Consider the following 72,089-nt stretch of genomic DNA (forward strand, 5'->3'; position numbering starts at 1 on the left):
GGATTCGAACCCGGGACCCTTGGCGTCTCAGCGCGATGTGCTAACTACTCGGCCACAGGGTCGGGCACCTTTTTATGCAATAACAACAATGACAATATTAATTAATTTACATATTATGAATAGATCTATCAACATATTGGTTACAAACATTTATACTATTATTTTTCTGAGACACTTGCTTCAGACTACTACTGCCTGCCATTTGCATCATATTATTGCACATTTTGTTGAATTTTGTCGTTATCATTTCGGACAAGAAAAAAGTCTCGACCCACAAGACTTGAAGAAGTTGCTGAGGCAATGAAAAGAGACACATTTTGCTACAATCATTATAAATTTGCATCTAATGTTTTTCCTTAACAGTCCTAGCATTATTTGAACACCTGTTTCAATAATTGTCATGCCTAGAATAAATTTGAGTAAAAGTTTGTAACGCTGGCAGGAGAACCAAAAAAGAGAAGCAGTTTTTGCCCAAGGCATTAGAAAATTAGAATGTTTGAATTTCCATTCATGGAGAGAATTTATGCCAGTGGGTCAATAAATCACTTTGATAACAAATCAATTTAATCCATGCAAAAATATAAGCAAATATGAAAAATCAAAGTAAGAAGAAAAAAACATTAGATTTTGTTATACAGTTACTCACAATATTGTTCGTACAGGGCCAACGTATGGACAGAGTCTGATTTACATAAGGATCAGGAGTTTTGGTACAAGGTGATGTCCGATTAAACCAAGATAAACCTGCACTAATCAGATTGTGTGACCAGTGTGTGGAGGAAGGCAAATTCGCAGGACAATGTTGTCAATAGAATGCCTACGGTAAAACATGAGGATCCATTATGATCTGGGCCTGTATGTCGACTAAAAAATGCAAGTCATTGGTGGAATCATGGACAAACATGTCTGTAATATTATCCTGAAGAATAACATAAAAAAAGTGACCAGCAAATGGTGTTGCCACATGTGTTCACGTTCCAACACGGTAACGACATCAAACATACTGCATAACTCAACAGGGACTGGTTGATTTTCAATGTAGCAAGACAGGTGAAAGTTCAGATCTCAATCTGATTGAACTTTTATAGACATGTTTGAAGAAATCTGTCCATAATCATGAGTGGAAGTCAAAAGAACATCTGAAGAGGGCAGTCACTTTAGAGTGGGAGGGAATCAGCCCTGACATCTGCAAGACCTTGGTTGCTTCTATGTACAGTCTTAGAAAAAAATACCTGGGCCACGGGACGTAGAATTTCGTAACGTCTTAAAGCCTGTTGTTTATGCAACCCAAATAACAAAATATTCGCTTAAGTTTGCCTGGTGATTCTGAGTTCTCGGGAAGGATTGAGCTTTGATAGCATGAGTCACATGACTCGTGCCCCAGCCACAACAAACAGCTGGGTGCTACGATGCCTCCAGAAGAAAATTTCAGGAACTGGTTTCTTGAAAAGACCTACTCGTAAAGAAATACTATTCTTTCAAGTGATATTAGAGTCATTGTCAAGAGGTTCGCTGAAATGATGGTTCTCATCACAGACCACATGCCACACGTTAATTGTTTAAGTCCAGTTCATGCACTGGACCTACAGATTAAAATGGGATCCGAACCAAATGCCTCTCTATTTGGTATTGAATTCGGAAGCATTTCATTACATGGCAAAGACGTTACCACTACGACATCAGAGAGGCAATGGAACCCCTTGAGAAAGAGATAAGCGAAAATTGCTACGTGACAAACCATATTTGCCCGTAAATTTTAAAAATAAGACAATATTTTGTACTGACAGTTTCGAACCGTGGGAGAGGCATATATTTTTTTGTACCATCGTCCATTTCACGAGTTTATAATTCTTCCTCACCGACACGAGTAACGCGAGTGGTAGAAGAAAAGCGAAGTAAAATAACTGAAACAGAAATAAAAGGAAAAAGCGAAATAAATTGTATTCATAATATTCTGCAGTCACTTGAGTTGTATTCACGGGATGCTATCTTTAAAGAAAGCCGTGGTCTCTTCCTTGTCTTTTTTGCTTTCTTTGTGCTCTTGCTTCCCCCGTCACGATTGGTCTAAAACTAATTAATGCGACGTTAATTAAACAATCCAAACAACGAAACAATGCACAATCAACTGCACAAAACAACATTCCAAATGTTTTCGAATCGGAAAACAATTGAGATGCTGTAAAATGACTTAAGATGCAGTAATAAAGTGGGAATTCGGTACCGTATAGAATTAAATCGGTAGAGATGTTCGATTTGATTGGACGTTTGTTATTTAGATTTGCTATTCTTTCACTTTTGGCAAATAGCGACGATGAAGATGAGTGATGCTATGATGAAATTGATGAAGGGACACTTACCAAGGACACCCACGCCCAAGTCGAGATTCTAACCAGGGACCCATGGCATCGTAGCGCGCTGTGCTAACCACTCCTCCATGGAGTGGACATTATATCATATTTTGTGTGCTCAATTGGAATCAATCAATGGAATGAATAGGCATATTATATGATTAATAAATTCATATCATAATACCACGTCATATTATTCGGCACGAAGTAACATCAGAGACATTCAATCTTGCATTTTTGCCTTTCAACTAATTCTTTGAATTCAGGTTAATCACAACAATAAGATAAATTATGAAGCAAATGATAGTGAATGTGGGATATTATTACGAATTACCTGACAGAAACAACATTAAGCAGGCTCGGTGGTCAAGCTCATTAAGTGATTGACATTCGATATCGTCGCCAAAGTTCCCGGGTTTGAGTACCGTCCTTGTCGGGGGTGTTTGACTATTTCGTCATCAATTTCATGTAATAGTCACTCGTCCTTATCGTCGCGATCATCGAACAGGGAATAAAAATTATAAAAATAAATACGATGGAAGAGTACTTATTTCATCTCTCACGAAATCTCCTACAAAACCGGAATATATAAAATACATGTATATTCATTCACATACATTTTCGATTTCTATATTTAACTAATCGAGACCGAGAACGGGAGAGCAATTTTCAATTCGACAAACCGAGAGACGGAGAAACTGTCAAGTCTCGTTTCTTCTTGGCACCTCCGTAATCGAGTTGTTCTGTTTGTCATTGGCTTTGTATTGGCAATTATTGCCAGTATTCTTCCCCTGCAGGTAAACTATAACGATGAATTATGATGAAATGAAGCAGATAAAAGGGCAAGAACAAGAAAGTCATGCCTGTTCGGGACTCCAACCCTGAACCTTATGTAACGAGATTTGAAATTCTGGAGAAGGCGTCCGTGTTTCGCTTGGTTTTCTCTTTCCTCTACTTCTCTTATATTATCATACATGTATAATAAAAATGGATCTGATACGATATGTTGCGATTCATAATTGTGCTGGTTAGATGCTACAGATGTGAACTCCAAACTGCAATATATTATTCCCTTGTGTTTCGTATGTGGTTGAACATGAAATTTTCTTACACTGTGACAATTTCTTTCTTAGTTTTGGTTTGGTGCACAGATATGCTAATCTGGACTCGACCTTCAGTTTAAAGTGGGATACTAACCACTATGTGCATCCACCGTGTATCAAACCCGGGATCCACTGATTACAAGGCGACGACGTTATCACTACGCCATCGAGGAGGCCCCATGACAAAATGTTATTCACTCGATCTCTACCATAATTTATTTCAGCATTTACATTTTCAATTTCTTCTTCTTTTTTCCTTTTGTTAACTACTCTTATACAACTCTTTTTGCGTCTTCGAATTTCTTCTTGTTTCAGGAAAAAATAATACATGCAGGCTGTATAAAAATCCCCCGTTCAAATAGATAAAACGTTCACTCTCGAGAACTAATTTACATGTTTATCACTAAAGTAACCATTAGGAAGGAAACTATTGAAATGGTAACTGATATAACTGCAGATGAAACAATACTTACAGCCACTAACGAAATATCTATTCTTGTGTAGCCTCACAGACAAGTATATGGTGAGTCATTTACTCTTGCTGACTACGGGCGAAGGTCACTGAACTAAAGGGTGGTGGCAAGCAAGCAGGCTTCTGCTCTACCAAAGACGAGGTCACGTGTTCCAGTTATCAATGGCGTACGAAATAAGGAGGAACACAGCTATCTGCCGTATGTTTTGGTCCCGTCATTGCACTTTATCGTTGTGGCCTTGAAGTTCCCTCAGGGCACTCCTACGTAAAGGCTTCTCAGCTAGAAGGATATCTTCCCCATTGAGTGGAGGAAAAGTGGGTGCGTATAGAGGTCCTTCAACTTTCGTATTCTTTTCCATTTCAGAACCCGTGCTGTATCGTCGACTTAATCCAATCTATCCGATGTAGGTTTTAGGTTCTGTTTCTGTTCGGTTATTTCACGTTGTCTTCCTGCTTATGTTATTCGCGACGAAGGTTCTGGATTCGATAATCTGGACAATAACGGGATTGTGTTAGTTGCTTGATTTGGTGTCTTAAGTCCACTTTATGTCCTGTTAGGCTAATCGTGAATGGACCTATAATTTAAAGGGGGATCCGAACCACTATGTTCCTCCACCGAGTATCGAACCCGGGATCCCTTAATTACAAGGCGCCCACGATCCCACTGCGCCATCGGGGATTGTGTTCGAAACGAATGAATCAAATTTGAGTGATATGATATGCAACCATTGGAAGACTATTGAAAGAAAAGCTATGGGAACCTGCCAGTTTTTCTACTGCAGACAGAAAACCATAAACATGGAAGAGAAGCTTATATTCCATGAAACCTGACGCTATGTGCTCGAATACTGGCTAAATATAATCCATAGAGGCATAGCAACGTTAAACAACCTCTTATATGATACATATAGGTTTAAAAAGGTCAAAATACAAAGATTGTGTGCGCCTCACTGATGGCGTAGTGGTAAGGCCTTGTAATCAAGGGGTCTGGGGTACGATACCAGGTGATCGCACATAGTGGTTCGGATCCCACTTTAAACTGTATGCACTTCAGATTAGTCTATCTGTGCCGGTGACTCAGTCGGTAACGCGTCTCACTACCATGCTATAGGTCCCGGGTTCGATTCCCGGCCGGTTCAAATCCGGGAACTTTTCTAACGTTGGAAGCGGCCCCAGCGCCCACCCAGCGTCGAATGACATGGGTACCTGGGGGAAACCCTGGTGGTAAAGGCGGTCAGGGGCGTGATGCTGATCACATCACCCCTAATCACGAACGAATCAAGAAAGTGTGGGGCGGCGTGATGCTGATCACATCACCCCCACTCACGAACGAATCAAGAAAGTGTGGGGCGTTACCCCCACACCCCCTATACGCCTTCATGGCGTAGCGCCAAGCACAGGTGAGAACTTTACCTTTTTTTTTTTTTTTTTTTGCATACAGTGGACTTACAACAAAATTTCAACTTGCGATAAAGATTATGATAAGGTATTAAAGAATTGGGTCTAACACATTTTTTTATTGTTTACCAATGACATTATTAACTAATATTCTTAATTTCAGTTTCAAGATGAAATCGGCTACGAAATAAAAGGAGTGGGTTCATATTTCTGTTACGAAATTCCACTTTTGTAGTAGACCTGTGCCACACTAAGTTGTGACAATAAACAAATCTGAGACACTTTCAAAGTATTAAATTGCTATCTATTGTGTGCGCCTCACTGATGGCGTAGTGGTAAGGCCTTGTAATCAAGGGGTCTGGGGTACGATACCAGGTGATCGCACATAGTGGTTCGGATCCCACTTTAAACTGTATGCACTTCAGATTAGTCTATCTGTGCCGGTGACTCAGTCGGTAACGCGTCTCACTACCATGCTATAGGTCCCGGGTTCGATTCCCGGCCGGTTCAAATCCGGGAACTTTTCTAACGTTATCTACTATTTGGGAAAAATCTTTAAATATTGGGTTGGCAACTAAGTTCCCGCCGTTTTTTTTAATTGGAAAAATCTCTATGACATTAAATACGTTTGGCACGAAGGTGTACATCATGCGAAAGATAATATATTGTTCTACCTAAATTTATGTTTCTTTGTTACTAAGACACATTTTCTTGTTATTTACAGATCATTAAAATGGAATGTCAAGTTGAGAAGAATGAGCATTTTCGACAACTCCTCCTTTTTGCCTTTAATCAAGGTTCTAAGGCCGCAGAAGCTGCTCGCAACATTTGTGCTGTGTATGGAGTGGGTGGTATAGCTGAAAGAACCGCCCGTGATTGGTATGCGAAGTTCAAAAAAGGAAATTTTGACCTCAAAGATGCATCTCATTCTGGCCGTCCAGTTGAGTTCGATGAAGAGCGATTGAACCACCTGTTGCATGAAAATCCACGTCAAACAACAAGGGAACTGGCAGAGACAATGGGTTGCTCCCACACTACTGTAGAGAAGCATCTTCACTCGATGGGAAAGGTTCAGAAGTGTGGAGCATTGGTGCCTCACACTTTAAGTGTCACCAACAAAAATCAACGAGCCACAATCTCCGCTGGTTTGCTTGCTCGGCACCGTGCAACCCATGGACACAAGGAACGATTTCTTCACCGAATCGTTACTGGCGATGAAAAATGGTGCCTTTACATGAATACGAAGCGGCGTAAGGAATGGCTGAGCCCCGGGAAACAAGCGACCCCACGCGCGAAACAGGAACTTCATCCGCGTAAAACGATGTTGTGCGTATGGTGGGACTGGGAAGGGATTCTCCATTTCGAATTGCTTGAAAGGAACCAAACGATCAACGCGGAACTCTATGTGCAACAAATGGAACGACTCAACACGGCTATTCAAGAGAAAAGACCGAATCGGCAGCATGGTGTTCTTTTGCTGCACGACAACGCCCGCCCTCATATCGCCAATATGACCAAGGATGCCATTCAAGCTCATGGTTGGGAAGTGCTGCCACACCCACCATACTCTCCAGATTTGGCACCAACGGATTTTCACCTCTTTCGATCTCTTTGAAATGCTATGCGGGGAGTTTCGTTCAATACTGATGCAGAATTGAGAGCTTGGTTGGATGACTTTTTCGAGTCTAAACCACGTGATTTCTACCGACGAGGTATTGAAAACCTTGTTGAACGTTGGCAAAACGTTGTAAACAACACAGGAGAATACATTATTGATTAACTACTTGTATCTGTTTATTGAAAACTAACCTTTCAACACCTTCCTTAAAAAACGGCGGGAACTTAGTTGCCAACCCAATATAATACTTTTTTTGGACGCGTCAAATCATAGTATTTAATTCCTGTTTTAGCAGCTTTAAGAAACCTGATTTGGGGGGGGGGGGGGGTTACAAATGCCCTTTCTGCTCCCGTCAAGTTACGCCTATGACAAACAGGAATTCAAAGTAAAAGACTGTCCCGACTAAATCGGGAGACACGTCTGATAGATTTACAATTGGGAAAATCATAATTAAGCGTGTAGTTGAAAACAACCTATTTTCATATATTGCATGCAGCTCTACTTTTTCTGCAATGTGGATCAAGAACTGGGGACTTGGAGAAGCACAACACTCCACGTAACCAATAGTCACGTGACCCTCTTTGCTTTCCTGTCATGTTGACCTTCGCGTGGAACACATTTCTCGGTGTTAAGACAGGCAAAATCACCCGATCATCGAAGGGTGCAATATGTGTTGCCTACCCTCCTGCATTACTTGCTCCTATTAAAGCCTTATGGGGAAGAACTTTTTTCCATGACTGTACAGTACATGCCAAGCAGTTAATAAGGCCAAGGGTTATGCATCTGACTATTAAACTGTCTCATTGTGTAGCACTTTTGTGTTTCTTTTTCTGATTTCATTGCAAGTGTAGGAAAAGAAATGTGACATAAAAGTAGTTTGCATACACTAAAATGTATGTTTTTTAGTTATTAATAAAGTTTATGGGGGAACAAATGGTTGTAAATAAATCACGATATGTAGTATAACAACATGTAGGGAGAATACATAATGTACTTAGGCTTATTATAATGTTTGCTTTCTTTTCCTTCTCACAATTCATCTGTACGAACAACATTGTGAGTAACTGTATATAACGAGCAATATAACTTTTTCTTAATTTTATAACTATCTCACAAGACATTCATTTAGTTACCTGGCTGCGATTCAGATTGCCCTGCCGTCCAATGGTCTCGACCTGGTCCAGGAGCACGACTAGCTGTAAACAAAGGAACACATCACTTTAAAACTTATGTAAAAAACAATTACGAAAATAACATTTCTTTCAATATGTTACTGTCAGTGTTCATTTCAGCATTAAAGTAAACTCTATAGAAATATATATAACAAGTAAATTAATTGTGTATTTAAAATATGATTGATATTAACACAAATTTATTTTCTTAATGTAATCTAGAGAACTTTTATATCTCCAGTTATAGATAAACTCATCTTTGAATAATCTAGATTTGTTTTTATAACTGTTAAAAAGTACTCAAATGTAGACAGTGCAGAAAATACATGTATATGTTTTACTAAACATACCTCGCCAATATCCTCCGACAGTAGCTGCCTTAGGGCAACTACAGCTTGCATTCTCGTCTCGTGCACACACCTGTAAAGAAAATATTCATGTATAAATTTAATTGTTCCTGTAGTGTGAATAAAGCATAATTACAATAAAATCTAGAAATTAAAGTATCATTTTGCTAAATAGGGCCCAGATCATTATTCTTGTATGTCGTTATAATAATTCTTCCGCACGGTAAACTTAACGGACAGATATGACGAGTAAAGTGAATAAACAAAGAAAACTAAAACTTATTTTCTAAAGGGTTTCGGGTTTTATCCCTTTTTGCAGCACATTGGACAATGAATCGGATACAAATTTAAAATGTAGGTCCAGCTATTTTAGCGTATCATGAGAATAAAGTGAGCTTAAACCGAACTTTATTAAGTCTTAAAAAATATTAGGAGTAATCCTGGAAATTGGGGGCGGATATTGCCCCTATCGACCTTCCCGTGGATCCGCACCTGGCTAATGTACCTGTGCGTTAATTTTCCAGAGTAAGAACGAGGTGCAGACTCGATTATTGTGTAACCAACAAGAAGTGGTATTGCACGTGGGCGTCCGCAGGATTTTTTCAAGGCAGGGGCAAGAAAGGTAATTTTTTTCCAGGGGGGCAAAGGAGGCATATCTTTCTTCATAATAGTGATGCCCCCTCAAAAAACACTATTTCAGTCTGAAATTATCATGTTCCTTCAAGGTATGTGTAATAATTAACATAAATTACTGTGGATGAAATGAAATTGTGTAAAATAATATAATTTTCAGGTGGACATTCATTTTCCAAAAGGCTAACGATTGTTCATTTTCTTTAATTAAGCAAATATCACAACACTAGAGTTTTCGTTAGGAAGACTGCTCATTTGCAGGTCCCTTTAACGATTATCGAAATTGCCGACCTTCGTGGTTGAGTGGGTTGATTTTCACGTCCCGCTACGATACGAAGAGTCCCGGGTTCGAATTCCCCCCTGAGGATATGTGTTCTCTTTGAGTGTCCCTTCATCATTTTCATCATGTCATCATAGCAAAAATCTAATCAATTGGATTGATTGATTTGGTGTTTTAAGTCCACTTTATGCACAGTAAGGCTAATCGGGACTGGACCTACAGTTTAAAGTGGGATCCGATCCACTATGTGCCTCTACGGGAAATCGAACCCAAGACCCCTTGATTACAAAGCGACGACGCAACCACTGCGCCATCGGGGAGGCCCTCCAGATCACCGAATTTAACATATAATCTGCCCCAGGAGTCTGTGGACACAAACAAATGAAAACAAATCATCTGCGTAAGTGGTGACTCGAGAAGACTCGGCCAATAAACGCATGAGAGGGGAGCGAGTGCATGGAGGGTAAAACGCAACTGCAGCTACCAGCCTTTTGCAGTAGCGCGAAATGCTTGCTTCGTCCACTCGCTTTCTCCACCGTTATGCGCGGCGTTGCTTCACAGATTCCTGGGCGTAGTATATAGTATAAACCACTTCATGCACAGATAGGCTAATGGGGACTGGACCTACAATTTAAAGTGGGACCCGAACCACCACGTGCCTCCTGGTATCGAACCCAGGACCCCTTTATTACAAGACGACTGCGTTACCACTAGGCCATCTTGGTGTCCCGTGTGTACAGGGTGTACCAAAATTCCCATCCCCCCTTTGAATTGTATACAAACCTGCAAAATGTTATTTTAACAGCATGCGTATGATGAGAGGATGGTATAGCATTAAATCAGACCAATGACCACCATTTACTCCAGAGGATCTGTGTGCAAACCGCCATTTTCATGGCACAGTATTATTCGCCTCCAGGTGCAATGTGTAATCCTCGGTAACATGGCTGGCGTGAGGGAAGCAAACGCACTGTGAACAGCTTCTTAAAGTTCACCTGTTGTCTCATAACAATTATGGGCGACTTTCTGTTTGATGTGTCCCCATAGGGTCATTCCACAGAATTTCATCACAAAAAAATAAAAATGGTTGCTCGACCATTTTTTATTTTCTTCATATTTGGTATTTTTTTTAACCCCTTTGAAAAGAGAAGTCAAAAACAGGTTTCAATTTTTTTTTATCTGTTATGGTTTTGAAGTTTCAGGGTGTCGAAAATCGCAAAATTGTGCAATTTCACGAAAAATCAGCTTTTACAAAATATTTAATATCTTCATAACAAATGAAGATATTTTAAAAATTCCAAGTTTATTGGAATCTGCATATCTTGCAGTACTAAAAAAGTTACATGGTTAAGTTTTGTAACAAAAAGCAACCTATGATGAGTGTATCGGAAATATCAGAACAAATTGTGTAAAATTGCTGAGTTTTTTTTTTATTATTATGAAAGGGGGACAGATAACATGTTAATTTTATTTTTATGTTGTAGTAGTAAGTTAGTTAATTTACCCTAAAAATAAGCAAGTTGTTAACTGCTCCCCTTTCTGAGATACAAGAGCTTAAATATCGGAAAATTAGCAAAAACCAGCTTTTTGACCCTCCTGTAACTCAAAAGGGGGAGCAGGTAGGATTACCCAATTTTGAAGTTGCTTCATATGAGTGAGCATGTTCAAAATCTCAAAATTTGGTGTTGTTATTCAAACTACTTATGGAGATACAGGCATTTTTCTTTATTACATTTCAACGTCAATTCGTCATATGCCTCCTGGTATAAGAAACAGGAAAAATTCTAAAAATAATGTTCACACCTTAGAGGATGGATTTTTAAGAAATAATATCACACATTGACTCACATTAACAGCAGCAATAACAAGATAATGCAGTATAGAGAATGAAGACTGTATGCTTCGTGGTTGTCCTAATTGTCCAGGGACTGAGTTGTTCCACCAGTACCTGCGTGAAGCCATAGATGTTGACAATGAACTGCTTGATTCACCTGTTAACTACAAACAGTGGACCACAACTGAACGTTGTGAGCTACTGTCTATGTCAGATAAACAAGATTATGAAACTTAGAATGCATCATTATATTGCTAAGAGGCAGTCACAGTACATAAAAGACAGAAAAAGTAATCTCAAACCACATGAATGCATAGTACAAGGAGACTTCGATGAGAACTTCACCTTCATCCTTAAGGATGAGATTCAATCTTACCATTGGGTAAATGTTCAGGCTACAGTTCATCCATTTGTTCTGTATTTTAAAAAGGAAAATGATGCCGATATCACAAACGCAAGCTTCTACAACACCAAAAGAAATGTTTACTTTCTGCAGAGATAATATACCAGGGGTAAAATATTCATATGTTACTAAAGAAAAGGTTGAAGAAACAGCTGAATTCCTAGCTGAAAGATTTCATTCATCTATAACAATAAAGCATACTCGAGGTTTCCACAGTTTTGTCCCTGTTAATAAGACCACTATCAGAGTCCGTCAGACATAATTTTCTGCAAACTTCGAAGATATGAGAATTTCTATTGAGGAAGACTGTGGTTGCAATGTATTATTTGAGTCTGTTAAAATAGGCAGCCATGTGACATGTATTTATGATGGAAAGTGGTGGGTGGGAGTCGTCAAAGATATATGTGAACATGAACAGGACTTCCATGTACACCTTTTTCATCCTTGTGGTCCAAGTGCAAGTTTCAAATTATCCAAAGATGACTATGTGTGGGTAAAATCAAAAAAAATATTTTGAAGGATTTATCACCATTAGAGGTAACAGCACCTACAGGAAGAGTACATAACATCCAACCAGAGATGAGTGAAGCAATTGAGAGTTGCTTAAAAGCAAGACCATGAAATAATAGCTCTCTACTTTGTTAATGATAAAATATACATTGTTTTTACTATTAGTTATGGCTTATCACAATTTTGCACATTTGCACAACTAAGCCTACCTACTCATCAATAAAAAAAACACTATTATACATTTTCTTTTTTGTTTAACAAAATGGTTACTTTATTAAATTGAGACAAGTCCCCAAGTTGTAGAGTATGAGCGCTTATTGAACTGGCTGATTAAAAAAACACCTAAAATATTAATGAAATCTGTATTATATGTTGTCGTTGTGTCAGAGCAGAATAAAAAATAAAAATATTTGTACTTTAACAAATTTTTTTGAGTTATTTCTCTAGAAATGTAACGAATTGACGTTGAAATGTCATAAAGGAAAATGCCTGTATCTCCATAAGTAGTTTGAATAACAACACCAAATTTTGAGATTTTGAACATGCTCACTCATATGAAGCATCTTCAAAATTTGGTAATCCTACCTGCTCCCCCTTTTGAGTTACAGGGGGGTCAAAAAGCTGGTTTTTGCTAATTTTCCGATATTTAAGCTCTTGTATCTCAGAAAGGGGAGCAGTTAACAACTTGCTTATTTTTAGGGTAAATTAACTAACATACTACTACAACATAAAAATAAAATTAACATGTTATCTGTCCCCCTTTCATAATAAAAAAAACCAAAACTCAGCGATTTTACACAATTTGTTCTGATATTTCCGATACACTCCTCATAGGTTGCTTTTTATTACAAAACTTAACCATGTAACTTTTTTAGTACTGCAAGATATGCAGATTCCAATAAACTTAGAATTTTTAAAATATCTTCATTCGTTATGAAAATATTAAATATTTTGCAAAAGCTGATTTTTCGTAAAATTGCTCAATTTTGCGATTTTCGACACCCTGTAACTTAAAAACCACAACAGATAAAAAAAAATTAAAAGCTGTTTTTGACTTCTCTTTTCTAAGGGGTTCAACATACCAAATATGAAGAAAATCAAAAATGGTCGAGCAACCACCTTGTGATGAAATTCTGTAGAATGACCCCATAGCGCATTATCACAAGATATCAGATTTGGAGTTTGGGGTGGCCATTTTAGAGGTGCCGGGAAATTTGGCGATCCTCGTCCAATCCATTTGTCTCTGAACACATCATTGAGGTATTCTCTTAAAAAGGCCACCTGAAATCCAGATCTGACATCTTACGTTCCGGAGGATTTCACATCGCACCTGGAGGCGAATAATACTGTGCCATGAAAATGGCTGTGTGCACAGAACCATTCGAGCAAATGGTGGTCATTGGTCTGATTTAATGGTATACCATCCTCTCGAACGAACTCGTGGGGTAGTGGTTATCGCACTGGGTTGTCACTCATCCTCTCATCATACGCATGCTGTTAAAATAACACTTTGGAGGTTTGTCTTCAATTCAAAGGGGGAGGGGGATGGGACTTTTGGTACACCCTGTATATTAGCAGGTCCCCAATCTACAGCAGCTGAAGGAAAACGGAACCCTATACGCAAACCCATGTCAAGGAAAATGCACTTGAAACAGCATGCAAATGGAGGTTATTTATGTGAGTTCAGTTAGACTTAGAAGAATCGAAATTATATTGCCGTTCACAGAAAGGTTCTTTCAAAAATAAATAAATATTCTAAAATGTTATTCAGTTTTTAAATGATAGTGATACTTTTGGGGCAACATTACCATTAACATGAACGAGGTCATTAAAAGTTTCAGTGAATACTTTTTTTTTGTGACAAAGGATTTTCCGTCATATTGAATGCAATACATTAATCTCAATAGTTTTCACCTAGAACCATAAAATGTAATTTATGCAAGACGTATTCGTATTTTCATAGAAAAAACAGTAGAAAACTAAACATGTTTTAATTTTTTGGGGAAATTTTCACCCCTTTCATTCTATTCGCGGGCCGGAGTTGGCCATCATTAATTTTCTATGTAACAAGGAACGCCTATAACTATATTTTTCATAATACTAATAGGGTAATGAAATATGTTTTTAGCTGCTATCATTTATAACCAAAAAAACCTGCACATGCGCACAGAAGTAACATTAGCCGAACACAACGCATATAGCATAGAAGCATTATTCAGTGCTAAAAATCAGCGAAAATTCTAGGATATATAAACAACGAACAACACTTTGACGGTGATGGCTGCCAATAATGGTTGATGTAATGGCTAACAATATCACTTTATAATCAACAATACGTAGCAGCATTCGATTCCCGGCGGATTTCACTTCAAACTGCACGTTCATTCTCGAGCGGCTTCCATTTGTGCATAAAATGAGCTTAAAGTTTTTAAACATTGTTCTCGAATAAAGTAGTATGGATCCCGATACATACATTCTTATGCAGTTATGAATTGTATGTATGGAAAACATGGACGCCGATATTATATGAAAATAAGGTTCCCGGCTCGATACCCAGTGGAGGAACATTGCACGGTGGTTCCGACCCCACTGCACGTCAAGTCCCGATTAGCCTATCTCTACATAAAGTGGACTTGAAAAAACTCAAACTGAATTACGAAAATAACTTATTTTACAGGGCCTAGTTATGACACAAGTTTAAGCATATTACATATTCCGGTATTATACTCTTCACTTAATGATCACGTCGCTTTCACCCTGAACGTTTCTTGATCGAGCGGTTAATACATGCAACAATCAAAACTCAGTCTGTACGTGCAGAGCTGTGTACGAATCATTTTACAATATTTAAATACACCGGAAACGAGAACGTGTCATTCAATATTACATAAAATTGCAATTTGTACATGTACAGTCACGGACACTTCTGGGTTATAACAATCCCATTAACTTTCAATGCAATCATTACAACCCAGAAGTGTCCATGACTGTACGATACTGTAATATAATGCACTGTGACCCCCTTCCCCTATAAGCAACGATGATTTCGCATATGTTTCTACATAAAACGCATGCTAACATTAACGAAATATTTATGTGACCACAGCCGACCTCCGTTGCGTAGTATTTAGCACATCACGCTCCGACGCCGGTTCGAATTTCGGCCTGGGCATGGATGTTCTTTGTGTTTTCATCAATTCCATCGTATCATCACTCATCTTCATCTTCGCGATGAACAAAAAATGGCAGAAAAGCTAAGTAAAATAAACCAAATCAGAAACTAAAGTCACTTCGCGATGTTAACCTCACGTAGCTGACATATGGAAGTACACCTTAATGACATTTTATAGTACATTAATAGCATATTTCTAGGCTGTTCGGGAAAAGGTACCAAGTCAAATTAATGCAATTTTACAGCAGGCAGTTATTTATGTTTATCCTTTTAATAGCAAACATTACAGACATGAAATACATGTTGGATCATCACTGTTTAGAACCGTTACCCATGCCCAATATAAAATTATAAACATAATATTTTCTCTAATTGATTAAGATTGACTTAGTGAAAGGAACAGAAAATCACAGTTTGTGACTCTTGTACCTTTTACCGAACATCCCAGATTTAGTATACATTCGCAACTACAACTAAAACTACATAATAACATTTTAATTTCCTAAGCCATTACTTACATCTTCACTGATACAAGAACACAACTGCGTACTAGACAAACTCACTTCCAACTGACGCGCTTCTCAACAATGGGTATGATACTCAAAACAATCTTATCTCCGGCGCTCGGCTCCATTGTTGTTGTCCAATCAGCTTCCGAGTTTCTGCGTTGCCATGCACAATGTCTCGGTAAAAAAAAGAGCAATTTGAGTAGATCAAATATTCTAATGCAATATAAGTTCAAATTACATTAACCGTGCAATTAAATATTAACCCTTCGAGTACCAAGACTGGGTCAATTTGACCCAGATCACATTTCTTTTAGGAATTTCACTACTTTAAAAAGCCGTAGTGGCATCATATTATATGTATTCCTCATTTAACATGCGTTTTTACTTTTGCACATCATTTCACTAAAGTTGGTATATAAAATACCAATAAATATGTTTCTATGCAAAGCACACTATATCAGCGAACCGCTCAGCAAGGACTGTCAAGTGTAATCAGAATGGAATATGTGATGTCAGTTTCTTCTAAAAGAGACATCTTATTTGTATGTTTATATTTTAAACTTTGAATTATTATATCTCAAGTGTTGTTTGTAAGACAACTGCTATTTATAGAGTACATTAAAAATTGAATCTCTTTTGTCCATACTAAATGTGTATGTGCTTATTTACTTTCATATAGACAATGCATATTATTGTATATATAACATGTATTAATACATGATACAAACAGGCACATTGTCCTGTTTATTGTATATCCCAATTATAACTCACTGCATCCAACTAAATGTATTTTTTTAAAAAAATAGTGCCTTGTTAAAAATGACCCAGTCTTGGTACTTTACGTAACATTTTTACCTTGGTACTCGAAGGGTTAAGTACTTCATTACACCATATGTAACAGACGGGCACGGAATGTTAGTTTGCGGAGTGCAGGTTTATGTTCATATATGTATGTATGTTTAAGATGATTATTTACCTTATTTTGCCAACCTGCCTAGCGGAGTGGTTAGCACAGGGCGCTACCAGTGGTTCCGGTTTGGAATGGATCCTGGCCTGGGCGTCCTATATGAGAGTTCCTTCACCAATTTCATATCGTCACTCTTCGTCGCGATTAGCTAATATCGACAGAAAAACGACGTAAAGTAACAAAATTTAAAAATAACTTATTTTTTCCACGTAGACTAGACCAGTGACAAATATTGAATTGGTTGGTTGGTTGATTGAGTTTGTGTTCTAAGTCCATTTTATGCACAGTAAGGCTAATCGGGACTGGACCTACAGTTTAAGGTGGGATCCGAACCACTATGTGCCTCCACCGGGTATCGAACCCGGGACCTCTTGATTTACAAGGCGACGACGCTACCGCTGCGCCAGCGGGGAGTCCCCGCGAGAAAATACTGTAATAGAGCAGTTACATTAAAACGTTTGAAAACACTATACACGCACACACACACACACACATTATTTATTCATATATGGACTTTTCTGTTTGTCCTTCTTTATGTAGGGTGGGCGTTTACTATAAATTTAATTCTTGATTACGAGTTTATCTCATACAATTTGTTTTAATATAAGCATTAATGCTTTTTATTCGTGGGAACTGCTGTTAAGTTGCGTTATTTCTATTGGCCCGTTTCAGTATTATGAGAAGATAGAAAATGATGTAAAATAGTTTTCCCAATTATAATTTTACGTCCTCCTCAGTGGCCGTGCGATCTAAGGCTCCGACTGTGGGACGGCATGGGTTCAGTCTCTGGGTTCTCGACCTGTGTATAGAACCGGTGACAACCCACCAACATGAGGAAATTGGGGAGCTAGGAGTGAGTAGCGTAACCCGGTCTCTGATATCGCCTACAATGGCTGAGGGTTCGACGTGCTGACCTCACTTCACCCCATTACCGGTTAAAGATCTCCACACCTCCAGGTAGGATTGTGGGAGGGAGACTGGCAGTCGGGAGATAGACCAAGGCCCTTTGACGGCTGTCGCACCATCGGTTGATATTATTCATATAATTTCATAATTCATCGTCTCTTGAGATGAAACTAGTGATATAAATATTCAAGTTACAAGAAAATATTTTAAATAACAAAAATCAAATGTTTCGAAGAGTTTAATTTTCTTCAAGTGGACTACTTTCTTCGCAACGCTGAAGAGTTTTGGGCAAAATCTGTATTTCAGCTTTCAGGGCAATGATATCACATGAATAAAAAATTGAAAAGGGTACAGTTATACCATAATTCAAGAAATATTCTGACTTTTGTACATCTCTTACTCTACCATTCATAGCACTATGTTTGTGCTACACAATTATAGGCACCTATGGAGATCTTGGAAAGAAGTTCTTAGAGCAAACCTGCATAATGATTGAAGAGCGGCGAATCCTAAAAAGCTTTCTTTTACCTGTCCGCGATACAAATATCGGACAACAACTGACACCTGTTTGTTCATTGCAATGTATTTGGATTCATCTGCCAAATAGGCAAATACATTAGCCTTTCCACTTCCTGGCTTATCTTGCCGGAAATAAATGTGGACATTAAATAGATTAATTTGTATTGATTCAAATTTGAGTATAATTTGCATTTTAAGGTACAAGTTCAATACGTTTCCAATAATATCGTTACATTTTGAAATTAGCTTCAAGAGTCCCAAGAAATCAGACTCATCATCATCAGATACCACGATCCATCCACAACAACTTGCATGTACGTATACGACGCACGCTTTTAGAAGGAACATGAGCTCGGCCAATACCCAGCCAGTGTTACTGCGATTTTGCCAAACTAACTGCTAGCGTAAGGGAAGGACAGAAAATTCGCGATGTGTCCATTATTTTGATAATGCATGCACAGTATATATGAGTACAGTGAAATAATATAGTGAATATTTCTACACAGGATTATAATATCATATCACTGTAGCATATACGAGAAACCCATACCTGAAAGAAGCTTGAAGGTATTTATTCATCACCGCTCTCGTCGTCTTCCTCGGTCTCCGTGTCACTGATTTCACTCATTTCCGAGTCACTCTCCTGGAGGTTAATGATTAGATTTTGCACCCTTGGTGCCTGTACTACTGGCAGGGGCGTAGCTAGGTTGATCAGTTTGGGGAGGCCCAAACGTAAGATTTTTTCTATCAAACTATTATAAATTAACAAACTATTTATACACCATATAGGCCTATATTGTATACAAACATTATATACAGGCTGCTTCAAAATGATGTGAACGATTTCAACTTCTTATATATTTTTTTTTTTCGTCCAAATTGCTTTAAATTTAATTTTACATGTAATTCCTAAAACTGTCCAAGTTTTTTTGATAAAATTTTGAACACAGTATCTCACAAATGTTCTATGTGAGCCCCCTCTGTTACCCTGCATACATCAATTCAGTAATCCAATTCCGCCCAGACCCGTTTCAACATGTCTGCATCAACAGTTTGCACTGCAGCAGTAATGCGCTCTTTCAGTTCTTTCAGTTCATTGACGATTTTCCTTTGCAAATGCATCCCGTTGTCTTAAATTTATCATACCACTTACGTATGGAGTACTTGGAAGGTGGTTCTTTACGAAATTTTGTATGGAACTCACGCTAAACACTAACGACAGACCGACAAACGTGAAACTGTAGGACGCAAAAAGCTTTCTCTGCACCACAGGCAGCCATTTTGGAACTTATCACCCTGCCACCTAGTGGAGAAATTTGGAACTACTACGAACGTTGCAAACAAAATTCGAGGATATAGTTGAAAGTATTTTCATAGAACTTTAATTGTTGATAAAGTTTTATCGCTCCTGGAACGGTTTCTTATCGTTCAAACCATTTTGAAGCACGTTGATGTATGTATGTATGTATGTATGTACGGTGAGTCACATAATTATTCGGACAGATAAGATTTCTGAATATTGACTGACGTAGTCGTGATATAATACGATGATAAATGTTTAATATTTATTTAACAAACAAAACACAATATGAGCACACTGTTAATTACCTTCAATTATGTTTAATATAATATATTAGTAAAATATTTTCATTAAACAAAACAAACATTTTTTGTGGGTTAAACAAAATTATTCGGACACATGGAAGAAGAAACAGGAAAACACGCTTGAAAAGCAACGAACAGAAATGTCAGTATCTGGTAGGCATCCCTTTCATTTTTAACACCTCGGATAAACGATTTGGCATACTTTCTACCAATTTTCTGGTGTACACTGGCGATATGTTGGCCCATTCATGTTGAAGTCTCTCCTTGAGGTCTGCCTTCGAGGTTGTAGGTGTTTTCCTCACTTCTTTTTCCAACTTACACCAGAGGTGCTCAATGACGTTCAAGTCTGGAGACTGCGGTGGAGGATGGAGCACTTTTGGGCAGTTGTACAATAACCATTCTTGTACTACGGGGGAAGTGTGCTTCGGGTCATTATCTTCATAAAACATAAAGTTACAAAGAATGCCCATCATTTCAGCACTAGTCTTTAGATTTGACTTCAGAATGTCAAGGTAACGGTACCTGTCCATTGTCTGTTCGATGAAAGCCAATTTACCAACGCCTTGGGCCGACATGCAGCCCCAAACCATTACGTGACCACCCCCGTGCTTCACTGTTGCTTGCAAATTTTTCCCTCGTAGCTCCTCATTTGGTTTACGCCACACTGTTACCCTCCCATCTGACTCACAAATATTGAATTTACTCTCGTCAGTGAAAATTACCCGATTCCACCATGTCTGATCCTTTCCTAAGTGTTCCTTTGCGAACACCAGTCTTTTTGTCTTGTTTGGCTTACTTACAATGGCTTTCTCCTGGCTACACGGCCATGATAGTTTGCCCTTCTGAGCACTCTTCGTAAAGTTTCAGGATGACTATGCTTTCCACACTCCTCAGCTACCTCAGCACACACCATTGGAGCACTCATCTGTGTTTTTTTTTTTTTTTTAATTTTCCTCCCGATTACTGTCTCTTCTCTGGGGGAAAAAATTCTTGGTCTCCCTGTATGACCGTGGGACTCGATCCTGTCTTCATCTTTAAATCGCTTAATAATATCTGCAACTGTACTTTTTTTCATTTTCAACATTGAGGCAATTGCACGGTAAGTTTTACCCTTAGCGTGGTGCCATATCACTAACTGACGTTGTTCAAATGAACTTTCCTTTCCTCTTCGCCCCATTTCTACATAGAAAATGTTCTTATATCACAACTTTGTTAAACAAAACGCGATCGTAATTGCTATAGAAACCTACAGGAAACCAGAGTTAATATATATGAACAGAGTATCAATCAATCCGTAAATCGAAATTGTCACTGTATCGCAAACTTACGTTAACATTTACTATGTGTCCGAATAATTTTGTGGCACTATTTTTGCAACGGTAGGGATTCATCCTTCGTTATATTGTTGCTGATGTTCGTTTTTTAACTTTTTATCCTCCAATTTTGTGCTAAACATGACATTTTTTAAACGAAAATCAACTTCAACGCTGTACACAGTTTTCACTCCCTTCCCGCTCTTAAACGTTAGAAATTTACTGTGTGTCCGAATAATTATGTGACTCACTGTATGTATGTATGTATGTATGTATGTATGTATGTATGTATGTATGTATGTGTGTGTGTGTGTGTATATATACACTACCGTCAGAAAGTTTAAGACCACCATGAAAAACGGCCAAACAATCAGTATGGAGTGTTGTATGGAACCAACGGTTCCTGTCCAAGAAAGACGTGACGATGATTCACATGGAAAATGCAATGTAGTCTAAAGTCGGGACGCGCTAGCAACCGGCGTGAAACCATCCGCTCTGGTAGTGACGCGCCGTTGCCGGATTGACCTACTTCAGGATTTTCGCGAACCCACAGAGGCACGTGTAGGATTAAACATCTGGTTAAACAGTCAACAACGGGACACTTCCATTGTTCTCATTCTCAGCAAAAACAACTAATTCTTTAACTATTACTTCTGTTCTTTCATTCATTTTTTATGTTTTTACATAAAGGTAGATCTAAGCATTAATTACACATTTACCTAATGTATCATTAATGTTTAGGAAATCGAGCAATTGCCAAGCGTTTCGTTGTAATTTATTGAACTCTGTATTGCCAGAGCCTCTATTGTCTTGTAGCTTCCAAAATTAACTCACTTCACACACCCACATGTGCCTCCCCGATGGTACAGTGGTAGGGTAAGCGTCGTCGCCTTGTAATCAAGGAGTCCTGGGTTCGATGCCCTGTCGAGGCACCTAGTGGTTCGGACCCCACTTCCAACTGTAGGTCCATTCCAGATTAGCCGTAGTGTGCATAAAGTGGACTTTAAAACACCAACTCAATCAATCAATTCACACACAATACATTTGTTCGTGATAAATTCTTCTCCGTAATACAGTAACTCAGTTCTGTGAAATTCTGATTTAGAGGTGAATTTTTGTACGTTCAGCAAGATATATTTTAAAAACGTGTTAACGAAACGAAGTTGTACGTAATTTGTTTATACGTAATTCGCCCTAATTTTCAAGAAATACATTTCATTTGTATATTCTGAAGTTTCAACAATTGCGGCGTGACAAAGAATGCAAAGAGAGGACGCGTGAAATCAAAGGAGAACGATTTGCCACAGTGTTGTTCATAACACAAGACGCATTTTCTTTTGTTGGTAATTGTGATACGATACAACACAAGTAAAAAGATGCCGGTAGCTGATGATTGCAATGTACCATAATAAAAACACAACAAAGGTTCTTTCAGTGAAGGTTTTCGGTTGCTGTGTAGAGCAGGAAGAGAAAATGTTCCATGCCTGCCAGAAAGTAAAATTCACACGGGAAGTTAACGTTAACCTAAAAGAAACAGATTCAAACTTCTAGATTCGTTAATTTATCACTTTACGACGGAAATAACATATATTAGCATACTGATACGAACGTGCTTAATTTCGCTTGACTTATTATTTTTTCCCGAGCTTGCCAACAGCTGATTAGTCTGTCCGCCTGTTTGTGCGAACGTGGCAACGCAGAAAACCCCCAGCCACATGGCAGCCAACGAGAAGACAGAATTTGGTCGCGTTCTGCCGTTCTGTGTTCTGATTGCACACCGCTTCTTACCGTGGACCGACTGTAGTTTGAACCTCGCAAGACGCGAAACCAATTTTTTTCCGAATGTGTAGCATGTGGTTGGCAAAATGGAAAGTGACAAAAACGTTGCTGAAGCTGGCAACATTGCAGCTGTGTGCGTGAAACCGGTCATTACGGTAGCCAGCCTCATGCGCATCCTTATCAGTGGCTCAGGATCAGTTGCTGTTCATGCAGGCGACATTGCGAGCCCATTATTGTGTGTGAGGTGTGCAAGGTAAGTGGAGCTGTGTAAAATGACCCGTCATCGTGGGGAACAGGCGATTTCGGTTGAAAAGCGTGCTGTGATATGTGCACTGAAAAATGAAGATTATTCGGAACATAAAATAGCAAGAAAACTGAATATTTCCAAGACTTGTGTTCATTGTGCATAGGACAGATACCGTAAAACAAACAGTCATGCTGACCGTGCACGTAGTGGAAGAGCTCGTGTAACGTCTGCAGCTGACGATAGATATATTACAGTAACTAGCAAACGGAAGAGGCGCTTAACAGCACCAGTCATCGCTGCTTCCCTGAATAACAGCAGAGTGACGACTGTGTCTGTGTCAACGGTGAAGAATAGGTTGCGTGAAGAAGGGCTGCATGGCAGAGTAGCTGCTAGAAAGTCATTGTTACGACGTGTGAACAAGACAAAACGATTCGCCTGGGCTAAATCACTCCAAGGTTGGACTGTGGATAACTGGAAACGGGTACTCTGGACCGACGAATCCAAATATAAATTATTTGGCAGCAATAGGTGAACCTTTGTGAGTCGAAAGGTCGGCGAGAGAATGAAAAAAAGAGTGTCTTGTTCCCACAGTGAAACATGGGGGTGGAAGTGTAATGGTATGGGGATGTTTTGCCGAAAACCAGATGAGGGACCTTCATAAAATTCAGGGAACGTTGGGAAACGAAGGGTATCATCAGATATTGGTGCACCATGCCATCCCCTCTGGTCGTCGTCTTGTTGGTAATGGGTTTATTTTTCAACAAGATAATGATCCCAAACATACATGCAAATTTTGCACGCTGTATTTGGAACGCAAGGCAACAGAAGGGGCATTAGTTCTCATGACGTGGCCACCACAGTCTGCTGATCTTTCACCAATTGAACTGCTCTGGGACCAAATCGATAGGAACATCAGGAAGAAGTTACCCAGCAAAACTCAACAGCTATGGGAATTCATCAACAATACCTGGCGTATCATTCAACCATCCTATCTGGATAAACTATAGGAGCGCATGCCACGTGTTTGCGCTGCTGTCATTAAGGTCCATGGCGGACATATTGATGAAAGCAAAATATCAGGTGACATTCGTATGTATAGTGGATGTACCTATGATTGTACGCCAAGCAGATTCTTTTTCTTGTACATTAATTACAAAATACATTCATTTCTACTGATTTTTTCACTTTTTCCTGGTGGTCTTAAACTTTTGTCGGTAGTGTATATGTATATAGTCTTGAAAGAAAAGGATCAAGGACCTCCTCGGTGGCGCATGGTAGCATCGTCGCCTTGTAATCAAGGGGTTCCGGGTTCGATACTCGGTGGATGATCATAGTGGTTCGGATCCCACTTTACACTGTAGAACCAGTCCCGATTAGCCTTACTACAGTGATTTGAATAATGTAATGTGGAAAACGGACGGTTTTGGCCTCTCTGGCAGGTTCCACTAAGAAAGGATACCGCTAGAGGCGCTGATGTCGGTACAGCTGCATGGCATTCGTCTGCTTATAATGGAAATAAATGGAGTTTTCGCTGCAACGTCTGATTCTTTTACATGAAGCATTTCTATGAATGTGATAATTGCTATGATATTTGGTACAGTGGTCGCGAAGATATTAACGAACATTCTAGAAGTCGACCACGTCCTGTTATCGTCATACTTAAGTTAATAATACGGGATAAAAATTCGCGTGGAATGCTCTTGGCAACTAAATTTTTGTGTATAAATTAGGTTCATTATTATCATTATCACCATCATAATTTCTTTTAAAGATATACACACTGAAGCATTTGTAGTTTTGATATTTACTGTCTATTTTCTTCAGTTTTAAACTAATCGTGGCGATGATGATAATAATGATGATTTCATGAAACGACAAGGGGAACCCCACAAAACTTTCTTAGTGCCATTGCCATGAGTGTAAGGAAACTTTCAAACCAATGGGACAAGCGACACGGGATGTTCACACTGTCACACTAGTGACACACAATTCCAGACTGTAAAATAGCATTCATTGCACATTATGGTCCAAACAGCAAACGATACGTTCATATGGCGTATTCGCGTGCTACTTGTTACTTCGGTCGGAAAGCTCCTTAAAGGAAGGGTGTTCGGGACGAAAGCGACGCGCTACAAGGGGAGTTCCCAACTAAGTGACAAGCGACATCGTGCCTTCAGTCTATTAGCAAGAGTTCCCTGCTAATTGTGCGAACAACAGATAGGCGACACGATAAACCGCACATTACAACAACAGATCTAGCCGACACGATAAGCCACACGTGTCGCTTTGTCGCTTGTGCGTCGCTCAAACTGGACCATTTTCTCAATAGCTTGCAACATGTTGTCGTGGTTTCTTATTCGCGCATGCGCGATGCAATGAGTGTCTTGCTCTAGGGAGATTGCGCACCAAAGTGACAAGCGGCACGCGACACTTATCGCTTGAGGATTTCACCAACCGAACGCTGGCCTGTGCTTAGCGCCATGCCGCTACGATGTGAAATGTTGCTCTTGATTGGCTCGTTTCCAAGCAACATGTGTCGCTTCGGTATGAAAGTTGCCTTGGACCGAAGGACCCGTGTCGCTTTGATGTGAAATCCTTGTGTCGTTTGTCGCGTGCCTCTTTGGTGTAAAATCCCGGTCGGGCTTGGTTGTTTGTGAATGTCCATTCATCAATTTCATCATTTCATCACTCATCCCCATCTTCGCAAATTAGCCAAGAGGCACAAACGCGAAGTAAAATAAACTAAATCAATCAATCAATCAATAAATTGGAAAGGAACATCATTTTCTTCTGTAGCCCTCAACAGTCTACGGATATAGCCTACTCTTGCGAAATCCACAGCCATTATTCGGGAAACTAAATGCAGAATGAACTCCTTAGCTTTATGGCTGAAACACCAAGAACAACGTTATTAGTCTTTAGATTTGTAAATTTGCTGGAAGAAAATTGAGAAGTAGATAAAACCCTTTTCCGTGGTTTTAGATATAAAGTGCTGGAACCAGGTTTACAAGCATTGAAAACAGTGCAAATATGAAATGTGTGCGTAGTGAGTTCAAGCTAGGCATCTCATGTATACACTTTATACCGGAATCGAATCCGGTATCTCTTAGTTCAAGACGACCGTGTTAAGCACGATTCTATAGGGCGAGCATGAGTCTTCTAAGGCATGTGATTGTTCACTTGGGAAATGATGACGATAATAAATTATATGCACACGTCTAATTTCTTAAAATCAATTTTATTTGTGTGTGGAAAACTGATGATGGCACTGGATGAAACAAAGTTCCCACACGCTCAAATGATTACGCTCTCATTTTTGGTTCGGCAGGTTCAACAAGGGGTCCCGGGTTCGATTCCCGATGGAGGCACATAGTGGTTCGGATCCCCGATTACCCTTACTGTGCATACAGTGGACTTAAAACACGAACTCGATAATTGGAAGGTTTTAGAAGAACTAAACATGGCTTTTTATGCATCGTACAACTTTGCTTCTTTTCACCCTACTTTCACAGTTTTTCATCCTAAGAATTTCACTGAGTATAACACGCTACTACCAGAGGTCCAAGGTTCGGACATTGGACAGGTATGGTTGTATCATGTCTGTACCATCGCCATTCCTTCATTCATCCTCATCGTCGCATTTAACCCAAGAGGTAGAAAAGCGACGTAATATAGAAATATATAAATGATTGATTTAGTTTATTTTACTTCTCTTTTCTGACATTTTTTGGCTAATTGCAAAGATGAAGATGACAATGAGTGATGTGAAATTGATGAGAGGAACATCATAAAGAACACACACACCCAGTCAGGGATTCGAACCCATGACCCCTGGCATCGTAATGCACCTTGTTAACCACTGCACAACAAATAAAATCAGAATATGCTTGATAAGTAATTTGCTTCTCCATAACTCATGATTATATTATAAGTATTATTCGCTGTATGACTAGGGATTAATTATATTTCTATGTCTAGCCAACCTAGCCACCTAAGCAGCAGCAGCTTCCGCATTTGCAGGTGGAAGCTAAATGAAGAAAAATCACAGAAAGTCAGAAAGATATACAAATTTTGTAACATAATACTTATAGAGCATGCAGACGGCTGTAAAAACAATTGCTACATACCTAGTTTCCTTCCTTAATTGAAACGTGGTTTATTCTTCATTATACATGAGATCAACCACCCTGGGAATCGAACCCAGGTTCTTGTGTGGTAGTCAGACTCTCTTTTAGAATGCCAATATGATGGATGTTTGGTCGATCAGTCGATCCTGATCCATTGTTTCCAGAGGAATACAATCTGGCAGCTTCTCATTCGACATTTTATGTAGGAAATGAATGATGTAGGAAAACGAGATCACAAACACTTCGCGATTCTATTTTCTTGCGTTTACAGAAGTTTACCACCGCTCGGACCACAAATCCTACTTCACGTTTACTGGCAGATATCAATTGTCCACCAAATGAACAGATGAACCAAATTTTCAGAAAGTGGCCTTTCCCCTCCTTTGCAGTGCAGGTCATTAGCAGGAGGGTTGAGTGCATGTGAGAGGAACCGCTATGTCATTCATTCCCGCGCCGAAAAAGGGACAAGCAATAGAATTCTGTTCTTGGAATTTGAAACGCATGGGGATATATTTTCTGAACCATAAAATAATTAACCCAGAAAGTTCTAGCCGCCCGAAGCTAAATCTTCCTGTTTGTGTCGTCCTTTCGGCGCCCATGGTGCCAGTGCAGGGCCAGATGAAGGGAAAGTGCGGGTTTTGGGGGATCCTGGATCTGGTGTGCAGCAGGGAGGAAAAGTGCATAATTAATAGGTCTCAGACTTCCCTGACCGGGCGGACCACAAAACTATTAACTGCATCCCCTCCCAATACATCTGTTTGTGTTCAACAAGCTAGAAACAGGGAAATAAGAAAGAAATGCCTTGCTTGGGTTCGTGCTACTGAAAATTGAAGAAGTGTTTCAAACTATAAGCAAAATTTACTGAAGAATTATTTTGCAATATTTGTCATCAAAGTAAAATTTCCAGCAAATACAGAACAGTTTCCTGGGGCCACGTGGACGCTTGCCGGGGCCGGGGCCCCCACGTGCCCCCCCCCCCCTATCGACGTCCCTGACTACTGGTGCTAGGTTTTGAGAGTGACATTATTTAAAATATAAAGAACACACGGAACACACGCTATCGCACGAAAGGGCTGTATTTAATCTTTTCACAAACTGTTCTTTGTGGCGCACGAGTGAACGATGAGCGAATAATTTTACACCGGCCTTGCTACGAAAACGCTGAACTCAAACTGACCCAGACTTTCAATGTTCGAGAACGCCCAGAACAATGAAGGGTCATTGTTTATATCGAGGCGAATTTAACACCCACAGTTTTCCTTAGACACAACAACTCAGCTGCGTCAACACGGTGGCAACGAAAAAAAAAGGCTGAAGGAAATGAAATGTGTTGTTTCCGTTGTTTCTTCACGGAATGATAACTCCGGCTGTAGGCGACGGAAATTCATGGGATTCGGACAGTCAGGTTCAAAATGTCTTTCCCCATCTTATGATGAAACTTAAAGTGGCGAGTTTTATGAAAACTTCTTGCGCGCAAGAAAAATACAGAACAAGGCTTTTAACCTACGCGCCGCAGTCTCCTAACTGTATGTACAACGTTGCACTCCTGCTATTGGTTGATCGCCACGCACACCCTCTGTTTTGTGCCTCTTGGCTAATTTGCAAATATGGGGATGAGGGATGAAATGATGAAATTGATGAATGGATATTTACAAACAACCATGCCCGAGCGGGATTCGAACCTGGGACCCCTGGCGTCGCAGCGCGATGTGTTAACCACTCGGCCACGGGCTCCGGCGTTAATTAGCGTTGTCACTGACGATCCATTATTAGAAAAATTGCCCGTTCTACAGATGATGTTTTGTGATCCTCAGAATTTTCATGTTTTAAGACTATCCACATTTGTCACGAAGATTACGAGACATAAATAAATGCCCAGGTCGGCGTTGGAATCTTGAACGAAAGTCACACACACACACACACTAACACACACAAAGGCGACTCTACTTTTATTCTATATTTGACATTTTTTTTTTACAATAGATCCAACTTTTCAACATGGCTAGTAAATACGGTGTTCTGTTTTATGTATACACATTTATCGAGAAGAGTAGTTATATCTATATTTAAAAAATATTTTATCATCTGTTTCATGTCTCGCTTTCTTATTTACAGGAATTATAATTTTGAAATTAATGTAACCAAAGAAAAAGGACGGAAGTATGTGGGGAAAATGTCTGCTTCATACAAGGAAAACATGTTAATATTAACTTATCAGATAGGGCATACTGTCAGTGTTGTGCTCAGGATTTTCAAAAGGGAGGGGTTTGTAAACTTTTTCTGGTAGTCAGCCCTCATTTTGCCTCCTTCTCCTGCTGTTGACGTTCTTTTTTAGGAATACTGGGCCAATAGAGGGGGGTTATGACTCCACCAACCACCTTGGGCACGCCACTGCACAGTGTTTGCATAATAATAAGTATCATGCGCTTACGCACTTAATATATTTTTCTTTATCATTTTTGAGTTTCTCCCATTCCAACTCTCACTAGTACAACCAAAAAAAAAAACATTAAAAAGTTAGTGTAGAATCTAAATTTTTGTATTAACGACCCATGGCAGCTAGTGACGAACCAAATTACGTCGAGTTTATTAAACAAAAAATAATAGAGCAGACAATTCGATTATCGATGGCTGGAAAAGAACTTCCGGTTTGACCGAATTCCCAATGTACAGAAGTGCGATACAGATTATCTTTGAGCTTATTTTGTTACAGAAGATCGCATACCGACTGGATCGCTTGAAATTTGAAAGCGATAGAGATAAACGAAAGTATCTGGAAAAAACTGAGAATTTCCCGGATCCTTTAGATGCAGATGTAAGGAACAAAATACTAATATTTTCCAACACAATCTTGATCTTCTACCAACAGTTTCGTGTTAAGACTTCTGCAGGTTGAAATAATGCTTACATAAATTATGTAAATTGAAATACTTCAATTTTACAGTAAAATGTATAATTTTCGACAATGTGTATTCAATTCAATTTAATTTTATCATATGGCTTAGAGAAAGCGTGGTCAGAAACTTTTGTAGGAGGTAAAGGCCTTTAAGGGGGTTCTAAAGCCATGTTAAAGAATAGGCCCAAATTCCCAGACACTACCGTAGCATTAAGATAGATTCGGTAAGAAAGATATTTTCTGATATGAAAGATTGTTTTATTCACTAGAACCTGAAATACCTATAATTTTGTTACGATTAAAGGTATTTAAGTAAATAACATAAAATACAACGTCTCTGTCATGTTCAAACTGCGTTGAACAGATGGCGTTGAAGTGGTAGTTCTTGTCAAGACCGGTGCATTTTTGTCTTTTATGACCAGTAATCAAGATTTTGTTGTGAAACATTGAATCCAGTGTGTAGCCGCTAGTACCTGAAATATAATGAGAAAAGGTGAAAACATTTCGTATCTTCAGAAAGTAGTGGTTATGTTTATGGTTTTTGAAGTGTGTTTGAAGAAATGCCAGATGCAGGTAGTGGTGATGATCGTGATAGTTATATGGAAATATATCATAAAGTGCCAAATGCATGCAATGATGTTAATGGTGGTAGTGATGTAGAAAAAATTCAGAGTTCAAAGATAAATACACCACGTACATTAAGATCCTCAGAAAGGGTAAAGCGTGTGCCCCAAAAATGGAATGAAGATTTTTTAATGGTAAGTCGTAACAAAAGTGAAAGAAAAACTACAAAAGAAAGCAAATGCTTTCTCAATCTAAAAGGTAAAACGACAAATCTAGAGTGTCTAAAGCAGCCAAGTGGTAATTTTAGCGTCGCTCATTGTAATGTGCGGTCTCTTGTACCAAAAATTGATGAACTACAGTGTGTTACATTACTGCATGATTTTGATATTGTCGCAATCTCTGAAACCTGGACTGATGCCTACACGCCAATGGCATCTATCAACCTACCGGGGTATCAGATCGTGAAAAATGATCGGATGCATAAAACCGGAGGGGGCATTGCCATTTACATGAAAACAGAACTGAACTTTCTCATTGTAGGTTATAACGACTTAGACAATGGCAGTGATGTTGAATATATCAGTATTATTGTAAATAATAATAGTAAAAGAATAGGTGTGTGTATTATATATAGAACACCAAACATAGCGTACACAAAACTCTCCATTGTAGAAAATCTACTCTCTGAGCTATACCCTTGTGTAGACACCCTCTTGCTGCTGGGTGACGCAAACTGTGACTTCTTAAAACACGAATCAGACACTATGTATTTAAAAGCAATTTTTAACACATTTGGCCTTACTCAAATAATCGACAAACCCACTCGAATCACAGCAAATAGTAGGACACTCTTAAACTTCATAGCAATAGATAATACTGAACATGTTCACAGGTCGAATGTTGAAAACCCTATAGGTACCTCTGATCACTGTCTCACAAATGTATCGTTGGTTTGTGAGAAGCCCATAAAGCAGATGAAATACGTTACATATCGTGACTTTTCTAATTTTGAGTGATAAATTCGAAAATATATGAAATCCGTAGATTGGGAATTGTTGAAACCTATCCATGATATTGAAGACAAAATAAACTATTTTAATTCAAAAATCATCAGGGTCTTTGAAATTCATGCACCTATTAAAACGGCAAGTGTAGGTAAAAAAATATACTCCATGGATTACAGATAATGTAAAACTAGTAATGAAACTCAGGGATAATGCCTTACGTAAATTTAAACGAACAAATAATCCACACGACTGGCTACAATACAAGGAGCTCCGTAATTTCACAACGTCAATTACAAGGCAGGAGAAGAAAGCATATTTCACATCCCATATAAACAGCAGAAATATGAACACACGTGGTACCTGGCAAAAATTAAAAGATGTTGGTATTGTTGATAAAACTACAAATAATATTGATGCCCTTCCATCTAATCTTAGAGATGCAGATGTTATAAACAACAATTTTGTTAGCGTAACACAGACTCTCAATTTTTCTCAAACACTTATCCAAAAACAGTACAATTAATTCATGACAAACAAGAATGAGAATACCACAAATTTATGTTTCACAATTAAAGCAATTACAGAACTTGACATACATAAGGCAATACATATTATACACTCAAATGCAGCTGGAGCTGATAAAATCACAGTTAAAATGTTAAAGTTATCGCTTCCCTTTGTACTGCCTGCACTAACACAAATCATTAATTTCTCTATCTGCACTGGAGAATTTCCCTCCATATGGAAGGAAGCTCACGTAATCCCACTAAGAATATTCAGTCTTGATGACCTTAGACCAAGAAGCTTGCTGCCTGTTGTCTCCAACATGATTGAAAAAGTAGTGTGTCAGCAACTTACCAAATTTTTTGATGCGAACAATATATTACTTGAATTACAGTCAGGTTTTCGCAGTAAACATAGTACAGCCACTGCACTCACAAAAGTAGTAGATGACTTCCTTCATTTCATGGATGAACGGAATGCAGTCAGACTAGTCCTCCTAGACCTCAGCAAAGCCTTCGATAGTGTACGGCATGATCTACTTTTAGCTAAACTCAGATATTATAACTTCAGCCCATTAGCAATCAAGTGATTCAACTCGTATCTTACAGACAGACACCAGGAAGTACAAATGCCTGGCACTCCACTATCGTTTTCAAAATCTGTGCCAATAAAAACTGGGGTGCCTCAGGGATCAATATTGGAGCCACTATTGTTTACTTTATACACAGCAGACTTATCGAGAGCAATACAAACATGTACATATCATTTCTATGCTGATGACACACAGATATACCTACCTACCACGCCAAAACGATGAATTAAAAAGAATTTCCACCTGGTGTGATTCCAATGCACTGATATTAAATCCAAAAAAATCTACATACATGTTACAGGGGAACAGACAAACAATTACGAACGACAAGTATAACGACATAGTCTTGAAGATACGTGGGACGTGCATACCGCATAAAATAACATCTAAAAACCTGGGTTTGGTGATTGATAGTTCTCGTACTTGGACAGAACACGTCAATGGACTGTGTAGAAAATCATTCTACATTCTCAGAAATTTATATAGGTCTCAAAATTATCTAACAGAAAAAGTTAAACTGAAGCTCGTTGAGCTCTTATTGTGGTCACTCTTTGATTACTGTGATGTAGTTTGTGGTCCTGGGGTCTCAGTCAGAGATAAAAGGAAAATTCAGGTGATGCAAAATTCTTGTATACGATTTGGATTTAACGTAAGAAAATATGAACATATCCTGCCTCATTTGAACACAAAGAAAATATTAACAATGGACAGAAGAAGGCATCTGCACTATATCACCTTCATAAACAAAATTTTGAAAGTAAGTAAACCAGATTATCTATTTAGAAAACTTAAAATAGGCACTCCCCCACCTAGTGGTTGCATGACCTTGTAGTTGGTGGTGGGGCTTGCGTGCTCTTATGATTTGTCAGGCTAAACCGGCGGTAGCATTGCTACTGGTAGGGTCACCCATGCCGGGAAGGCTGGCAAGGAAGAGCCAGACTAAGAAGCAACCTAACGGCTCCAAAGGAGGAAGAAGATGAATGACCATTTCAACGGCGGAGGAGGTGGAAAAACAAGCGGAGTAGTACCTCTTTTAAAAAGAAAAACCTTGGTGCATCTGGCTCCGGATGGTAGCACCTTGTAAGGGCCCCTTGCCAGGGTTACGGCGAAGACCTCAACGGCTGATGCGGCGGAGAAGGAGTCCTTTGGTACGGCGCAGAAGGCGAAAGAGGCAACCCTTCCTTCTGGGGTTGAATAAAAAGGGAACCACTGCCTTGTGGTGAAGAGGGATCTTCGAAGGCTAAGGGAGACAACCCTGACAGAAAACAGCATGCTTGGATGCTTCAGGTGGCAGCCCCACCACCAAGCTCGGGTGCTGTAGGCCAATAACCTGCACACCTTAAATTGCTTTATTAAAGAAACTAAAGTGAAACGAAACCGGACGGATGCTTTGACGACAACCTTTGATGTTAAAAGTAAAACGAATATAGGATGTTGGAATATCAGAACTCTGAAAGAAAGTTCAAAACTAAAACAAGTTGAAAGAGAAATGAAAAAATACAAACTAGATATTCTTGGATTGAGTCAGGTGAGATGGATAGAGTTTGGTGAAATAACAACACAAGAAGGAAATACAATTTTGTACTCAGGACAAATAGGAGATAATGCATAACACAGGAATGGCGTAGGGATACTCTTAAACAGACTGGCAAAGAAGAGCCTAATAGAATGGAAACCTATCTCCGACAGAATTATTACAGCTAGGTTTAGAACCCGCTTTAGAAATATAACTACACTGGTCGACAATTGCTAAGGAACAAACACGTTTTGACCAATAACTTTTGACTACGTGATCAGGGTGCAACAAGTGAACAATATGTAAGCACAGATATCAGTTAAGGTTTATTGAGAAAAGATGACGGGGATTCCCCATCAACCAAAGAAACAGGACGTCATAAAGCAAAAGCAGCATAAGCAAAACAAAGTGAGGAAAGCACATGAATCACAATTTGGCATGTGTAGAGTGAGTCCAGAGGAAATCAGTATGGTGTGTGGCCACCGCGTACTGCACAGCATGTTGCACACCTGTTTGCCATGCTGTCGATGAGAGCGTTCGTGAGCGCGAGGGGTATATTGTCTTATTTTCCTAAAGTGCAGTTTTCAGCTCCTGGAGGGTCCGGGGTGGGAGATTCCTTTGTGCAACCCGCCGTCCGAGAGCATCTCACGCATGTTCGATGGGATTGAGATCCGGTGAAAATGCAGGCCAGTCCATGCGGGTGATGTTTTCTCTTTCCAGTGTATTTGCCACTTGGACAGTTCTGTGTGGACGCCCATTATCATCCATATAAAGAAAGTCAGGGCCCACTGCACCCCGAAAAAAACGAACATAACCTTCCAGGATCTCGGTAGAATACCGTGCTCCAGTAACGGATCCTGCGGCGAAGATGTGCAGTTGTGTTTTCCCATTATTCATTATGCCCCCCTTCCTACCTGTGACTTCCGAAGATTTGCTCTGCATGATATCGTGTTCCACGTTCTGTCCACACCATTTGATGTCCAGAATCACTTGACACACAGTACCGCGATTCATCGGAGAACATCACATTTGCCCATCTGCCTTGGTCCCAGTTACGATACTGCACACACCATTGTAATCTGGCACGACGGTGAGCTAGTTGCAGTAGCTAGATTGTGAAACATCTGTGATGTTATTATATCTTTGAATATAGATGTTCAATTGTTTTGTTGATTTGGATTGTCAAGGCCATGGCCATGCCGTAGCATGGATGTACCATGGCTACGACAGAATTCCCACCTGGGAAATTTTTACCATTCAAAGAATTTTAAATAAGGTAGGAGAATAAGGCATTTAGATTTGATGATTTCTTGCATTGACAGTGAGTTTAGAAATTTTATATGATTTTGGATACGAAAAGTATTACAACGTTGGTTATGAGGATTAAAATAATGCAGTAAGATACAGTAAACAGTAAACGATTTTTTATCCTTAACATTTTAATTAATTAATAACGTGGATTAAAAGTGGATTTATAGTCATATAAGAACGAGGAAAATAAATTAGAGTTTATTGACTCTGACTCGGTGGCACTATGGTGCATTTTAACGAGTCATGGCAAAGAGTATGCTTGTTTGAGTCACTATTTTGTTTTTGTTATTATTATTAATTGAATTTCCTTAAAAGTTTAATTTAAATTTGGTTTAAAACTGACCGTAACTTGTAAATGATTTAGAATGCTTGAACTATAACTGCTAAGACTATTGGAACGAGGATATTACCTTTTATACATATATAGTTTTGGAAACGAATAAGGCCCCGAGGACCACTCATTTATGTTCTTAATGACTGAAGTCTCCTAGCACCTCATGAAGGGAGCTTAGATTAAGGAGATAGTCAAGTTTATACGAGATAGTCACTTGCCTTATGTTACCTTAACTTACGAATACATTGCCTCAATTTTTAAATTCAGGTTAAGATGTGAAAAGAGCTCCACAGGGACGGGCAAGCAAGAGTTAGGTCAACCTGTATCAGAATATATTGTTTGTCTTAAACATGCAGCTACTAAATGTAACTTTGGAGCATTCTTAAATGACATGCTAAGAGATCAGCTGGTGTTTGGCGTTAACAGTGAAGTTACAAGAAAGAAATTGTTATCAGAAGGCGACGTTTCCTTTCTTAAAGCTTGCGACATTGCCGTGAATATGGAAATGGTTGAAAAAGATGTACGGCTATTCCATCAAAAAGAAGGTTTTGCTACTGATTATAATGTATATAAGCTTCATGAAAGCAAGACTAAACCTTTCCAACCTTTCTCCAATAGGAAAACTAACTTTAATAATCAGTTTGAGAAGAGCAGAGTTAATGAGAACCTGGAACTTCAAAACAATGGATTGGTTATAAGTGTGGAAAGAAGCATAAAAAAGGTAAATGTTATTTAAAGCAAATTAGATGTAATTATTGTGGATTCCTTGGACATATTCAGACACTTTGTAGATTTCGTAATATACAGATAAAAACTTTTACTTTTATACAGATAAAAACTTATCAAGTTTACAATTTAAATCCACTGAATCTAACAGTTGCTTAAGTAATGTGTCTCTTGATTTAATTTCTAAAGAATGTAAAGATTCTATTGAGTTTAATGCAGATAAGGAACATCAAGAATTGTTAATTTCACACGATCCCTTGCACACTTTTCAGTTAGCGTCCTACAAGTATGATTCTGCTAAAGAAAGGCAATTTGAATTTAACTCTGTAGTTGGAAATTTGCATAATGCTGACAAATGTACAATTGATTTGAATTGTAATGGTAAATTAGTTAATTTTGAGATCGATACTGGAGCTTCTGAAAGTGTGTTTGATAAAAGATTTCTCGATCAATCTTTTCCGTATTTAAAGATTCAACCTTCAAATATCAATCTCAAAAATGCTGATGGAAGACCATTAGCATTAGAAGGTCAGGTTATGTTGGATGTATTGTGGGAAGATAAGAAATATAATATGAATGTTTTTGTTTGTAAACAAAATCTGCCACAACCGATTGTAGGAAGAACTTGGCTGGATATGTTATGGCCTAACTGGAGGCAAAATTTTATGTTACAGCAGATAGGAGTTCAGAGTTGTTCTAATAAGGAAGTACTGATGAATAATTTGTTGTCTGAGTACAAGGCAGTCTTTTCAGATGATCTTAGGGAGCCTATTAAATGTTTTAAAGCTGTGTTTCCGGTTAAACCTAGCAGTACACCTATTTTTAGGAAAGCTTATGAAGTACCTTATAGTTTAAGTGAACAGGTTAAAAAGGATATAAGTAAATTGGTTTCCGATGGCATACTGTCAGAAGTAACTTATTCTAACTGGGCATCACCACTGGTAAAAGTTGTCAAGAAGTCAAATGATCGTAAGTTATGTGCTGATTTTAAGACAGGACTGAATACTTTACTTGAGAAAGTAACTTATCCATTACCAAAAATAGATGATATTTTGAACACATTAGGTGATTCTGATACATATGTGGTTCTTGACATGAAGAATGCATTTCTACAGTTGGAAGTAGATGAAGATTCGAAGAAATATTTGGTAATAAATACTAATTTTGGTTTATTTGGTTACAACAGATTACCTTTTGGTTTGCAGTGTAGTCCTTTGATATTTCAACACGTAATGGATCAGATATTAACAGGAATTCCATTCTCTAAATGTTACTTAGATGACATAATTATATGTGGTAAAGGACTGGAACAGTGTTATAATAACGTGAGGAATGTACTAGATCGTCTTCAGAAATATAATGTGAAGGTAAATGCTAAGAAGTGTCAATTTTTTGCTACGGAAGTTGAGTATTTAGGATTTTGCATTTCTGGTGAAGGAATTAGACCATCTGTGAAGAACTTAGAAGCAATATTAAAATGTGCTGTACCTAGTAATGTCAGTCAACTCAAGTCATTTTTGGGAGATATTTCCTTTTACCATAGGCATATACCCAACTTGTCAATGCATATACCTCATTTGCATGAATTGCTGAAGAAAGGACATAAATGGGAATGGACTGATGTTCATCAACAGGAATATGAATTAGTAAAGGAAATGGTGAAGAGAGCAGATGCCATTTTTCCTTTCGATCAGAATTTGGAAGTTGTACTAATTACAGATGCAAGTCCTGTAGGAATAGGTTTGTCAATTGTGTAATGTGTACAAAAGTAATTTACGCACAGTAGCTTGTTCATCAGCAACGTTAACTGACGCTCAGAAGAACTATTGTCAGTTTGAACGGGAAGCTTTAGCTCTTATACATGGCGTGAAGAAATTTCACAAATATTTGTATGGAAGAACTTTCACTGTACATAGCGATTCTCTTCCTGTGAAATATATTTTTGGAGAAAAAGCTAAAATTCCTTCTACGGGTAACAGTAGACTTCAAATATGGGCTTTGCTTTTATCAACGTATGATTTTAAAATTGAATACACTAAGCATGTGGAAGTAGCAGATCTGTTATCAAGATTACCCTTAATGGAAGTACCTGAAGATGATGTTCCTAGCGATGAGTATGTATTTCACTTAGAATGTGAACCAGTCTTGTTACAATGTATTAAGGAAGAAACAGCCAAAGACTTGTTATTTCAGCAGATAAAGTTGTATGTTACTGAAGGATGGCCAGCAAAGCTAAATAAAGATCAACAAACTTCACCATTTGCACATTTTTTCCTTAGAAGACATGAAATAGTGATTGTAAAAGAATGTTTGATATGGGGCAAGAGGTTAATTATTTCACGATCGTTGCATGATACAGTCTCGAAAAAACTGCACGCAAATCATCTAGGTTTGTGGAAATTACAACAATGAGTAAGATCTATGTATTGGTGGCCGCAAATTGATATTGACTTAGAAAGAGAAGTTATTAACTGTCCACAGTGTCAAGCACTTCAGAACAATGCTCCGCAAAATAAATATGTACCTTGGGAGCACACAGATAAGCCATTTCAAAGAGTTCATTTGGATTTCTTTCATTTCGCTGGTCGCACATGTTTATAGTTAGTTGATTCATGCACACGATGGATAGAGGTTTGGAAAGTTAAGTCTGCATCTAGTGAAGAAACGATAAATTGTCTCAGAGAATGTTTTGAAAGATATGGATATCCCAGTGTATAGCATGTGATAATGGACCTCCATTTTCGGGAAGGAAGCTTAAAGAATTTTGCACTAAGTTAGGAATACGAATTATTCATTCACCACCATATCATCTACCCAGTAATGGATTAGCCGAAAAGTGGGTGCAAAACGTAAAAAGTACTCTGAAGAAGAGGTGGTTAGAAGATTGCCATCTAGGAAGAAGTTTCGATTTCAGAGAAGCGGTGGAAGGTGCGTTAAGAGTAGCCAGGTTTACACCTTGCCATGCTACGGGGAAGACTCCTGCAGAGTTGTTGTTGTCATATCAACCTCGTAATATCTATAATTGGTCCTGGTCGCAAATAATGGAGAAGGAAGTGGTGAGAAGTGAGACCAATAAGAACGAAGAATTACCATCAATCGGAAGTACATTGTGGACAAGAAATTATACATCCAGATTTCCGAAATACGTACGAGCCACAGTTACGGGTCATTTAGGAAGACGCTTGTTATTGGTCAATGCCGGTGGAACAACGAGAAGGGTACACCTGCATCAAGTGAAGTTTAAATCTAACAGGTCGGATACAGACAGTGGATAAGATAACTTTTGGATCTTTGATGGTTCCGTGTCGGCACAGGACAGGTCATGTGAGGAGAGACCGGGGACTGGGCGAGAGGAAGCTGTTACCGCCTCCGCAGTGAACAGTCCACGACGATCTTTTAGGAGGAGGAAACCACCTGACAGGCTGCAGCTGTCATTTGGAAGAAGGGGAAAGTTTCAGTAGCTAGATTGTGAAATATCTATGATGTTATTATATCTTTGAATATAGATGTTCAATTGTTTTGTTGATTTGGATTCTCAAGCATGGAGTTAGCCATGTTGTATATTCTTAGTTATGGATTAAATTGTTATTTTGTATAAAATCGAACCCACATGATTTATTGTATCATATTAGCGTGGTTGGTAACACAACACTAGTTTTAACGGCACACACTTAACTGGCTTCCGGGCATACAACCCACCACTATTCATCGTGTAATGGTTTTTGGGGACACACGGACACCTGAAGCACCGACAAGGTCTTGAGCAATTTGGACTGGAGTGGCAGATCAATTCTTTTTTGCCACCTGGACGATGTACCGATCCTGGCGAGCAGTTGTACACCTTAAACGACCTCCACCATGCATACGCAAAGCTGTTCGTCTGGTACGAGTAGCTTTCTGAAGTCGGGAAATGACACTTTTCGATACCCCCATAACACGTGCCACTTTAGTGACACTTCGCCCTGACTCCAGCTGACCAACCCCTCTGCCCGGTTGGTAATCACTTAAATGTACTCTTGTATCCTGGAATGGATAACATCAATCCTGAACTAAATAAAGCTAATGTGGAAACTTCCATTGACCTATTACTACCGATGTTAGAGAAAGTATGGAATGAAGAAAAACTTCCATTAGAATGGAGAGAAGGTTTAATAGTAAAGCTGCCAAAAAAGGGAGATACAACTAACTGTAAAAATTGGAGGGGAATTACTTTGCTAAGTATACCAAGCAAGATACTATCGAGGATAATCTTAAATAGAGTGAAGAATCTTGTAGAATCAATATTGAGGAAAGAACAAGCTGGTTTCCGCAGACAACGTAGTTGTGTCGATTTAATAAATACTCTAAGAATAATTCTGGAACAAAACAATGAATGGCAAGCCACCTTATATCTTACATTCATCGATTTTGAAAAGGCTTTTGACTCACTAAATAGAAGAGTCATGTGGCAGACACTACCAGACTATGGTATTCCAACGAAAATATTAAACCTAATGAAAGATATGTTTGAAGGTTTCAGGTGCAAAATCCTACGTGAAGAACAGATTACAGAATATATAGATGTTACAAATGGAGTGAGACAGGGCTGCATTCTATCTCCGACAATATTTCTGCTAATACTAGATGCAGTTATGAAGAAAACGATGGGTTGCAGGAAAAGAGGAATACAATGAAGACTCAAAGATAGACTAGAAGATCTAGATTTTGCGGATGACATCTGCTTATTATCTCAAAGACTTAGCGACATGAAGGATAAACTAAAAAGACTACAGGAAGAAGCAAAGATAACAGGACTCACTATTAATGTGAACAAGACTAAAGAAATGAGAGTCAATGTAAGAGGAAAAGAAAAATTGAATGTTTGTCATGAGCTGGTTGAACAAATAGAGTCATTTACATATTTAGGAAGTCTCATAACAAAAGAAGGAGGTTCAGATGAAGACATACAAAATAGACTCAAGAAAGCCAATGTGGCATTTATACAACTGTATCCCATTTGGAAAACCTGCAATGTTTCTAGAAAGACAAAAATTAGGATTTTCAATTCAAATGTAATATCAGTTTCACTGTATGCTTGCGAAACATGGAAAACCACACAAGCTAACACGACAAGGATACAAACCTTTATGAATCGCTGTCTCAGACGTATCCTCAATATAAAATGGCCAGAAATAATATCAAATGAAGAACTATGGAGAGAAACTAAACAACAGCCAATTGCAACCCAAATAAAAAGAAGAGAATGGAGTTGGTTAGGACACACCTTACGAAAACCAACTGGAGCAATAGAGAAAGCAGCCTTAGACTTTAACCCCCAAGGAGCCCGGAAAAAAGGACGTCCGAAAATGACAGGAAAGAGAACAGTAGAAGAAGAAGCAGCCGAGAAAGGAAAAACATGGAGAGAGGTCAAGGAGTTGGCACATCACAGAGCCAAATGGAGGAGTTTCACTGAAGCCCTGTGCTCCTAATGGAGCAAAAGGAATTAAGTCAAGTAAGTCATAATAGGCACTCAAATACACTCGCACTTCACGCGAGGGCATAACAAACTTCTTACATGTCATTACAGTACCGCCTCCTTCAAATCATCATTTTCGGTAAATGCAGTTTCAACCTGGAATAAATTGCCCATAACAATAAAGTAGTGGTACTTGTGCTATAACCAGGACCACTTACAAGTGTAGAAAGGAAGAGCCTCTCCCAAGCAGATTTGTTTATACTTAAAACAAGCTCAACATGCCCATATGAGCTTTTTGCTCAAGTGTGGAACCCCCTCTAATCCAAGATTTTTGTATAAATGCCCTCGGGAATTTCTCAGAAAGGAAGAGCCCCCCTCAGATTGATGTGCCTATACTTACAAAAGGCACTTCTGTGAGATTGTTGTCCATAAATTTGTTAAAAATATGGTCTTCTTGATATTGTATGATATAGGCAAGTTATTCAAGAAAAATAGGCAAGTTATTCAAGATCTAGAGAATGGCAAGAGATTTTTGAAAAATTATAGAGATCAAAAAGTTGCATCTTGAAATGCCCATGAGAAATCACCAAGCCCCATGTCCCTAGCATTCATGGTTCCGAAGATATTAACAACTTTGTTAATATTGCATTTTTCAGAAAATTCTATTTATAGAACAGACATAAATCAGAGATTTGCAGCTTAAATATTGCATATATCGGGAAAATTATAGAGACATAAAATATAGAGAATCATGCCTACAATGTGTCTACAAAATTTCAAGTCTCCAGTACTGATAGTTTCTGAAAAATCTCAAATTTAAAGAAATTATCGATTTTTTAACAAAACTTCTAAACAACATCCAGAATTGATATAAACTACTCCCATGCACCTATCTTGAAAAATAGGCAAGTTATTCAAGATCTAGAGAACAACAAGATATTTTGAAAAATTTATAGACATCAAAAAGTTGCATCTTGCCATGCCCATACCAAAGCAACAAACCCCATGTCTCTAGGATTCATGGTTCCGAAGATATAAGAGAAACAAAATTATCGATTTTTTCCAAAATTTCAGTATGTTGCTCGGGGGGCCAAGCAGTTGCCATAAGATTAACACAGGCCATGTAGTTCTCAACCGGCCTGGGAATCAATATATGGATTCTCAACTGACCCAGTACTCAAGCTTCTGGAAATCAATATATGGATTCTCAACTGACCCAGTACTCAAGCTTCTGGAAATCAATATATTGATTTGTTCTATTGCCTTCAGCAATTCTATTAGCAGCTCCTGCAGTCTTATTAGCAGTTTTATTGCCAGTTGGAGGAGCAGTTCCTCAAATTCTCGCATGGCGCTGTGAGCATCGGATTGCTGTGAGCATTGGATCAATACATTAGTACCTCGGATTCCCGAGGTGTGGGTGTGTAGGGGTGGAGGCAGCATTGTGGTACGATCAATACTTGAGGAAGTTTTATTTGCCTTCAGCAATTGCCTTGATGGATTAGTTCCTGCGAGCGCCAGGGCATGGCGTGCAGTGTTGATTGCATGTACACCCAGCAGAGAAACGGGAGGTACGCACAGGAGAAAATACTCCAGCCATGCAGAGTCACCCCCATAAATATAATTATCCTAGGATCAAAATTAGTAACAGAATAGAGAAACAAAAATTATAATAGGGCTTGGATACAGCTACCAGCCATTATATTTTTATTTTGAACACAGCACTTAAAACTAAGCCAAGATGCACCCCCACCCACCCCCACCCCTACACACCCCCACCCACACCCACCCACACCCACCCACATTCATACATATTTACTTCCCGGCACACTTCTATTGCATCATGTTCTGCAATATTAATTGATTAAATGCTTATGACATAATGTGCTGATGTGGTGTTTTCTGATTGGTTTAAATAAGCAGTGTTTCTATTGGCTCTGTAAAACTATATAAGGCAGGGCACAGTGCAGATTCTTCACCATTGCTGGATCGGCAGTGGAACCCACAAGTGGGGGATAGAACCTGAACAGGCTCCACCAAAGTATAGGAGACTTGAAGCATATAATTTGGCGGAATAACCCAAGTAAGGTCATAGAAACAATATACACTAATACAATAAAAGCCAGGGGGGGGAAGAGGGGGGGAAAGCCCAAAGTGGTTCCTAAATACAAAATAATTAATATCTCAAGAACTAATTGACATAGAGCTATGCAGTTTTTTTGTCTGCAATGAACCCAACTGATATTTTTAATTAAGCATAGAATTTTGATTTGAATCCCAAGAAATTTTATATAATAAACCAACAACAAAAATACCAAGGCCAAAAATATTAACACACACACACACACACACACACACACACACACACACACACACAGCACAGTGCTGAACCCAACTGATTAAGCATAGAATTTTGATTTGAACCCCAGGAAATTGTATATAATAAACAACGGCAAAAATGCCAAATCAAAAATATTGTGACCAATGCAATAAAAATATATTTAGCTCTAATTGGGCCAGACACCAAAAGATTTGTAACCCAGACAAATGCAGAGCTCCCACAAAAATTTGCCCCAAATGCCATAGAAAATATAACATGCAATACTTCACATATACACATAGAGATACTTGTTCTGTACAGTCATCAACATTGCCCCCACAACCATCTACATCTGGTCTGAAAAGAAAACATGAAGCACCTCTTAATGCCGGACCTGCAAAGCAGCCACGCTATGAACCCATCCATAGCAGTTTTAATGCCCAACTTAGGGATTACCGGTTTGTATCAGAGCCAAGATGTGGTATTCAGAATTTCTTGAACAGTGTAAAACCTGATCTGCAGGCAATTCTAAATGCACAAAATGGCTCTTATAAGCTGTCCCTCAAATTGTTTACACAATATAAGAAACCAAATGGCACAAAATTTACACAGCCCCACATAACAGAAACTGTACCGGTATATTCAAATGCAAATTCAGACACAATAATAAACAGTTTAATAGATCAATTGAATATTAAGCACTCTGAATTTGAGGCAAAAGAGTCTGGATGGAGCCTATGCGGCTCTCCACACAAGTTATATGTTAATATTTCTGAATTCAGCCCATTACAAGGATCTACATATTTGCCATTACCTATTAATATTAAAAACAAAACAGCCGTGGTTAATATAAAAAATACCGACCAGAAATGCTTTTTGTGGTGTATATTAGCTGCTTTGTTTCCAGTTTCAAGGCATCCTGAAAGAATAAATTATTACAAACAACATGAACATGATTTTGACGATGCAATAGAGGGTTTAGAATATCCAATGTATGTACAGAATATTGATAAATTTGAAAAAAAGGCCAGGGATATCAATGGCAAACAATTATCTATTAATGTATATATTTGCTCCACTGGCAGTGACAATTGCTTGATAGAACCTCTCAGAATCAGTGCAATTGATGATGAATCTGGTATTCCAATTGATTTGCTCTTAATTGAAGGGGATGGCAAATATCATTATACTCTGATACATAATCTTGAAGCTTTAGTGAGAACACAACTAGACAAATCTAATAGAATATTCAAGTTGTGCAGAAGATGTTTAAGTGTATTTGATGGTAGAAAAACATTGAATGGGGTTTGTAAAGTGAGTGCAGAAATTGCCAAAAACAGGTTAATTGAACATTTAAAATACTGTGGCAACCATAAACCTGTTCATATGGTGATGCCTAATCCAAGTGAAAATTGCAAATTCAAAAAGTTTGAAGCCTTGTTGGAACACCCAGCATATATTCTCTGTGATTTTGAATCAATCCTCAAATCTCTTGCATCCTGCAATCCAGATCCTGAAGAATCTTCAATTACACCATACCAGCTACATGAACCTTCCAGCTTTTGTTATGTGGTTGTACAGGATGGTGTTGTTACTAAAGAAAATTCATACTTGGGGCCAGATGCCATCAAAATATTTGCACATAGAATAGAAAATGAGTGCCGTGACATAGCATCTAAAATCTTATTAAAATCAAAGCCCATGTTGCCTTTAACAGAGAAAGAGATTGAAGATTTCAACAATGCAGAAAAATGCCCGGTATGTGATTCTGAATTTTCAGATACAAATATCAAGGTGAAACACCATTCTCATACAGATAGTAAATTCAAAATGGCCCTGTGTAATAGCTGCAATATTAAGATCAAGAGACCAAGATTTATCCCCATATTTTGCCATGGAGCATCCAATTATGATTTCCATCATTTGATCAGGTACGAGGGGTTTGAGAAGCAGAATTTAAATTAAAGTTAATGGAGTTTCTATTCAAATAAGATTTCTTGATTCTTACAGATTTTTACCTGCTAGCCTGGATACACTGGCCACTCAATTATCTGATGATCAATTCAAAATCACACGTGCCTTGTTTCCAAATCAGGATCTGAAATTAATTAGGCGGAAGGGTGTATATCCATATGATTATGTTACAGATTTTTCTAAATTTGATGAGTGTTCCCTGCCTCCACAACATGAGTTTTACAGCAAAATCAGAGGTTCTGGAATCACAGATGAAGATTATCACCATGCCCAATTGGTGTGGAACAATTTAAAATGCCGGACATTTGGTGATTATCACATGGCATATTTGAAACTTGATGTGACCATCTTAGCAGATATAATGCAGACATTCAGAAAATCTTCCATGCAAAATTATGGACTGGACCCAGTGTATTTTACAGTGCCCCGGGCCTAGCATGGGCTGCAATGTTTTTAAATACCAAAAAGCCATTGGATCTGATCCAAGATCAAGATATGTATCTGTTTATGGAGCAAGGTATAAGAGGAGGGATGGTGCAATGTTCTCAGAGATATGCCAGAGCAAATAACAAATATATGCCTGATCATGATCCAGCACGGCCATCAAATTATATAGTGTATGTAGATGCCAACAGCCTCTATGGTCATGCCATGATGCAAAAATTGCCATATGCAGGGCTTGAATGGGTCGAAGATTTCAGTATTGAAGATCTTCAGAACTATGATGACCGTGAACATAGCCTCTTCTTAGAGGTTGATCTGATAATTCCAGATCATTTACATAACAAATTTTCTGAGCTGCCCCCAATTCCCGAGGTTCAGTGCTCACCTGGCTCTAAACAGAAGAAGCTCATGATGACACTGGAGCCAAAACAGGGCTATGTCACATATTACAAGAACCTCCAGTTCCTGATGAGACATGGTGTTCAAGTGACCAAAGTTAGAAAAGTTTTGAGGTTCAGGCACTCAGAATGGTTGAAACCATACATTGATACAAACACGGAGCTTCGAACATCTGCAAAGAGTGAATTTGATAAGACCTTGTTTAAATTAATGGTTAATTCAGTATATGGCAAAACAATTGAAAATGTCAGAAAACATACCGATGTTAAAATAATTACTGACCCCAGCCTGAGCAAAAAATTGGTTGCAAAGCCTAATTTCAATTACAGAAGAATTTATGATGAAAATATGGCACTTTTCAACATGAAAAAAACAAGGATTAAGTTTGATAAACCTATTTATGTAGGGGCTGCAATATTGGAATTGTCCAAATTACATATGTTAATATTGTATTATGATGTGCTGAAACCTTTTTATGGTGATAATATAAAATTGATGTACATGGACACGGATAGTTTTATTCTTGATATTAAAACAGAAGATGTTTATAAAGATATGACCCAGCCTGAATTGTTTCAATACTTTGATACCAGTGAACATAAAAAGATTCAACACCACCACAACAAAAAAGTGCCCGGCAAGTTAAAAGATGAGACACTTGGTGATGTTATTGTGGAATTTGCTGGGTTAAGTGCCAAGATGTACAGTTTTAAAACATGTAATGCTGTTGTCAAAAAAGCCAAGGGCATTGGCAGAGTAACTGTGGAAAAAGAGCTCCAATTTGAAGATTATAAAAATTGCCTCAAATCCCAGAGCTTAATCAAAACATCAGAATCCAGAATCCAGAGTGTGGATCACTTATTGACTTCAAATTTTGTAAGAAAAGTGGCTCTGGACCCACATGATGATAAGAGATGTATTTTATCATGTGGCATACATACTTTACCATGGGGTCATTGTGATTTGAAAAATGGCAATCAATGCACAAGCACAGAGCATGATTTGAAATAAATAAACATGCCTATGAACTTATTTGGGTTCAAAAAACGGGCTGTTATGGACCTGCCAACACCACAACCCTCTTCTGATATGCTGTCTAAACTGAGTGGCTTCTTAATTATTCATCTGAACAGCATACTTACAGATATTGATGATGAAACAGGCAAAATATTGTACATATTTAACAATAATTTAAATCATTACCAATTACCTGTAGGTGGTCAATTGCAATTTATTACAACCCCTGAGGGTGATGTTAAAATTTCAGTAGGGAGAAATATTTATAGAATTAAGCACTCAAACATGATTTCCGGCACTGTTTATACTGTTTCTGCTGGTGACTGCTTATATATTGAGGTCCCTGGATCCTATGATAAGCTTATACCCTTTTTTATAGAATTAAGAATCAGATACTCTATAATAAATAACTACTAAATCAAAATGCCTAATGATATTTTTGGCCATACAAGACATGAAGATCACAGTGATGAGATTTTGATGCTTGATGTCAGAGTCAAGAAATTAAGAAGTGATTTACAAGCTTTACAAACCACACTCAATGCCAGTCTTCAATTAGAAATTACAAATTTGCAATCACAATGCATGGACCCTCTTCTTAAAATTGATTCTGAACTCAAATTGCTGCTTCAGAAATATACTGACCTGGCTACATTAGATAATTTTCAAAGTTTGGAAGAGGCTGTAGCAGCTCTTCAAGCCAAATTTAAGACCCAGGCTAACAACTCTGAGCAATTGAAACAACAATTGGAAGAGCAGATAAATAATGTCCAGTCACAGCTCCAAACAATTGTCAAAAGCATAAAATCACAAGAAGATTTTGATCTAGTGATTTCTACTCTAAAAGAACAGATTCAGTCACTCCAAATACCTAATCTGGACCCTCTGAACAATGCCATAGCCGAGGTTAAAGAAAAAATTGAGACACTTGAAAATTTTATGAACAATTTGCCATCTTCTGATGCTTTAAATGCAATAACTCGGAGTGTTGCAAATATTAAGCTGCAACTTGAAACATATGAAGATTTTGGAAAAATTCAAAGTTCCATAACCCATCTTGAAGGTACAATAGCAGCAGTGCAAAGTGATTTGGCAAATGTACTAGAATCCAGATTGCCCGGGATTGTAGATACCCTTGTTAGTGTCCAGCAACAAATCACAAAGCTTGAAAACCTCAACACTGAATCTGAACTATCTCATTTTCATCACTTGATAGATGATATCCAAACAAAACTTGAAATTTTACAACAATCCACACCCACTCAGGCAGATATAGCCCTGCTCCAAAATGCTATGCAAAATGTGGCTCATGCTTCTGAATTACACAATGTGAAATTGGCACTTGAATCTTTGCAAAATACAGTATCAAATCTGCCCACATCACAGGAACTTAAAAATATAAAGAGGGCAGTGAATAGGATATTGAAATCAGAAGATATCAAGAATATCCAGGCAGAGATCAAACATCTCACTCAGACAGTGGCCACTCTTCCAACCAATCAACATATTAATGAACTGCATGCCCTGTTTGAGGATATCAGAAGACAGGTCCATGATCTTACTGCTCAAAATTCAAAATTGGCAATTGTTGAAAATTTGCAACAAATTGTAGCTAATATCAAGCAGCAGCTAGGGACCATGGAATCCAATCAAGCAAATGCTCTGTCTGTTTTTGCCACCCAGCTACAAGAAATTGTGCAACAATACAAGAAACTTGTTGTGGACATAAAAATCAAGCCAGGCCATGATGATGTTGTTAGAACCATCAATGAGCACCTTGAATCTGTAACAAGCAGATTGCTCACAGCAGAAAAGGAAATAACAGGCATAATTGAGAATCCAAAACATACAGTAATTCTTGAATTGTACAGCATCCCCAACAAAGAATATGATTCTCCATTTACACCAGGTGGCAAAATATATATGCTGTCCCCTGCACAATTTTATTACCAATTTTTTGTTGGGGGCACATTGAGACCAATCAAGATCAAATATTGGCTTCAACCACAGGCACACCACTACCCTACCTTATCAATAACAAATGCTGATAACAAAGTGAAAATCACCAGTGTAGAATTGGAGGATTTTACAGATCCCAATACATTAGAAACAGCCTATGTTGAAGATGATGGCTCTTTGGAATTTAAAATACAAATAGGGGACAAATTATATTTAGAAAATCCTGCAGTATCAGCTGCTGAACACCCCATAGTTGCAATATTCTTGTTTACGTATTATGTCTAGACAAATTATTGTTGATGAATTACACAGACAGGCCAGACATAATTTTAAGAGACTCCCAGTAGTCACAAAGTTCATAGATGATTTATGGCAGAGCGACTTGATTGAAATGGCAAGTGGGCAGTTGAAAAACTTAGACAAAATCAACAAGGGCTACAAGTATCTACTCACTGTAATAGACACATTTTCAAAATTTGCCTGGGCTGTGCCACTCAAATCCAAGACTGGGGCATGTGTTACAGAAGCTTTTAGGACAATCATCAATCAGAGTGGAAGATCCCCGCGCTATTTGCAAACAGATAATGGCAAAGAATTTTATAATTCAGTGTTTCAACAATTTATTAAAAGCCAGGCAATACAACATTATTCGAGTTACAGTGATCTCAAGGCCTCAATTGTAGAGAGATTCAACAGAACCTTAAAAAATCTTATGTATAAACAATTTACACTGCAGGGTAATTATAAATGGGTTAATATTCTTCCAGAACTTCTACAAAAATATAACAACTCGGTCCATTCTACAATCAACATGAAACCCTCTGAAGTAACTTCATCTGATGAGCAAAAATTGATCAGCACTGTTTATTATCCTAAATATCAGCCAACAACAAGAAAAGCCAAATACAAGATTGGGGATCAAGTAAGAATCAGCAAATATAAGCACTTATTCAAGAGAGGCTTTACAAGAAACTGGAGCAGTGAATTATTTACAGTGGTTCAAGTTAAACCCGGGACCCTTAACACATATATAATAAAAGATCACCGAGGAGAAATTCTCAAAGGCAGGTTTTATGAACAAGAACTCAGCAAAACTAAACAGCCTGACACATATCTCATAGAAAAAATTATCCGCAGAAAAGGCAACAAGTTATTTGTCAAATGGCTAGGACTCCCAGAACACAGCTGGATCGATGCAAACAAAATAATAATATGAGCACCTGGGATGTTATAAAAAGGCTGCCAGAACCTGAACAACAGAATAAGAGAAATGGCAAATTGCTGCCTGATAATATTAGGTGTCTTATTGTTGGGCCATCTGCTTGTGGTAAAACTACACTAATGGTTGATAATTTTTTATTGGCACCCAACTGGTTAGACTGGAAAAACAGGCACTTGTATATCTTCTCTAAGAGCTTGGAACAATTAAAATATCAGCAGCTGATGAAGCTATATGATGGATTGGATATAGCCACTTTTGAACCAGATGTTAAGCCACTTCATGAATGTCTCGATAATTCTGTTGTTGTGTTTGATGACATTATATTGGATAATCAAAACAAGGTTAGAAACTTCTTTACACAGGGCCGGCACAAAAACATAGATTGTTTCTACCTGGCACAGACTTTTTCAAAAATACCAAAACAACTGATCCGAGACAACAGCAATTTTATATGTATATTTCATCAAGACCATACCAACCTCAAACACATACATGATGAATATGTAGGTGGGGACTTGAGCTACAATAATTTTTCCAAGATTTGCAGCAAGTGCTGGAACCAGGACAGTTATGGGTTTGTCACAATTGATATGACAAGAACACCCAATAGTGGCAAATACAGAAATAAAATCAACAATTTTCTAGACATTGAAACATAAATAAATAACCATGAAAAGGCCAATTATTGATGATCTTAAGTTAAGAGATTATCTTGTAAAAAGATTTAAGGGATGGAAATCAGAGAACCGTGGAATTTATGAAAAACACAAACAAACAGAACAGCCTGTAATTGATGCTATTAGTGAATTAGGTAAGAATATCAAAACTGTTACAGAGCAGAATCAAAATTTGCTCACAGAGCTTGTACCTGTAGCTGCTAGGAACATATTAGATTATCCATTCACCCCACTTTCAAGTATTCATACACCTAGTCCTCCTAGAAGAATTGAGGCTAGTCAGGATCCTATTGAGTTGGGTCTTCTTGCTCAAAAATATTTAACCACACCTAAAGACAATAAAGATGAGGTTTTTGGCTTATATGCTGACACAGAGCTTGATGGCAGCATCATTCATAGAATTGGCAATTTCAGAGTAACATTTATGGGAGATGATATAATTGTATATTCAGAATCTCGGCTTGGAGAAAAAGGTGCTTTTGTTAAGTACACAGGCACACCTGGATTATGGGAACTGATGACTAGGAAAAGGCCTGGCAGCTATACAGATCAAGATTATGAGGATTACAAAGAAATATTAATAAAATCAGATGCTCTATACCAGAACAATGATCCCACACAAAAAAGAGTCAAGTCGAGCAGTGGGGCAAAATACAACAATTTAATCAAGCCCATATGGTCACAAATCAAGACTGGCAGTGGAATCAAACAATACAACACTCTGCCTAAAGAATTTGTGTGGGTTGATGATGTCAGGAAACTTGTAGGTAGGTTATTGGTGATAGCTGGGGAGGAAAATGCTGGGAACCACAATTTTTACAATGAAAAGGTTGGAATTATGGACATGATAAGCACCAAATTGTCTAATTTTATAGTGAATGACACTAAGGGGATTGGATATCTCATAAAAATTATTAATACTCTACCCCCCAAATTTTGGAATATTTCTGAGGGTCGGGGCCTTGTTAATGACATTATAAACAAGCTGCCATTTGAACTACATATTCCAGGCTATCAGTATTGTGGTCCAGGCACAAAATTGGATCATAGATTAAACAGAGGTGATCCTGGTGTTAATCCCCTAGATGCTGCTTGTAGAGACCATGACATAGCATACAACACACATACTGATCTTGACAAGAGACATGTTGCAGACAAGAAATTAGAAGAGGCTGCATTTGGCAGATTTGTAAGCAAAGATGCATCTTTGAGTGAAAAAATAGCAGCATTGGGAACCACCATAGCTATGAGCACCAAACAAAAATTGGGGTGGGGGTTGTGAATATGTATATAATAAACCTACAATGAAGGCCAAGGGTGTTATGTATCAAATACCTTATGCAGGTCTCAAATCTCTTAAAACTATTGATAATCTTCTAACCAAAAAGCAGCGCAAGAAAAAAAATTCTTGTATTGCAAAGGGTCATGGTATGAAATTGTTGCTTAGTACCCCCCAATTAAAAAAATTACAGCAATCAAGAAAAAAATCACATGTGGGGGGATTTATATTTACCATCCCTGCCATCTTAGCTGCTCTCGGGGCTGTTGGGAGCTTGGCTGGGGGATCAGCTGCCATAGCAAAAACAGTAATAGATGCCAAGAAGAATAGGGCAGAATTAGATGAGCAGAAGCGCCATAACCTGGCAATGGAGAAAAAAGGCAAAGGTGTTAAGAGAGCCATGAATAAGTTTAAAAAAAACAAGAGCCGCTTACAAACCAAGATATTGAAGCTTTAATCAAGCCACTGGGCATCAAACATTTTAGAGGTGTGTACATGTCTGATTCTTTGCCAGAACAACCACTCAACAAAGAGTGTGGCATTGTTAATTTGGATGAGTTCAAAAATCAGGGCACTCACTGGATTTGCTATCTTAAATATTTAAAAAATGAGGCATTTGTGTTTGATTCATTTGGAGGTGTTCCACCTGAAAATTTAATAAAATATTTAAATTCAGCTAATCTTTATTACAATAATGCCCGTGTTCAAAACTTCAGAGATGTTAATTGTGGACATTTGTGTTTGTTTGTTCTTAGATATATGTCTCAAATAAATAAACCATCAATTGAAGATTTTCAAAAAGCCTTGTGGTATTTAAAACATCATGGGGGTATTCCATCTCACCAGCCAAAATTCAATATTGAAACTCAAATTGCATGATGACATAGTGTATCCCAAAACAATAGCTCTCAGGGCATTTTATGGCATGTACCTAATCCCAAATATTACACACCACAACAACAAAATTGCAGTTGGGGATGAAAAAATTGTCATCACTCCAGGGCAATATAATCTGTCCACTCTAAATGCTCAATTACCCAGAGGTATAGTGTTAAGTCAAAATTCTGTCACTCACAGAGTAGAAATTGTATCTGCTACAGAAACAGTGGATCTGGGTACTATAGGAGAGCTGTTAGGATTTGAGAACAACACAAAACTTGAACCAGGCATCAAACACACTGCTATGAATATACCTAAATTCTTAGCCATAGAGACTCTGAATATTCACTGTAATGTGGCTGAGGGTATGATCACCAAATCAAATGGCATAGGCTCTCACAAACAAACTGGCATCATTGCAACATTCAAACCTAATTCTGAATTTATGGAGCCCATCATCTACAATCCATCCCCAACATTATATTTTCCTGTGTGCCATAATAGAATAGATTATATTGAATTGATGGTCACTAATGAAAAAGAAGAATTAGTTGATTTTGCTGGAGCCACAACAACTGCAATCATAGAAATTAATATTTAAATAAAAATACATACAAGAAGAAAATGGAAAATATTGAGAGTTATGAGCTACAATCATTCCCCCCAAACAGGAGGACATTTGCAAATTTAAATCAACAAAACACAGAAATTGAGGTTGATCTTGATGTAGGGGATGGCTTTATACACCCCCACAGAGCAGATCTATATATCAAATTTGATGTTGTAAAGCTCGATGGTACAGATTATCCGGCAAATTCAAATATAAGACTTGTAGACAATTTTGTGCCCCATCTATTCTCTGAAATTGAGATCAGAAAGCATGGCGTTGTTATAAACAGAGTGGATTATCCCGGCATTACCTCCACAGCTTTGGCCACATTAAAATTATCCAAAACAGAGGCTTCTTACTACAAAATAGGATGATTCGAGGCTGGTGATAAGATATTATCTAAGAACCACACTGTGCTGTTCCCTATGCGCCTGTTGCCAGGATTCTTCTCAGATTACAAAGATATTATGTGGAAGGGTGGGTTAAGAATTACATTTAGAAGAGCTGCAAATGATAACAATGCCTTGATGAGGTACAGTGCAATAAACCCTACAGGAGAAGCTCTGCCTGATACCTTACCAGATGCAGGCAAATGCATTATTCAGACTATGGAGTTAAGAATCCCTGTTGTTGAATACGAGGCCAGTTATGGTCTTAAATACAAAGCAGATATAATAAAAAATCCACAGATTCCTCTGCAATTTTATACATATCAATGCGTACAGAAGCCCGCATCTGGTACATATTATGAGTTTGATGCTACAAATTCATTCTCCAGTATACAATATGACATGCCTGATTTTGTAGTGGTACTGTTTCAGACTGGAAGACACAACAATCAGGAAAAAAATTCAAGTAAATTTGATAACTGCAACATCAAGAACATATATCTTAAAAATGGCAGAAATGAGGTATTTCCTAGAGAGAATTACAATTTAGACATGTCCAGGGATGATTTCCTTAAATTATATGAGGCATTTACATCCTTCAAAAGAGTCACTACAGGCAATACTGACATGTATTACACACCTGATGAATTCAAAGCACAGAGACCCATGTTTGTAATCAATGCTTCAAAAAGAAAACAAGTTGTGGTGAATGACAGGACAAATATTAAAATTATCTGTGAATTCCATGAGGCATTACCTGATGACACCATATGTAGTGTTATTCTCATAGGAGAAAAATCATATGTTTATGATGTAAGAAATGAGAGAGTCACAGAGCAATTCTAGAGGGTCTCTGCATATTGCATTGTTTTAATATTGGATATGCAAGTTGAGGCTGGGGTCCAATTAAACTTAAACCGGAAGTAAATATGGGTGTATGTGGGTGAGTGTGGGTGTGTATGTGTGTGTGTCTTGGCCTAGTTTTAAGTGTGGCCATCAAGAGGGGCATATTTTTGACAGGATTATGGACAACAATCTCACAGAAGTGCCTTTTGTAAGTATAGGCACATCAATCTGAGGGGGGCTCTTCCTTTCTGAGAAATTCCCGAGGGCATTTTTACAAAAATCTTGGATTAGAGGGGGTTCCACACTTGAGCAAAAAGCTCATATGGGCATGTTGAGCTTGTTTTAAGTATAAACAAATCTGCTTGGGAGAGGCTCTTCCTTTCTACACTTGTAAGTGGTCCTGGTTATAGCACAAGTACCACTACTCAATAACTAACCAATCAACACTGCATGCTCTTAAATCCACAGCAAAGGACTATCTACTATGCAGGCCCGTAGCCAGGAATTCTTAGTAGGGGGGGAGGGGGGGCAAAGTAAATTTTTGAGGGGGCAAATTTTTAATATATTGTATCGCATTGGCAGATATAGTGGGGTACACTATATCTGCCCCCCCCCACACACAAACACACAAAGCAATCACTAACCGGAAAGGGATGATATCGTAAAACTCCAACGGGAAAAAAATCGAACATCATCAAATATCAATAAAATTTAAGATAAATAGGATAATCCAGACTGTACCTACTTGAAATTTAAATGTGCTAGAACCGAAAATCGAATCCGAGGCAACTAGATTGCAGGTCGATAATGTTAATAGACGATTAACACGTACCAACTTTATAAATCGTGCTTCATAATTTTTTCCTCTAGTTTCTAGTATGCAAGATTTTTACGTACAAACGAATCTAACAAGAATTTAATAACGCCAATGTGTTGTGTTAAGCAATAAAAATCGAATAAAGTTAATAATAAAGGTTATTGTGAAGGTGAATTGTATTATTATATTGTTGAAAACACATTTCTTTGATACCCGACAAACAAATGGGAACCCCTTTGATTGATCAATGACTTCTTGGATTACGGTGTCATTTCATATTAAGTTGCATACAGAGGAATCTTGTATGCTCTTTACATTATGAAATCAGCTATACAGTGCATAAGTTGCCTCCTTCACCTTACTCCATCCTTGCTGTGTGAGGTCTCACGGCTGCCTGTCTCCACCAAAGCGTACAAACCCTAAATATCAGTGTTTTTTTAATACTGATACTGATTTCTGTGTCACAGAATGGCTTAAGATGAGTAAAATTAGGAAAATCCACTCCACAGCAGAATAGTTGACAGAATGTTTTGGCAAAAAAATAGGTTATAAAAATGGCAAAGTTTCCTATACACCGTGCCATTTAGGGGATGTGGGGCTAGATCCCTACACATTCTCGACCTCGCCAAACTGAAAGTGATGTGATCAGCACCATGCTCCGGCAGCCTTTACTCCCCAGGGTTGCCCCCAGGTACCCATTAATTTCAGGCTGGATGAGCCCCGGAGCTGTTTTATGCGGGACAAGACCGGAAAAATTCAGATCTTAGATCGCCCACTCCAGGAATTGAACCCGGGTCTCCCACGTGGCATTCAAACGCCGTACCGACTTTTTAAAATTTTTTAAAAGAATACCCCTAAATGGTAGTATGCAATGTTATTCACTTTTTCTCAGGTTGTCATTTTTTACTACATTTTCTGCTTTTCCCATTTTTGGACAAACACAAACTTCCATGTCCAAACCGGGATTCGACCTATGGCAACGCAGCATCATTTTCTTGAACCTATGCACTCAAGACAACAACTTTTCTTATATTTGCTCGTCCAGTTCTTGTTTCGATGCTACAATACAAGCCATCGAAAAATGGCATCATCTGCTATTCTTAATGTATGCAATCCCAATTAGCTTCACGGTTTCAAATGACATTTATTTTTACTGCCGCTTGAAATTCTAAAAGCAATGGAATACTATGGAAATGATAGCATATCAACAGTAAGTCAACACTTACCCTTTCTTTTATAAAATGCATTTATCATAACACACACCCATGTTGCTTATCATATTTGATGCGTTTGCATAAAAGAAATAATTTACATGATTTGAAATTGATACAAAGTGTACTAGTAAAGTTTTCCAATATGGTGCAACCAAAGGTCGCACGTTGTGACAAGTTGGAGCGTGTTGAGGAAAGGCGATGAAACGTGGCTTTACCTCAGAAAAAAGATGGGTTTTCGACGATGAAAATACGCCCGTATCTGTGCAAGAATCTCGATCAGTAGAGAAGAGGATGGTGGCCGCCTTTACTGTAAGGGGAGTTGTGGAGCACGTGGTGCTGTTAACACAGAAGACCGTCACTGCGAAGTGGTAAGAGTGCCTGCCCAGAGTAGTTCAAGCTCTCAAAAAACACTCGTCCACGCTCAAAGGCAGACGCTTAGTTTTACCACCATGACAACGCTCCTGAGCACCGCTCCAAAGTTTGCATCGAGTATTTGGCACGTACGGGGCTGAATGTGCTGGAGCATCCTTCCTACGGTGCAGACCTGGCTCCATGCGACTCTGCACGGTTTCGTCACGCCAATAACAAGCTTAAAGAAATAGGTTTTTCAATTAAGAGAACATTCTAAGGGCGTGGGATGACGAGTGTACCCACTTCCCCGAGGAAATATGGAAGAGTTGGTTCGACTAATGGTTTTGAAGGATGAAGATCTAGTGGAAAGTATTTTCAAAAATTTTGAAAATGAAAGGTGTATTGCAAAACCTTCCTAGAACCTTTTCTATTTACACTTCAAAAGCTACCTGGTGTAACCCATATCGCACCACAATTCTTATTGCTTTCTAACAGAAATAATAAATGTGAAACACTATCACATTTTCGTCATGTTTGATAACTGACCCAGTAATCTGTCCTACATCTTTCACTAGCCGACCTCCGTGGTGGGGTGGTTACACAACGCACTGCGACGACAGGGGTCGCTGTGCAAACCCCAGCCTGGGCATGGGTGTTGCTTGTGAGTGTCCTTAAATCAATTTCATATCACACTCGTTCTCATCGTCGCGATTAACTAGAAGTGGCAGAAAACAGACGTTAAGTGAGAAAAATCAAATATCCACTCTCTCTCTCTCCTCTCTCTCCCACATGCATCACTATTACCAAAAGGTAAATGTGAGAAACAAAAAAATTGACCATTTCAAACTCCATAGAAATCCAAGAAAAAAACATTCAAGCACATTACACACCTTTAATAATACAAGACCATTCAGAATTTCCCAATTGTTCTAGATACTGAAAATCTAGAAATCATTCTCAGAAATCTGGATCTGGAAAGGATTTTTCCCCAATTCTGTTAATGTAGTACGGAATCCAACACACCTTCCTTAATAAATCACCAAATCAATGAGTGTCTTTGTTGTGTTGCTAGAACAATATAGCATATAAGAATAGTGAGAATTCCGGATAAGAATGTGTTCTATATTTTCATAGGGGGGGGGCAGTAGCTCCCCTCTAGCTACGGGCCTGCTACTATGTAAACAGTTTGAATCTAGAAGCACACACGAATAAAAATACACCCCACAATGTATTAATGTCAATGTAGCCCGACGCTGTGGCCGAGTGGTGGAGTTCCGTGGAAGCCTTCAGAGAGAGCGGACGCGGAAACTAGTTGCTCCGTGAAGGTCAGTGAAAAGTTGCCTTCAGGAAACAATGAGCGGGAGTGCCGTGTGCGTGTTGCTTGTGGCGTTTGGTGCAGTTGGCTGGCGAGTAAGTAGAATTGGAAAAGTACCTTAGAATAGTAAAGAGATGAATATCATTAGACAAAATACCACCCAGATACGTTTTCCGTTCGGAGCACCGAGGCCTTCGGCGCGAGAAATTCATGACTTTATACATGGACAATTTCAACTCCACGTAGATGAGATCTTGGGAATACAAATACCTACGCATTTTCGATGTGTTTTTGTAAAATGTATCAGAGAAGCAATAATGACGCGAATATTAGAGAAATGTGGTCCGGAAACAAACTTTTGTTATGATAATGGTGAAACTGTAAAAGTGCTTTTGAGTGATGCGGGGAGGGAAAGAAAAGCGGTAAGAGTGTTTAATTTACCACTAGAATTAGATGATGACTGTGTGAAAGAAAAAATTGACGGAATTTGGGAAGGTGGAATGTATAGACAAAGAAACGTGGTCAGAAAACTTGAAATATCAAGTTTACAACGGGGTGAGAATAGTGAAAATGGAACTACAAAAACCGATTCCGTCGTTCATTACAGTAAAATCTCATCAGTGCCATGTGATATACGACTGATAGTCGTCAGATAACAACGCTTCCTGTGAATAAAAACCGAGAGAGAAATTATAGTGATATAATAGTGGAAAAGGGGAGTTCCTCGAACGTGAACTATCAGTTCCAACCAGATAATCATCAAAACAAGTCGGAAGGTTTACAAAAGGTGATAAAAGAACAAAAGAAAGATAAGAAGATAAAGAATGTGCCAAGTGACATCCGCTTGGTGGAAATGATACCACCGGTAAATATGGAGATCACAAAGGAAGAACACAACCAGAAAATCTTATCGATGGACACAAAACAACCGGGAACTTCCCACCTAGACAAACAAGACGAAAAAGGAAGTGAAGAAATGCAGGATGCCCAGATGCAGGACGAAGGAAACTCAGTTGATCTTCCTCCCAGCCCAGCGGCAAAGGACAACGTCCCAAAAGAGGAGGACAAGGGACCTTCGAAAGACTGTTAGCTGGAAAGTGAATTTAATACAGAAGAAGAAAGTGACGAAAGTGCCACTTCAGTGTCAAAGTGGAAAAAGTCTCAGCAAATGGGTGCAAAAAAACGGACGAAGAATACTTCGAAAAGTAGCGAGAACACAGTAGCGAAGAGGAGATCAGTGAGAGAGGTAGGAGGTATGAATAGAGTAATGAACAGAAGAAGTAAACCCTAAAAAGGGAAATTTAATTTGATATTTCATTTGTTATTTGTATATTTTTTTTTCAAAGTTATGAGGGACGTTCGGAAAGTACTATTAATTGAGTGCTACATTATTCATTTATTAATGGTATATACCACTAGAATATGTACTATTAATATTAATGGAATCTTTTCGCCTGTAAAATGTAAAATGTTAGAAGAATTTGTACGGGTACACTCCATAGACGTATTGTTTTTGCAGGAAGTTTGTATGTGTGACTTTCCATCAATATATGGTTACGAAGCCATACTTAATATTGGTATCAATGGCCGTGGGACAGCAACACTTGTTAGAAACGGCCTAACCATTAATAATGTAAAAAAGTTAGTAGATGGGAGAGGCATTAGCTTTCAAAGTACCAACTATACTTTTGTGAATATTTATGCCCCATCTGGCAATCAAAATAGACAGTCACGTGAACAATTTTATAATCAGGACATTTTATATTTGCTACCGTTAAATGAATCTAAAATAATACTTGGGGGTGATTTTAATCAGGTATTAAATCCCAGCGATTGTTTAGGAGCTTATCAAAAGAGTCCAGCCCTTGCAACATTAATTGAAGAATTGCATTTGAAAGATATTTGGTTACAGAAGAGACTAGATATAATATTTACATATTTTAATAATAAATCTGGATCGAGAATCGATAGGTTATATACAAATACAGATCAAATAAAAAATATAACATCCATAGAAGCATTGCCAGCGCCCTTTACTGATCATATGGCAGTAAAAATGGCAATAAACCTGGAAGAAACAAAACTAGTCAGGGGTCCTTCATATTGGAAGCTAAATATACAGTTATTAGAGCTTCCACATATCAATGAAATATTTGCACAAAAATGGGTCGAATGGTGTAAACAACAAAAGTATTACAGTAATCGTAATGACTGGTGGGTTCGATATGTAAAACCAAAATTAAAAACTTTTTTCTGCTGGTATGGAAAAGAAAATGCAAAAGACCGAAATGGTCTGCAAGAAGAGGATAGACAACTTTTAGATTCTGAAGTAACAATAGAAGAAGTATATGAAGCGTTACGAACATGCAACCTTAAAGGAGCACCAGGAAAAGATGGTATTGGTTACAAGTTTTATTTGCAGTTTTTTGAGATTATAAAATATGAACTAATCAAAATCATACAAGATGCCTTTAAAAATGGAAAAGTTTTACAAAATGAAGGCATCATCATATTGATACCGAAAATATCACACGCAAAACAAGTAGATGACTACAGACCAATAACATTACTAAATTGTGACTATAAATTAATGGCAGATCTTAGCAAATAGGTTAAAGTTAATTTTACCACGGATACTCAGCGAGAAACAAACATGCATTGGCAAAAAGCATAACATATTCAGTGCAGTTGAAGGGATTCGCGATCTGATATCCTATTATATGGTGCAGAAAGTTGATGCATGTGTGCTTGCTTTTGATTTCAAAAAAGCATTTTATTTAGTGTCGCATGACTACCTGTTTGAGGTACTAAAGGCATATGGATTCAGTGATAAATTTATTCATATTTTGAAAGGTTTCTATCAACAGGCAACATCTCGGATAATGGTCAATGGATTCCTGTCGTCCCCAATAAATATAACAAGATCAATTCGACAAGGATGTCCACTAAGTATGATCTTGTTTGCTTTAACCCTGGATCCTTTGCTGCAATATACCAGGAAAACTACTCCCGACGAGATGCACGCCTTTAAAGAAAACCAAGTGTTTGCTTTCGCAGATGATCTATCTGCTTGTATCACCACAAACGAGCAAATGCAAAAAATGATGGCAGCGATACATATATACTGCCGTGCTAGTGGGGCCAAAATAAATATGGAAAAATCAAAGGCGCTACCCTTTGGCACATGGGCTGAAAAATATCCAGATATAGGGATACCATATGTACAGGAAATTAAAATATTAGGAATAATTTTTCACAAGGACGAGGAACAAATGTTAGAATCCAATTGGGAAAAGATAGCGAGAGACATTCGCATACAATGTTATCAAATGCGCAGCAGACAGTTGAACATGGTACAACGGGTGTGGTTTTTGCAAACATATATGTTTAGTAAATTAAACTATACGGCCCAAGTGATTCCAATCAATCAAAAATACCTCAGAATAATGAATTCAGCAATTGGTTGGTTTATGTGGTATGGACATTTTTTTTTTATTTTTTTTTTCGAATACCACTTATAAATCTATGGCAAATGAAACTAAAAGTAGGATTGAAGCTCACAAATATTGAGATCAAATGCAAATCCCTATTCCTGGCAAGATCCTATACGCTCTATGGCATTGAAGACTCCATTACATCATTATGGATACAGTTATGGACGGAGGAATTTCCACCCCAAAATCCGCCAGATATACGCAGATTGAAAAAAGGATCGTTATATCTCCGAAGTTTGATGCAAGAATTCAGTTATGTGGTGCTTCCGCCAAAAGGTGAAGACGTAAAACTCTCTCAATACTTATATACACTGTTTCACAAACAGTTGCCGATACCGACTCACCGCATTGAAAAACATTTTCCCAATAACAGATGGCAAATATTTGGAAAAATTTAAATAAGAAATTTCTGGATACATCAGTGTATAATAGTGTTTGGTACAATGTAATACATGATATTATAGCAAATAATGAACGCTTACATAATATCAATAGACTAACAACTAATAAATGCCACATATGTGGAGAGATAGACACCACTGAACATAGAATAGTAACATGTAATGGAGTACAGGGAATTTGGAAATGCCTAACGACATGTCTAGGACAAATATGTCGAACAGCACCCCAGTACTTTCAACCGTCGATGTGTACAAGACCAGATTTCAAATATTTTCCAGAAAAAAAAAAACAATGCAGTAATTTGGTTAATAGCTAATACAATATATTATGTATTTTGTAAAAAGTATGAGAGCAATAGCATTTTGTTCACACAGTATTTAAAAAGAACCAGATGGAAAATGTTACAATATCCAAAAATGTATGAGTATTTTGGAAACCACCTCAGTGTTGTTTAGACAACAATAATTGTATACTTGTGGTGTGAAAGTGTAAACAGGTATTTAATATATGAAGAAACTTATATTTGTATTACAGGTACAACTGCATGTTTACGCCAAAAATCTTGTATCAGATAGCGAAAATGGGACTCTTACTATATTACTTACTATGTTAAAAATTCTATACAATACTTTTAACAGAATTTATGTAAGAAAGCAGATCTATTTTGTATATATGCTGATAAAATAAAAGTTTGTTAAAAAAAAAGTGGTTAGCACATCGCGCTGCGACGCCAAGGGTCCCGGGTTCGAATCCCGGTCGGGCTTGATTGTTTGCGAATGTCCATTCATCAATTTCATCATTTCATCAGTCATCCCCATCTTCGCAAATTAGCCAAGAGGCACAAAAACGCGAAGTAAAATAAACTAAATCAATCAATAATGTCAATGTAATAATTTGATATTACTTCATGTCAAATATTTCTATTCTTGCACCATCAAACATTAACAAATATGCAATTACGTGTACATGTGTGTGTGCCTATATATATATACTTAAAATTGTATTTAGAATTTAGTTTTATGTGTATACACATACTCATTAATTGTATCTTTACAGCTCTTATTTGATTTCAAATTGTCCATACGTTTTTCTTTCATCTTTCTTACTTATTTACTATTATTATTATTTTTTGTTTTCTTTTCTTTTCTTTTTTTTCTTATTGGATATATATACCATTTCTAACTGTAGACTGTATTCTGACAAGGGTTAGGTGGGAGAACAGCGTACGCTGAACCTCGCCCGCTCAATAAAGATATATTATTATTATATTATTATTATTATTTTCGTGGTGCTAATTTTAGCATACACTGTTGCAACTCAAACCAAGCTACCAGAGAATATCTAATGTAACTACTACATATAGGAGAACAAGGGGACAAATATTTCATCGGGGATGTGAGAAAAATGGAATAACTTGAAAGGTAAGTCTTATACTTAATTGTTTGTTGCTTGATATTCTCCATTAAAAGCAAAATGTTTGTAATACGAAACAGATGCAGAATGTATATTTATTTAATGTTGAGAAAATATAATGTAACTTAATTTCTGCATGAATATAGCTTGAACGTATCTGCACGAGGTTGTAAAATTTTAGGTTATGCATGATCCAGATATTTATCGTGTTAGGATTCTTACTATAGCAAGAAATATGCTTCTAGTATGGATTACACTGGTTACATATGTTATTATATTAAATCACTATTGCACGAAATGCTCCATCACCATTCTACCCATTCTATTCACATGTACATCGAATCGTTTACAATTACAAATCAGGCGATTGTTTCACAATTTCATTTTGCCCTTGTACGTACGTACATGGTTCAACAAGTCATTCGGACCTGTTTTCGACATTTTTTTCTTTCTATTTAGAAACTAGGAGGTAATTTATACAACTTGCAAATATTCATGTACATGTTAGTCTAAGTAAGATTGGATTCGAATAGATTTGGTATTAGATTTCTGAATGTTCTACAATTTATAGAAAATGTTCTGTTATATTATTTCACTGAAGAACTTCAGAAACCTGTTGTGGAAAGTGTATAATTCTCTGCGCTCTTGACCTTTAAGCATTTAGGATAGCTCGTAGTAAAAGTTTATCATAACTTCATGCTTTAAGGTTTGTTCTTAAATTGTAAAAGTACGACAGCTAAGAAATTAAAGTCTCACCATCTACCAATCCATAGTTTTCATGTTCATGGAAAATTTACAAATTAGTATTCTTGTATATTAGTAATGATTATTAGCTCTCACATTGTGAAAGTATAAGGGCAATCACATAATTGTGGATAGCATAGAGCATCCTGGAAATCATATTTTGTTTTTATCATGTGCATTTAATTCAATATCCTTTGTATTACAGTTACTTGTGAGTATGAAGCTTGACTACAACATTAAAATAGTTATTTTCAAACAATCTTGATTTGTAAGAATTTTGTATTTCCAACTGTAAGGTACTCCTTGTTCTAAATAACAATATATATAAACTTGTGATTTTGCAAACTCGAGTAAAGTGTTGCTGAAATATATTAATACAATTACAAAAAACCAGTAAGAACTGAATTTCCATTTCATTATTTATTTTCGTTATTTTACCTCCATCTTCTACCTATTGCGTCAATGAAGATGAATCATTAATTTATGAAATAAGTGATGAGAATAAACACAATGAAACCAGGGTTCGAACCTGGACGAACCTGACTCCATAAAGCGTTGTACTTGCCACATAATATGAAAACATATCCAACGATTATTTTTTATTTTTCTGTGAATGTAAGGTCCTCCCCGATGGCGCAGCGGTAGCGTCGTCACTTTGTAATCAAGAGGACTGGGTTCGATACCCGGTGGAGGCACATGGTGGTTCGGATTCCACTTTAAACTGTAGGTCCAATTCCGATTAGCCTTGCATAAAGTGGACTTTTAGCATCAAATAAATCAATCTATGAATTTAACAATAAGTGCTGCTATTATTTATTACTTCGTGTTCCTGTCAGGTACAAATTAATGTTTAACAAACATTATAAAGTTGGATCTGAGGCACTGAACTGAACTCCTATCGTGAAGCAAACCAGTAACCCTTTAATTACAAGACGATATCGTGAACCACTGTAGTACCATTTACACCCATTATTTTTACATCTATTTACAGAAGTTTTGTATTTCATTATTAATATTTAACTTGTCTTAGGTTGTAACAATATAATGATAATATTTTTTAAAAAAATAAGTTGTCTCGTACACGATGTTAACTTTATTTTTATTCTTCATTTTCAGATAAGCATTTTAGAGTTGAACTTTTGTAAAAGAGGACGACAAAATTGATTAACAATGGCAACTGTACACCATCGCAGCTACAGGATGCTATGAAATACAAATCGTCAATGAGGATTGTGTGAAATTTACATAACAGAGTAATATACGCTCTTTGGAGTGCATAGGCCTACATTGTTTTTCGTTTCTCCAGACAACTTGGTGCAATGGTGATGATTTACTAGACATCAAGAGTCCATAATCAGCACAAGAAATGATGATATATGTACGTATTAATATCAGGCTGCAAGTAGACAGAAATTGTGAATTATATTCTAGAGCAACTAAAAGAAAAAACAGTGCCTGTGGTGCGATTTGTTTGTCTTGTGTACTAATGAATGGCAAATAATCATTGAGATATTTGTTAGTTGCAATTTTAAGGGATATTTTTAACCAAAACGTAGGACATTCAGTTCGTCCTGAACTGGATGAGTCTCGCACAGCAAGAAGCATACCTCTCAGAGAACCAGATAATGATTTACAGGTTACGAGGAGAAAAAGTACCAAGATACATTAAAACAAAATATAAACGTAAATTTTGATGATATCCTAAGTATCTAATTTTAGTAGTCTCGGTAAGCAGAATGTGTTGTACGTACTTATGACTTTTTAAACTAATGACTATTGTATTGTATTTGAGGAAACTAGTTAAATGTGTTTCAAAACAACGATAACACTTTTCACCGATGACCACTTTAAGTCTCATAAAATTATAATTTAGTTAATATATGTTTATACATAAAAATATATGGGTAATAAAATTTAAACTAATTCTCTGTTACTTAAAAATGAAGATCAGGCTTTTATTTTTGTTTGGAAAAATATATTTTTGTAGGAATGTTGATCAACCAAGAAGTTGTGTATTCCTAAGAACATTGTCGGAGATTGCATGTGTATGTACTCATGTCGTAGGCGTACTAATATAAATAAGGTAGGGACACGTGCAGTTGTTGGTTTTTGGTGATGGAAATATAACATTAAATTGTAGATATAGTTACCAATTACCTTTCTGTGCATAAAGTGTACTTAAAACAAAAAATTAAAAAAACATTATTATTATTATTATTATTATTATTATTATTATTATTATTATTATTACAATTATAATGATCTTCATTCTTTCAGTCTGGCATTTGCTTGACAATATTGCGAATTTTCGGCTCAAGAAAATTCTTTTCCATGCAAAAAAGTAAAGAAAAACTAACACTTAATTTAGTCACTAGTTATTTGGAGGATTAACAGAGTTACAGTTACTAATTTCAAAAAGTAACTAGTGTTAATTGAAAATCTTGTCACTTGTTAATGTAATTAATACGTTACTTCCAAGGACTGAATATCAGCCAAGGCCGCTTAAAGGATTTTTTCTCAGGGAGGTAGTAGTGCTCAGAGTGGGGAGAACGTGGAGTGATGACATCCTACAATTAAGGAAATACTCATAAATCTTCCCCTTCTAGGATAATTTTCGCGGCATACCACCACCCACTGAACGTTCTCCATGTTGTCCATACAAGCTTCAGCTCACCTTTCCCCAAACTGGGTGAAGCATCCTCCTCAGATAGGAATTTCCACTTCGACCTCTTGGGGTGCGGCAGAGTAAGATTTCTTATCTTGCCCTTCAGTTATAAAAGCTCACATTTTACGTTTTATTATTATTATTACTATTGTTTTACAAATCAAAGATTTGGAATTTAATTTAATATACCATGGTGTTGAACTTCAGACCTGAGTCCGCTTATCGAACTGCAAACTGAACTCGAATTGCTTCCTTTCCATGAACATCAATCATTTTGCTAATGAACAGTTCTTTGTTCTTTGCACTTTCTTTTAGATATATTATTTTATAAGATGCCTGTTAATTTTCAGTCTTCCGTGGCATCCCTCGATCATGTTTTTACGCTTCAATTTCACAATTCGAATTACATGAAGTTTTTCCAGATATCCCAGGGGAGCAAGTGCTCCCTGGCCTCCTTTTTTACGGACGTCCTTGAAAATTAACATTACGAGTGAATTTTAAGCATTTATGCAATAATGTTTTTGTTTCTTTAAAAAGCCAACCCCCGTGGCGGATTGGTTAGCACAACGCGCTACGATGCCAGGGGTCCCGGGTTCAAATCCTGGCCTGGGTATGGATGTTTCTGAGTGCCCATTCATCGTTTTCTTCACATCATCACTCATCCCCATCTTTGCAAATTAGCCAAAAGTGGCACAAGAACCGAAGTAAGATATAACAAATCAGTCAATCAATCTACTTCTTTAAAAAGTAACATATGTATAAAATCTAGTGTGTCTGTAACTTTATTTTTAATTTAACAAATTTCAAAACATATTTTACGAAACTAAAACTAATACATTACGTGGTTTCTAAAATACTCACCTCTCTTTTGTCTTTCTCTTGGAAAATGGTATATATGTATTTTGGAAATCATCTAAACCTGAAATGTCTACCCAAGAAAACTTTGAGCTAATACTAACGATCACCATCACACGCAAGCAAAGAAATTCCCGGAAAAAACACGTCTTACTGACTTCTATTGTAGACCCAAGACTCTTATGTTCTATTTTTTCCAAAATTGTTGTATTTCTGTAAATTGTTTTAAGAATGAAACATAACTCCAGAAATAGTAAGTCCAAAGAACTCAATCTTTAGTCACTGATAAGGCAAAGGACTGGAGAACATGAACGTCCGCAGGATTCTTTCCAGGGAGGGGCAAGGAAGGTATTTTTTTCCAGGTGTTGTTCACTTAAAAAACATTGCTTAAATTTGAATGTATGATGTTCATGCAACAATTAACACATATTATTGTGGCTAAAATGGAATTATATGTGTGAAATACATAATTTTTGGTTGACTTTCATTTTCCAGGGGGGCTACGCCACACCCCCCTTGCCCCTCTTCCGGACGCCCATGCTGGAGAATGACTAGAGAGTAACTAAGAGAAATATTGATATAGACGGTGTTAAAGGCGGAGCTACTGCGGAGCATGCGCACTCGTCTGGTCCCCCTCGAACATCCGGTTACGCTTAGGATGCTACGGACGTTAATACGAAAGGGCAATGTGGTGATTCTTTTACAAGGAAATAGGGTGTCAGCTGTGTAGCATATGGTTGCACAGTTCGATCGGGAACACATTTATTGAGTCAAGTGTCACTTCGTAGGTTTCCGAAGGACGTAGAGAGACGAAACCTGTTGATACAAGCAGAACGAGAAAGGACTGGTACCCGGAAAGGATTTTTACGACTTGCGTTTTGTTACAAACATGTTGATCGTTTATCTGCGTATTGTGTTGTGGTGAAAAGTACGCCTCTTAGTGAGGTTTCAAACCGAAGCGACACGCGACAGCAGTGGTTCGTACCGAAGTGACAAGCCACACAGGCCCATTTAGTCTATAAATAAGCATTTACCGCTCATGGGAAATCAAGTCTCAGACGGCACAATACACGCCATTGGGAATCTGAGCGACACGTGCAGCTTGTCGTGTCGCTTCGGTTCGAAAAATGTCATTGATCACTGAGAATTCACTTATTTTAAGTGGCACGGAGATTACACACCGAAGCGACAAGCAACAGCCCCTTTACTCTAAAGGAAACAATTCATCTTGCATACGAGTACAACAGAGCGAGGCGACACGTTGTATGGTACTGAGAAAACAACAGTCCAGTCCAAGCGACACGTAATGAAGCTTTCAGACTGCAGCGATACGTGTCTCTTGGAAATCAATATTAAAAAACAATACCTTCCGAACGACAAATTGCAGGTGTCGCTTGTCGCTCGGACTGGGCCGCTTTATCAATACCGTGCATTGTGTTGCCCCGGCCTGTTATTTACGCAAGCGTGACTTGTGAATCGTTTGCTTTAGATCGAATGCTTCTGTGCGAAACCCCGATATCGCTTGTCGCTTCAATCTGAAAACTCCCTTGTAGCTTGAAGTAAATTCGTGCAAGGGAAAGTGGCATGCCATATCATAGGTTTTCCCTAAATCTCTCAGGCGGAAAGGCGACGTTGAAAGCACATATATTTACTAGCATTTGTTATGTGTCATTACTTCTGCAGATTTGTTGGCAAAGATTCACTTAAGCATACTTTATAATATACTGATATCACTTGTTTTATAGAATTATCTTTCTCTCACTTTTCCATTTACAAAATAATTCAATATATTTAAACGTTCGTCGTGCGTGTACATGAGATACTTGTATGTACGTAGACTCTGTAGTTTTACGTAGTGTGCTATACAACTGGCGGCCACAAAGACACGTCATATTTTAATAATCTGCTCTGCAGTTGATCATCCGACGGATTGTAGACGTCCACTCCTTCATAGTAGAACTTTAACAAATACCTTTCTTGACTATCGTCGCATAACTGATGAAAACAAGCGCTCATTTCTTACTTCGTATGCTGGTGAATCTGCACTGGCAACAACGGGGACTGGCCTAAACTGGAAGTTCCGGGGGGACCGGGCAAGACCTCACCAATGTTTATGTTTACATTTTTAACACGGTCTATATTGAAGACGGAACTTCCTGCTGCAAATTTATGAAGAAAATATGGTAAAGATTTCTGATAAAAGCGAGAAATGTCGTCAAGTAGTGTTGTACAAAATGGATTATCTTTAAGTATCTTTAATAGGTGGGTTTCATGTGACGCCAGGATAGGCACAACCGCCATGTTTGCAGCCAATTTTCTTTGTTGTTTGCAAGGAATTATGCACCACATAGCGTTCGTAACATCTGCACCAACTACAAGTTTATTTTAAATCACGAATGTCTGTGTTAGCATCTTCTGTCCGCCGCTTGAATTCCGTATGCTTACATGAACTGGCCTCAATCATGGCTGCTCGAAGTCAAAATTCAACAGTTTGTGATGCAGGTGAAACACACCTATTATCTCGTAGTCAACGCAGCAGTTGCTTCAAACGTAATTGTATTATTCTTATTTGCTCTGTTTGGTGTATGAACTAACCACACGATTGTTTTCATTTTTTGTTAATATTTTGGAATATTTTGA

The sequence above is a fragment of the Lepisma saccharinum genome, chromosome 2 (assembly GCF_977018435.1).
Source record: "Lepisma saccharinum chromosome 2, izLepSacc3.1, whole genome shotgun sequence".
Taxonomy (NCBI): Eukaryota; Metazoa; Arthropoda; class Insecta; order Zygentoma; family Lepismatidae; genus Lepisma; species Lepisma saccharinum.